The sequence below is a fragment of the Centropristis striata genome, chromosome 2 (assembly GCF_030273125.1).
Source record: "Centropristis striata isolate RG_2023a ecotype Rhode Island chromosome 2, C.striata_1.0, whole genome shotgun sequence".
NCBI lineage: Eukaryota > Metazoa > Chordata > Actinopteri > Perciformes > Serranidae > Centropristis > Centropristis striata.
Window position 1 is genome coordinate 23,408,398 of NC_081518.1, and position 71,875 is coordinate 23,480,272.

Consider the following 71,875-nt stretch of genomic DNA (forward strand, 5'->3'; position numbering starts at 1 on the left):
CACCAGTGTGAGTGTGTGTGAATGAGCGTAGTGTGTAGTGTAAAGCACTTTGAGTGGTCGCAAAGCATCTAGAAAATCTGCTATATAAGTGCAGGTCCATTTACCGTTTTAAAAAAACTAATCCACATGCAGCCAGATAAAACATTTTACGACACAATGTGTTGGTGCTCATGGAAACACTCCCACTTTTGTCCATAGGGGGCGCCAAAATCGCCACAAAATGAAAGTACCTTATAGTTGCTTTAAGTTAGGATATCATCCTGCATTTTTCTTTTCTATATATGATTATGTTACCCTCCGTATACAGTATATGCTGGTATTCATTCTATTTACATGTAGCCTGGATCCTCTATTGAAGCTCCCTGACCCTGATATTCTGTTGTAGCCTTCATATAATAGCTGCTTGACTGCGTCCCTGAACATGGAGAGCAAAACAGCGAAGCAGAGCTCGAGTCTACCCTGAACTCTGACCGGCTCCCTGAATGTCTTTCACCCAGTGTCACCCTTAAGTGTCTTGATTTTCTGGCTTCATTTATCGGCTGCAGGCTTGTAACAGTTCCTCTCCACGCACACATAACTGCCCGTGTTCTCCCTGATTTACTCCTGCACGTGTCTCTAACTGTCTTTTAAAACAGACTCATCTCAAACACTCCCACCAGCCCGCCGCCAGTATTACCATGCAGGGTGCTAAAGAGGTCAAGCAGGGTTTAGTTTGTGACCCTCACTCTTATAGTCGGCAGTGTTCGGGGGCCGACTTCTGACCTCGAATACCACTGGTCCTCTCGGGTTCAAATGCAGACCGTGACCCAGCCGTTGAACTCCCAGAGGGGGGAGGAGAGGGGGAGACTACAGTACCTACTGCTTCTCCTGAGGCACTTTTATTACTCTGATTATCTGGGGAGTGAACAATAAAGGATGTAAGGCTTGTAATTGTGTCCTAATTCTGTGTTAAATATTAAGCGTGTGTCTGTCACTGATTTTCAGCATTTGAGTGTGAGAAAGGTATGAAGATTTGTTGCAGAGAAAGCGTGATCTGTGTTCAGTCTTAATGCACAAATTTCAATTTGCTAAATAATCTGTGTAAGCGTTTTTCTAGTTGACTTTATTACAATAAAGCAGTCTGTAGAACATGTAAACAATAAGAAAAGCCTGTCTACCATACATAATTATAACTAATTATTCAGTGATCTGTCGAGCATTTAATGTTAATTTGCTGCACCCTTTTTTTCCTTTTCTCTCTCTCTCTCTGTTTCACATTTTTGTTTAGTTGTCTGATTGTATATAATTTGAACCTTTTAATAAAGTTACAATTAAGGGAATTTTGCCCCTTAAAATGCTCAGACAGTAATCACCTGTCTGTTCTGCTTTTTCTCAGGAGTTAATCAGTCACGAAATTATATAATTTGTTTTCTCTGCCTTCCTCTATTTCTCGTCTTTTAGAAACAAAAGATGTTTTAGCACCTATTGTCAAGTGGATTTTCCCGATAAGATAACATAGGAATAAACTTTGGCTCATCTCAAGAGAATTAGACCCTTGGCAATTTATCGATCGCCAATCTTATTTGCTAATATTGGCCTATCACAGACATATTGGTATTTGTCAGTAATATAAAAGTATATTCATCAATAATAAATATGTTTTCCAATATGCAATATTCTACGGAACATATAATGAAGCAAACAATGTTTGATGTGATTTAGAAACTGAGTCATATAGACTAGGCATTTATTGTATTTTCATTTATTCTTTATTTAAACAACAGCAAGTGATGGCTACTGAATATATAAGTTTATTTAGCTCTTTTTTTATTTGAAATAGTCTTTACTCATAATTGTCAGAAGTTGACTGATACTGAATTTACTGTAAGATAAGAAATACTTTGTTGTCCAGCAGTGTAATTTGTCTTCACACAGCATACACACACAACACACACTTGCTGACAATACACATACACAAATAAAAAAACATGAATCATACACACATGCATACGCTCTACATAAAAGTGATTAAATTCAGGTGTTCAGTGTGAGAAGATGGTTACAGTACTGATGTTTATTTGCTTTTTATCTATATTTATTCTCTTATTTTCTCACTTTTCATTTGTAGAATTGGTTGATAATATAATACACTGTGTGTACATAATGTTTATTATAATGTTAAATATTATTAAATAAAGTTGTGTTTGCTTGAGAAAGCAGACTTCTGGGTAGTTGTGCATAGTCATATTTATGCAAAATCAGTGCACAGTCCGCATAGAATGGCTCTATTTTCATCCCAGCACCAAAGTTCATTATATCAGCTGCCATATTGGTAAAAGCAATGAATTCCTCTCTAAAATCGGTATGTGTCCTATATCGGTCAAGCTCTTAAATAAAACTGAAATATATAGTTCTGGTTCAGTAAAGTTTGGCAGATTTTCTGACCGTCTTCAACCATCTCAAATTCTCAAACAACAAAACAACTGTCTCATATTAAAGCTTCTTCCTCCTTTCGTTTTATGAAGCAGCCAGCAGAGAGTCGAGCAGCCACAGCACACAGAGATGCAATGTTCAGTCCCACCGGCTGCCACACACTTTATTACTATAATTAACTTCCATCGGCTGGGGTCTTCTCACTTTCATATCTGCAAGTATCTCCGGAGAGTCTGGGCAAAGCTTGGTGTGAACGCAGCAGGTTGCTCAGCATATTAATACTTTATTTATTCTAATTACGATGAATCTGTTTGGTGTCATTTTCAGGATTTGATGTGCTCTCAAGTTAGCTGTGACGCTCTGTCTCGCAGGTCTCATCAGCCTCGCCGGACTGCTTGGTCAGGTGATGAGTTAGTAAACAGAAGAGAAATAAGATGAAAACACAAGTGTGACAAAGCTTGTAATCTAGACTCTTCAACAAGAAGCTTACTGGGTTTCAACATTAAATGCCGTCTTCACCTAATTAAAATCATGAATTTGACTCCTTTTCTTTAGCAACTTGTGTAACACTTTCTTAAACTACAATAACTGATGATGGTTATACATTCTCCATTGTGACGTACCACAGATACATCTGTTCGTTATGTATATTCAGTTTCAGTTGTTGAACTTTGAAGGCACACTTTCATATAACTGGAAGACAGATGCGTAGGAGGAAATGTCCATGGAGAAGAGAAGAAAAAAATTCCGAACACTGCCCTCAAAAAAAGTTGCAAGTAAAAGGACAAAGTTTCACCCTTATCAGGTGAAGGTTTTGATGTATCAGGGTGTTTTTTTGCCTGATGAAGGTCTAAAGACTTAAACTTTGCACTTCAAAATGGATTTTTTACAAGTAAAAGCTCAGTGTTTGGGAATAATTTCTATCAGTATCGGTTAGAAACAGTTAATTTAATAACTGTTTGCTTGTTTAATTTGTGTTTAGTTTTGTGAATGTATGTGTAGTTTTAATTTTGGTTGACAGGCATTTAAAGGGATAGATTGGGGTTTTTAACGTGTGGTTGAACGAGGTTCGTATCCACAGTCAGTGTATTACCTGCAGTAGATGGTGGTCGGCATGCAACCAGTTTACAGAAGCAGACAGCAGGAGTACTGATGAAAGCTTAGGAATGTACTGCTGCAGCTGAATGCATTTAAGTCACCTAAAACATCAATATCAGTTTAAGAAAAAATGCCATATTTGTGAACATTTTCACTGCTTTACCATGCTTTCAGACAGCCCTAAGACGGGGAACTGAAGTTGTTCTGTATGCTCTCTTTAGAGCCTCCAGCCTCCATTGACAAAACCAGTAGTTTTACCTTGTGGAGTTCCTTTTTTACAGCTGCCTTAGTTGTTCAGTTTGTGTTATTGTGTGACTTTGGTGATTAAGAACTAACCCTTTAAAACACCAAAGTCACACAATATCACAAACAATTTAGCCAGTCAAGGCAGTGGTAAACCAGCCACTCCTGTGTTCTGCAAGGTAAAATTACTGTTTTTGTCAATGGAGTCTGGTGGCTTTGAAAAGTGCATTAGATAATGGCTTCATTGCATCCTTAAACAGGGCTGTAGGGTATATTATATAATATTATATATAATGCAAACACTTAAACTACACTTAAAATGATAGTGATTTTTTTTTATATTGACAAAACACGTTTTGCTGCTGCCACTGTCCACAGCTGTACATTGCTTAATTTCACTGCTGTTACTTCTGCCTGCTTCTCCAAACTGGGGGCGTGCCGACCAGCATCTTCTGTATGTAACACATTTCTGACTATGGATAACTACTTCATATAACCACATTACATCCCAAAAACATGCATCTCTGAAACGTCAGCTGTTTATGAAAAGCTTTGTGAACAACTTAACAACAGATTTGTTCATTTCTGTCTTAAATAGCTTTAAAAGACCAACAATTTATTCACAGCTTGCCAAAATCAGTACAAACTCCCCAAATTGGAGTTATGATAGCATTACTAAATTCCACAAAGGCTTTAATGGGAGCAAAGTCCGCTCCTACAGCTCCCCTCTGTCAGCTGTGAAACACACATCCTCTACATGTTTTCATTGGACGGCCCCGCTTCCTTAATCGCTCTTATTTTAACGACCCCGGTGTTGGCTCCATGAAGAATACGGAGCCACACTGAACATGAAGGCCACGTATGAGCTGATGACAACATGCAATCCTCTTTTTCCTTTCATAAAAATCCTGGGATTCATTTTCATTTTGCTTTTACTCGCATGCAAAAGATGGTAATCTTGACCCTTAGTCCTCTTCACTGTTATGACTTCCTACTCACAGCTCAATTACTTCTGCTTGGCACATGCACTCAAGCTTGTCTCTAGTGTCTAAGCTGCAGCTATTCCATGAATTTTAGTTCAATTTACCTTAAAATACTCATATCTGCACCAACTTTGAATAATGAGAGTGGCACAGACCAACTGGAAAATGTTTTGTCAGTCTTAAATCCTGCTTTTATTCAATTAGAATTGAACAGAAAATCAATTAAATTACCACTTGGCAGAGGAACAATTTATTTTGGCATCAGTTTGTGCTGTAATTGAAAATTAAGTACATCTTTTATCAAGAGCAAGTCTCAGAAGACTTTATAAAGAGGAAAAAAAACTGCACGTGTTTGGTTATTGAACAGTCAGAAGGCAAACTGAAAATACCATGTTGTACAGACAAACAGCACTTTATAAAAAGCTGAATTTGAGGAAGGAAATGAAAACTCCCAAGACAATTTCAGCTTATGCACAATACATATACATGTTCATTTTTGTACAAGTGATTGGCATCAACAATGCAAACAAAATCTGCATCTCCATGCAACACTGACATCTTTAAAGGGCAATTTAGGCAGATTTGATTTTCACTGTGATGTATTATTGATCTCAGGCTAATCTGATCACCAACTAAGTTGTACATGATCACATCTGCATAGAGAATGTCCAAAAATAATCATGTGCATTTAAAACCCAAAACCTTCACTGTCTTGACAGAAGTCTTCTGATTGAGGATTGAACGATGGCGCCATCTTCTGTTTCTCACCTGGAAGTGCAAGACCTGATTAAGGTCTTCAATTTATTTCTGTTCCATTAGCTCAGTTATTAGGAAAGTTAATCTAATTCACTGTCTTATCTTTTTCTTCAGCTGGGGACTCCTTTAAGAGATTAAATATATCAGGGAATCCCTCGTGTATGTCCCTTTAAATAATTTGATATGATAATTTGATATTTTTATGTATTACTTTATTATTTGTATGTCCCTTGAAATAATTTGATACATACATACATATATATATATATATATATATATATATATATATATATATATATATATATATATATATATATATATATAAACTTCAATTTTAATTAACTAACTTTAATTAGGCCTATATGAGACAGACCAACACAGGATAAATGTATTAGAAATATATTAAACATATTTTATTATCACTAATAACTAAAATAACTGTGAAAATTAAATTTGCTTTATTGTAGCATGAAGAGGCAGATTTTGCTTGCACCATTAGCACACAGTTTTAAGTTAAGATCCCAAAGTTGACAAATATGCCTCCCATATCAGACTGAATTTTGGGAAAATGTCCATAAAATAACTATGAATATTTCCTTTTGATATATGGCGCATTCATAATAATAATACATTCATTTAAATGTAAAAACATCATGCACACAAATCATGTTGCATCACAGTAAGAGGGTTGGGGGTTTGAACCAGCTCAGGGGTCCTCTGTGCGGAGTCTGCATGTTGTGGGTTTCTCCGGCTTCCTCTCACAGACCAAACACATGCAGGGTAATTTGCTGTTGTAAAGATAACTCCAAATTGCCCTAAAGGTGTGAATGTGAGTGTGAGCGGTTGTCTGTCAGCTGAAACTGACTCTAGTTAGGATCAGTAGATACTGATAATGAATGAATGAATAAATGAAGTGGAGTCAGCAGAATTGAAGCAGTATTTTCCACTTTAAACTCCTTGAATTTCAGTTGGTTTGTTAGCTGACTGTTTAACTGTAAACCAATTAAATGGTATTATATTTAAAGTACAGTCAGTATTGGATTGCCTCTTAAGAATCCCTCGAGTCCAGGATGGATTTCAGATGCAGAAATTCACATCATTTTTGGGATCATTATAAGTTATAACTCTAATGTCTGAATTTCAAATTTAGCACTGAAAACTGAGCTGCCAGTTGTTGATCATAATATGAGATGACAGTTTTCTGCAAGCATGAAAACATTAGAAAGTTCTGACTGTTTAAACAGATGTCGCAATTGATTTTCACTTATGATTCCAAAGCATATTTTCCCAGAAGACATGTATTTTTGTTTTAAAAAATCATTTAAAGTCTGGTTTGTTTAAAATCAAACTTGTGTGTGATGAATTTATTATGACCATGATATGCCTCGTTTTCTTTAGTGAATATGCATGTTTTTTTTCTTCTAACCAAAGCAAACCTTGATATTTCTGTGCATTTCCACAGGGACACGAGCTTAATAAAATATTTTCACTGTTGAATAATGCAGGCAGCATCAGGAAACGCCTGTAGGCGTGAGTAAAACAACAGCCCAATGAAAATTACTTTTGCATTTCCAGGAAGGAGTGAAGAAAAAAATTATCAAAATGTTAAAAATGACCACGAATATTTCCTGTTTAATGCCTTGACCTTCAAAATAAAACAACTGGTTTAGTAATCAGAAGCCTAGATGCTATTAACGCCAACTGTGTAGCCTTAAGATGTGTCCTTCTTTGCTGCCTGACCTGGTTTCAGAACCTGTTATTTCAATTTTTGTGCTGACATGCTGCTTTCCTAAATTAATTTGTAAAATGACCACATAATAAACCAGAGGCAAGGCAGTGTGTACAGATAGAGCAAAACAAAAGGTTAAAGGGGTCCTACCACTTTATTTTTGCTCTGGGGCCACTGGAAGGTAAATCTGGCCATGAGATAATATAAGATAAGGTAAGCCTTTATTGATTCCCAGAGGGGGAATTTGGTTGTTGCAGCAGCACAAGGAGATAAATGAACACAGCAAAATGAAATAAGAAAAAAAATAAGAAAGGGGTATATGGTAAGAAATGGAAAAGATGGAAAATTAAACCTTGCCTATACAAGGCAAAGGTTTCTTTGCCTGTCTGTGTGATTGGTAGCATTATAGCATAATAATAGAGAAACATATGATTTTATATTCAGTGTATAATATGGAAATATAATAGAAATATAATAGTACACACACACACACACACATATATATATATAAAATATTAGATCACATATACTTATACCTGCACTGTAACTGTAACTGTAAAGTTGTTTTTATTGTATTTATTGTATGTTTTAAATGTGTGTACCTTGTAAAAAAAATACTAATACTATTAATAATAATGCATAACAAAAATATATAAAAATATTTAATAGATTTGGATGATGGTAGCTGTTAGTAATGCATATGTATATACAATGTTTATATTATTAATAATATTATTATATATATGTATTTATTCTGTCCCTTTCCAACAGCTATTATCCCAATCTATTATATATTGTAGTATATTTTATGTTACAAGTGGTATATTTTATGTTACTTTTAATATAAGTGTTCTGCTTTACTAAAGAAGCCCCAGTCTGACCTTTTGTTCAGAACAGAACTGTAACAAGTGGTTCAAACCAGAATAATAAACTGTAAAGATCTGGGATTTGTACAGTAGAAGCTTTGGAAACAAAAATATAAACAAGTATAGATTGAATCCTTTCAATTTCAAAAAGTAGACTTAGCAGCATGCTCGTTCCCTGGAAAACGTGCCCATGCGTTGGGTGTGTGTTTAAATATTCTTACACAGACAGAAAAGCCAGAGTGAATCCGGGCATCATTGGACTCGGGGCCACCTTTTTTTAGCAGCCTTGAAATTGACAAAGTTCTCCTCTGCTGTACCTAGGCAGTGTATTCTGATGTTTGATAATAAAGAAAACCAAAAGGAACTTCGAATTGAACTTTAATCCCTGTTTCTCACCCAGAGATGTAGTACATTTACACTACAATATTTTTTAATATATTTTGAGATGTAGCATGCCAACCCCAATGCATTATTTAATCACCCTTCTTAAGCTTCTAAATAATCTATGAATTTGCCTTCCTTGTGTTTCACCATCAGATGTTTTCTGTTCTCCTTCAACCGTGTCCTCGCGACTTTTACTTTGAAAAACACATGGCGGAAATTGTCCGTTGCTTCGGGTCCGTCCGCCGGCAGCAACTTTCTCTTCGCTGCTTCACAACAAGATGGACTGGAATGAGGACGATACTGTGAGTCGGTTTATGTGTCCATTAGCTGCTTATCTTACCAGTATTGTTACCTGTGTTTCACCTGGTAGACACCCGGCTGATATTAGTTTGACCTAATAAGATTAAATCCGCGGGTTGTTAGCATTCAGTAGCTAGCTCGCTCTTTATATTGTAGCTTGTCGGTAAGTTGCTGTGAGGCGGAATAACCTGTCAGTTAGTGGGTTAGCTCCAGTAGTTAGCCTGCTGCTAGTTACCTGACGTTAAACTGGAGCTAGCTAATCTCCTCAACCCCAACGCTCACATTTGGCTCATTTTCTCCGTGTAAAAGCATTGACGTCCACGTAGGAGAGTCTGTCTAGTGTGACATGGTGATGCGTTGACAGCCAACGTGTTTTTAACCGTTTCTTTGCGTTATTACCATTCCTTTCTTCAACTACTAAAACCAAACTAACCCTAACGTCCTAATCTCCCTCCATAGCTCAGTTCCGGGTTGTTTTCTGGTTGTCGTTCACTGCAAGGTGTTGGTCCAAATCCACATGTGTTTGTACTTCTTACAGCCAGACAGTGGTTAGCTGCTGCCATATGTTAAGTTAGCCATCTGTCTGGATCATGGCAGCAGACTGTCACAGTATAACCATCAGCATTCAGGATAGCATCCAGCAGATCCATCCCAGAGGAGCGAGAACTGCAGCCAGGTGCTGTTATGGTAAAGGAGTACTTTAAGCCACAATACAAAATAGACACATTAAATCACATCGATGGCATAAAAAGAATTCCATCAGAATTTATAGAGACACCTAACACAGTAATATGCCCATTGCAGTCCCATATAACCCTCCTAAGGTATTTGCATCTAAAAAAAACAGGATGTCACAGTCAATTAGTCAGTTTGTAAGAAGTTGTCCATCTGAGTATATTTAAATATGTTAGGACTGCAGCTAATGATTGTTTTCATTATTGATCAATCTGACTCCTTTTTCAAAAAAAATATTTGTTTAGTCTCTACAATGTAAAAGATATCCTTTACAATATCCTAGGTTCCATCACTATTCCATTGTTATCAAAGTAATGGTGATATACCACAGAAAATATGACATCTTTGCTTGACAATCCACTTAAATGTGTAATCAATAATCCTAGTATTTGCTGATTGGTTAGCTATTATTCTACTTATTATTTAAGCACTAATTTTGAGAATTTGTAGCACACCAAACAGCTATATGCCCATTATTCCCACATAAACCTCCTCCAACCTTCACATATTTGCACATGTGATGGTTTTGATTATTTGTTTAGTTTAGTCTCTAAAACTTCATAAAAAGTTAATCATATATATGCTGCACCCAGACGTAATAAAGTAATTATGACAGTTGACAAATTAATTGCCTCATACTATAGATCATTGTACTATTGCTGAACCCTACAGCTCGCACACTAACTTTTTTGTAGCTGTTTGCTGTAGTTCGAAATTTGCACTACTTATCTCATTATCACCTATTTTACACAGTGACACCTTGTAAATAGAAAATGCTCCTTAAAACCTGAGAGCAGTTGGGTGGCTGCAGTGAGTGGTAACACAGCTTTCATTCCTTCAAGGACCGGGGAGTCAGATTGTGTGACTGGTTTAAGTCAGTAAAGCTTTTGTTCTCTGCCAATTAAATGTTTCCACATGAACCACTTTGGACCAAAACTGTGTGTCTTCCTTGCGAATGTGTTGCAGGGTCACGGCCACATGCATGATGACTGTCACCACGGACATGCAGGTCATTCTCACAGTCACGGGCCGAGAGCGGCGCACCCCTTCATGACAGCTTTCCACGGACAGTTCGCCAAAAGCGCCGATCAGGCGATGGATATCAGTCAGCAGCCTAAGAGACGGTCGCACATGGATGACAGCGGCAGCTGGGACATCGTGAAGGCAACACAGTAAGTGGTTGAACTTTAGCTCTCTCTCTCTCTCTCTCAATTGCTGCACATGTGTAGTTTAATTTCATACAAATTCCACAATTGCCAAAGAAGGTAAATAAGCAGTACATTTTTGTTTGGCTATTGTTTATATCCAATCTGTCCTATTGTGACCCACCTGACTTCTTGTTAGAGAAGTCTCTGTGTTCCCAGATCTGTTACTGATGGAAATGATTACCTAAACCAAAAAAAAACAAAACTCAAGTTCTAATGAACTTCAAATATTCCTTTAATGTTTGACAGATTTAATATCAACAAAGAAGGGCCTTTTTCTAAGACACAATCGTATCATTATATATTGTGCAACCAGACTAAGTTGTGACATAAAACACACACTTCCTCTTTTTCTACAGTTGCAGATGCACTAGAGCAACATGCCAGATAATAGGTTGTGTCTGTAATCAGGATCATATAGCTTATTTAGTGTTAATAATATTGCCCTTAACTTAACAAGATATTTTAGATGTAGCATACTTAATCATTCACTTGAATGGTTTACTCTGACAACCACATAGGAAAATATCTCACTAACCTTAATTATTTGTGTTGGTGTTTTGTGATGCAGCTATTTAACTAATCAGATTTAAACCTCACTCCACATTTTCAAATTATACTTTCTGCTTAAATTGGTGTTTTCTCTGTTAATGTCCCGAAGAAATCCTCCTCTTCAATTTAGGCCTAGGTTTTGTACTTGTAAATAAAATAGAAAGTAGTAGTAAAACATGGGGATAAACCTGGGAAGTACTTGGCATATCTTACAAAAAAGAGAGCGGAGTCACAGACTGTTGCGGCCCTTTGTGACGCCCAAGGCAACCGTGTATACGATAACAAGCTTATTAATGACACATTTAAATCATTCTACCACAATCTGTATATTTCTGAACAGCCAAGGGATGTGTTTGTTTTAATGGATACATTTTTTGCCCAGCTCAGTTTGCCCACCATATCATCAGAATATAAACTCATTCTTAATTCCCCTATTTCGGGACAAGAGGTGGTTAATGCTATAAGAACTCTGCAGAATGGGAAAGCTCCTGGGCCTGATGGGTTCAGTTGTGAGTTTTACAAAGAATTCTCTGGACTATTAGTGGAACCTTTAGTTAATATGTTTAATAATGCATTCTCAAATAATGAGTTACCCCAAACTTTGAGAGAAGCAAATATATCACTCATTTTGAAAAAGGGGAAATGTCCAGAATCTTGTGCCTCTTATAGGCCCATATCCCTTCTTAATGTGGATCGGAAAATCTTGGCAAAAATCCTGGCCACACGCCTTGAAGGTCTTTTACCTAAAATTATAAAGGAGGACCAAACTGGTTTCATAAAGGGACGAAATTCAAGTAATAATGTTAGGCGGCTGCTCAATGTCCTTCAGGTTTTTCAACATCGGCAAATTGATGGTCTAGTGATCTCTTTGGATGCAGAGAAGGCCTTTGACCGAGTCGAATGGACATACTTATTTTATTGTTTAAATAAATTTGGTGTAGGGGATAATTTTATCAAGTGGGTCGAGGTCCTGTATAATAAACCTCAAGCAGCCATCCTAGCTAATGGGTTCAGATCAGACAATTTTCCTGTACATAGAGGAACCAGGCAGGGATGCCCTTTATCCCCTCTTTTATTTGCCATGGTTATTGAACCATTGGCAGAAGCCATTAGGAGAGCACCTACTATACAAGGCTTGCAGATAGACAGAGTCCACCATAAAATAAGTCTTTATGCGGATGATGTTTTAATTTTTGTTTCGGATCCAGAGACTTCAGTACCTGCGTTACTTAATGTTATTGACTTATTTAGCAAATTTTCTGGATACAAAATCAATTTGACAAAATCAGAGGCCATGCCGCTAGGGAGTCTAAATTCAATACCTAAAACATTGCCCTTCTTCCCCTTTAGGTGGTCTCCGACGGGCTTTATTTATTTAGGTGTACACATCACCTCTAAATTTAAGCAAATGTATAAGGTTAACTTTGTTCCCTTGTTTGAGAAAGTGAGGCAGGATTTAGAGCGTTGGAATTCTCTACCGATATCCTGGCTAGGACGTATAGCTTTGATTAAAATGAACATATTGCCTAGATTACTTTACCCTGTTCAAATGATTCCGATACTATTTTCAAATAAGGTTGTGAAAAAACTAAATGGTTGGCTCAGCTCTTTTATATGGAGCAAACGCAAACCAAAGCTAAAAATGGCTACTCTGCAGTTACCAAGCTCTGAGGGAGGGTTAGATTTGCCTGATTTTAGAAGGTACCAGTTGTGTGCTCATTTACGATGCATTTATGATTGGATCTTAAATAAGACGACCTCTGTCTGGCTAGATATTGAATCCTCCCTTTCAAAATTTCCATTAAGAGACATGCTGTTTATTAAGAATTTTAAAACTATAAAACTGTGCTGTGATAATCCTGTCACACTCAACACAATTAAGGCATGGCGATTATTGCGTAGACTTGAGGGGAGGTCAAAACTGACGTCAGCTTTTACTCCTATTCGGAATAATCCTGATTTCCAGCCAGGACTATTTGATGCTGGCTTTAGACACTGGGGTAATTGTGGTATTATAATGTTAAAAGATTTATTTACTGATAATACATTAATGTCATTTGAACAGATCATTGAGAAATACAAAATCCCCAGGCGTGACTTTTTTCGATATTTACAGATAAGACATTATATAGTACACAGCACAACCTTAATTGATAACCCTGGCATATCTCCACTTGAGAAGGTGTTGTTTGGAACAGTTAATAAGATGTCTATTAGTCTACTTTATGGAGCTATGTGTGCTGTTCCATCCAGGGCTTTACAAGAGCTTAGAGAAAAGTGGGAAAAAGAACTATCTGTCACAATCAATGCTGTTGAGTGGGAAAATATATGGACCCATGCTAAATCAATCTCAGTTTGTAATCGTGCTAAATCAATACAGGTTAAGATTTTGCATAGAATGCATATATCCCCTAATCGCAGACATAAGTTCGACCATAGTTTGTCTCCAATGTGTCTTAAATGTAAAACTGAAATTGGCACTCTAACACATTGTCTTTGGTCATGCTGTAAGCTGCAGAAATACTGGTCTAATGTCTTAACAGAAATTGAAAATATACTGGGATTAAAGTTGGAGATGGACCCAGTGTCTCTTATATTAGGCTTACCTGCTAGAGGTGTAAGGTTAACAAATCCAAGACTGTTCTGTATTCTTACATTTGCAGCTAGAAAGAATATTTTGTTGCAGTGGATTAGTAATAAGGATCCAAATGTTAGGGGATGGCATAAAGTGCTGTTTGATTTAGTGCCTTTGGAATACTTGACTTGTGCATTACATTCAAACTCAAACCAATTTTATAAAGTTTGGGAACCTTATTTGAATTATTTGGAATACGATGTATCTTCCATTTTGTTACAGGGATTCCCTGGAAGGTCATAATAATGGGATTTCCTTTTATTTTCTTATTTATGTACTTTGTCAATATGAATACTGTTTGTGTGTAACTGAGTCACTGTTTGTTGCTTAAGCGTTGTTGTGTTGAAGTTTTGTGTTTGCTTGTCTGTGTTGAAAAGGAAAAATGAATAAACACATTTAAAAAAAAAAAAAAAAAAGAAAGTAGTAGTAAGATTCAAATTTATTAAAATGATGGGGTGCAGCTACTACACACCTTGTTCTGCCACTGACTGACTGGCAGCATTTCTTCAGTGTATTTGCACAGGAGTTGCACAACATAACTCAAAAGAATCCACAGTGGCTTTCAGATCTTTGTGTTTGATTAGGAATCAAAGGGTGATGATTCATTTTGGTTGGGCCAGTTTTAAAGCAAGAAAATAGTTCAAGTAAAGGCTGGACAAACCTGTCAGTGTGATGTGGGTGAGATTAGCACACAGCAGCAATCTGAAGCTGTGTCTGCTGACTGATCAGTATGTTGAGGTGCAGCAGAACGAAGGTCACTCTTCTTGTGAGACAGGAGAATAAAAGAAAAGAATCTGCAGAGCTGTGTCTGTGTATTCATGTCACATGTACATGTACTACAGATTTCTTTCACACAGTCGGAAGCTATGATTAAATAAACGTACATTCTTCTTTAACTCACAGTTGACAGTTTACTTTATATAATATGGCCTTTAGTTGAAAATGTGCTTTACTTCCATGCTTTAGCAGTAGTTTAGTTCATTTTAGTCAGGGTTCTGTATTTTAGTTCTTTGCTGTTTTGGTAACTGTGCAGCACTGTTCAACTGAAAGCATTGGTCTGGTAGTCATTGTGATAATTTAGTGTCCTTCTCCGTGTGATCCTCTCAGGTTCGGTATCCTCGAGCGCTGTAAGGAGCTGGTGGAGGCCGGATACGATGTCAGGCAGCCGGACAAAGAGAACGTCACTCTGCTGCACTGGGCAGCCATCAACAACCGCTCAGAGCTGGTCAAGTAAGACCTGCAGATATTCTGTCTGACTCACCACAGAGACATGATGACTTTGTTAATGTAAACCTATAAAAATTCCACTGAGGGTGAGTCATCATGTTTCTCCAAACACAGAGGCTGTCTGATCCGAGGAGTAGTCCTGTTCCACTTGTTTAGTGTGATTGCATTTAGGGAAAACATTGTACTGTCTACTGTATACTTAAGATAATGAGATGCCATTTATTTAGACATACAGGTATTTAAATGTATTAAATTAATTATTTAGTATCATCAGCTGTTTGAAAGTCAAAACGACTAAAAACTGAAACTGTAAGTAAACACAAACAACATACATTAACATTAGAATTAGTTCTGTCACAAAGAACTGTAAAGCTGGCTTCAGTTATATTAAAAACAAACAGAATCAGTGCAGTCAGTCCTTCCTCAGGGACTCCATGTGTTTTATTTTTCATTGTCAGAAGCGTCTGACATGAAGCACAGTGCTTTGAGCAACAGTAAATAGCTTCACAAAAACAGACGCAGAAGAAATGGAGACAACTGAACTGAAACAAAAACAAGCTGCAACACAAAATGTTCTGAACTGTTGACATAGATTTTAGTTTCACGCTGATTTGCTCTTTCTATCCTCCCTCTCTGTCTCTGTATGGCAGGTATTATATTTCCAAAGGGTCGATAGTGGACCAGCTTGGAGGTGACCTGAACTCTACTCCTCTGCACTGGGCCATAAGGTGACTGAAAGGCATTAACTGCTCGGTTCGGTTTTTCTATCTCAGACTTTCTCAATTCTGGTTTAACAGTTTACATATATGTGAAAAAAGATTGTTTAAAATAAAAAGTCTTTATTTTTACCATTTAAAACGTTTGTCCTGGACTAGTAGGTATTTTGTCACTATAGATAGTTAAAATGTAAATTAAAGATGAATATCAGATACTATAATATTCATTTTATTGTTAACACTACTTATGTACATTGGCCCATGAGTGACCTGTGATGTAGAAGAAACACAGATTCTTACTTTGCTTTAATTGAAAAAGCTCTAATGGATTCCCAGTTCTCATGAATTTTAATTAGGTTTTAATTCAGAACTGGCTCTGATACCAGAACCTATTGATTGCCTCTGTAGGTTTCGTGCAGTGCTCGGCTTTTTGCCAAAGGTCAAATTTTGACAGAACTGGTGGAGATTATGTTCTTCTGTTGTGTGTAGATAAAAGGAACAAATAGCTGCATCACAGCAGCACCAGTTTTAACGAGACACAAGATGAATGATGCATTTTGTTTCTGGCTGAAATGCTTTCTGCAGGCTGATGTGTTGACTTGTTGTTAAACTTAGTTAGTTCAGTGCTTCTTCCCTAAAGCTATCAGTGTGTTTTGTCCATGATGAGGCAGGGCCACCTCCCTATGGTGATCCAGCTGATGAGATACGGAGCAGATCCCGCCGTCGCAGATGGAGAAGGTTACCGCGCTCTCCACCTCGCCATCCTCTTCCAGCACATGGCCGTAGCAGCTTATCTTATGGCTAAAGGACAGGTCAGACCCCACACACACTCTGTAACACCTTTTTTTGTTTTCACAGTCTTTGTAGAAGTCCTTTTCACTTGTTGCAAGTTTATTTTTATTTTATTTTTATTTTTCTGTTTGGTAATCCTCCCGTTTGCCTCCAGGAGGTCGATGGGCCTGACTGCAACGGACAGACACCACTGATGTTAGCAGCCCAGAAGATTATTGGGTAAGTGTGCTTATACTTTCTAGATTTACTTTGAACGCTGGTTTCAAGTACATACTTGTGATTCTTTTAAATTTAGGAAAAAGTAAGATGTGCATCATTTGTGAAAAAGCTGATAATATCACAGCTTTCTTTTAAATGTTTTTTTGGAGCAAAAATATCAGAAATAGTACTTTAGATGTAAAAACACAACTTTGTAGATTCAGTTAGGGCTGTAGTACAAACTTTACTCGTTCATTCATGACTTATTGACACTAGTAACTATCTAGGTTGTTAAAATAAACTGCAGATTGTTGTTGTTCTTCTGTCCTAGGCCTGAACCCACAAATTTCCTAATCAAAAATAACGCTTCTGTGAGTGCTGTGGACAAAGTGAACAGGAACACTCCGCTGCACTGCGCCGTGCTGGCAGGAAACGTAGACGCAGCCCACATCCTGCTGGAGGCTGGGGCCAGCGTGGACGCAGAAAACATCAACGTAAGTGTTAAAGATTAGGTTTCAGTCTGCTGTAACACATGGCACTACTCAGAAACGTATTTCTCTCGGCACTAAGTGACCAAAGAAAATCTGGACCTTAAGCAAACTGAGAAAAAGTGGAAGTCACTGAACTCATCTGACCATCTGGTTACAACAGTGAATCAGTTTGGCACTTTGTTGTGAGTGCGAAATTTTTAGGACATAAAAGGATTTTTACTTTTACTTTTATTTGAAAAAGTATAAGAAGAAGAAGAAGAAGAAGAAAATAATCCAATTATCCTATTTCCATTTATGTATTTTATATGTACTCTGTGTTCACACTTTAATTTGAAAAGCAGATATAGTCCCATGTATCCTTGGCAAGAAAAACTCAACTAAAACTATGAAAGATAAACAACTTAATACAATATTAAAACCACAATTCACCAATTCAAAACACAATATCTGAACTACAAATGATTAAATAACATCCAGTCAGGAATACTCTCGTCATAGATTTTAACCATTTATTGCAAGATGCTTTGTACAGTTGTATTTGGCGGTGTGGGTTCTGCTCTAGAGAGTTCAGCAGTATCTGTGCAGCATGTCACAGTTCCTGACTGAGAGCGCAACATTATTCAGTCCCCCTGGGACATGCAGAGCAGAACCGGTTATGCTGTTAGCAATGGTACTGACACTTGCAAACATCACAAACATTGCAAACAATTCATCCTAGAAAATACTGTTGCGCTGACTTGTGCAGGTGGTGCTTGGGGTGGTGGAGGGAAATTTAACTCAGCAGTTTGTGCAGCAGAGTGATGCGATGCAGGAGGAATGAGAGGCAGAACAGTTTAAATGGACCGCCTTGTGTGTGTGTGTGTGTGTGTGTGTGTGTGTGTGTGTGTGTGTGTGTGTGTGTGTGTGTGTGTGTGTGTGTGTGTGTGTGTGTGTGTGTGTGTGTGTGTGTGTGTGTGTGTGTGTGTGTGTGTGTGTGTGTGTGTGTGTAAATGATTGGTTGGGCTTGGCGTGGTTCTCAGGCCAGCTGACAGCCTAGCGAGTGTGACTGCCTGTATTCTGCCTGAACTAATGCAGAGCTCCATTTATTTCAACCTTAGATGGCAAGTTTATTTCTTTATTTCATATTTTTTTATTATAAGAAAACAAAATACGTTTTTGAAGCCTGAAGTTTGGCTCAAGGAAGATGTTTACTGAGGTAATATATAGATCTAGTGAGACATAGGGTCACTTTCTCATAGACTTCTATACAATCAGGATATTTTTTGCAACCAGTGGAGCTGCCCCCCGCTGGCCATTAGAAAGAATGTAGGTGAAAGGCATTTCTGCATTGGCTTCACTTTTCAGATCCGCAAGTTGTAGCCTGGTTTTTTGATTTTGGGACTGAATCAAAAACAATGCATGTCTTTATGGTGTTTCTGATGCTTCTCCTTCAGGGTCACACGCCCCTCGACTTGGCCCACCAGGTACACAGCCCGCTGCTCATCCACATGCTGAACCACGTCAAACAGGAGAGGATTCGCTCCAACTCGCGCTGCCTGCGGCTCGTCAACAGATACAGGGTATACACATAATAAAGACCACACACGACCTCTCAAATTGAACACATTAATCAAAAAAGACGCCTGTAACACTTTCCTGTTTGTGTTTTTCAGGTCTTTCTGCAGTTTTTGCTCTGCACTGCCATGTTTGGAAGTGTGGGTGCCATCGTTGATATGAACTCGGAATCGTGGCTGCTCAAAGGGATCCTGCTGGCCTGTGTGATAGGTGTTATCAATCTGGCCTCAAGGTGAGGGCACATTAGTGCTCACATACTCCAACTGCATTCTGCACAAAACTGGTTGTCATTCAATAAGAAATATTTGTGTCTAAACAGGAACTTCCCAAGTCCAGCCTTTCAGACTCTCCTACCAGCTACAGCTCTCATGGCTTCAGTGTTCTGGATGCTCGTCACCTGGTGCCTCTGGTTCCTGCCAGATATCCTTTCTGTGAAGAAAACAACAAACCTAACAATGTTACAAGTCAGCTATTTGATATGTTTCCTGCAAATCAGGGTTTGTTTTGATGTAGGGTGTTTCTCTTATCTGGAGAGAGCAGGTCAGACAGACGTGTGCCGGAACCACAGTCAGTTTTATTAACAAAGGATCAGTGATCCTTCACCAGGGCAGAGAACTTGTATCTTGAGCTTTCTGCTATTAGGGAAGAGGCTCAGAGAACAATTTGACACAGGAGGAGAAAATAGACCAGAATGTAATGTATCTTAACAACATGTTGCCATGTTCAGGAACTGACCTTTGGACAGGCTTGCTATAAATTAACATACTCAATTTGAATGAAAAAAAAAAGTTTATGTCTCATCATTGGGATTGGTTGTAGAAGTATTCTGGGAAATCTAGGACCTCTCTTTTGGATGAAAGAATATACAGACAATACATTTACATGACACTTAAAAAACAAATTATTGCCTTAATCTGACTATAACTTGACAACTGAAGTGCATGTAAACGTGTCAGTGAGTTCTCCAGCTCCGATTGGGACACCCAGATAATGCGATTGGAATAGGATTTTCGCCGGCATGTATGACAAGACAAGGCATGTGTGCATGCTCCACCCCTGGCTAATAAGCTGATTTTCTTTCAGTTTAATGTTATTTTTGATATTTTATACTTTTGATCATGCTCATGAATTAAGTCTTTCTTAACCTTTGACCCCCACATGGGCCCAGCGCCACAGCTCAAGTCCTGTTCACTCTGAATGCCACCGCTCTGCTCTACTACTACCTCCGCACCTGCAGGACCGACCCCGGCTTCGTCAAGGCAACCGAAGAAGAGAAGAAAATGGTGAGAGGGCCAAAAACAAAATTAAACACTGATTTTATCCTACATGCAGATATTTTGTGCACACATGAGCAGAGATTTGTTTTGTCTGTGTTGTCAGAATGTGTTGGTGTTGGCTGAAGCCGGCTGTCTGGACCCCAGAATATTCTGCACGTCTTGCATGGTAAGAATGAGGTTCTGATCACTGTTTCATTAACACAAACGATGCCTACACATTCTGTTTGACATTGTTTTGTTCACAGACAAAGAAACCAATGAGAACAAACCACTGCTTCAACTGTGACGCCTGTGTGGCAAAGCAGGACCACCACTCTGTCTGGACCAACGGCTGCATCGGTACAACTGACTGTCTCAAAATATAATCATGTCAAAACTTCTGTCTAGTTTGACAGCACATGTTTCCTCCAAAGATAAATAACCCTCAAAATGTGTTGTTTTAGTAACAAAGGGTTTCATTTGCATCAGAATACACATAGACATAGTTAGACTCTGATAGGGACATGTAGAGTATGTGTTAGATTATTTTATTTTAAGTTAAGTAGTTTGTGAGAAATATGTTCAAAATTTCCCTGTTTCGCAATTTAAAAACATCTTAATAAAAATAATTTATTTCTTATCCGATACTAGATTTAATCAAAATCTGTACACAGGTAATTCATGTGTTTTGATTTAAATTGACACAAAAACAAGATTATAGACTCCTCAAGGGATGTGACCAGAATTTCTTTTTTATATATTCTTTTGACGGAAGTACTTTATTTTACGATAGATATTTGTTAAGACTGAGATAACTGAGTAACTGACATTATTAGTAAGTATGAGTTGAAAATGATAACAAATTGATGCTATTAAAAGCTGGAAAATGTGTTAATTGTTTCTTTCTTGCTTAAAGAGTATAAAAAGTCAGTAACACCATCAGTTACTGCCATTATAACAGTGTTTAACTTAATTTCATTATCCATTGAAGGAAGGTTTATGTGCTTTTTTGCCTTAAAAGGACTTGACTAGATATTAAAGTCACAGTATCAGTTCCCTTTCCAAGTGCAGACATTTTTCTTGAGGATGAGCTGTCGTCTAACACATTTGTTGTGTTCTAGGTGCGAGAAACCATCACTACTTCGTCCTCTTCCTGCTCTCCCTCCTGTTGATGGGAGCCTGGATGTTCTACGGCTGCCTCACATGTGAGTAACTTTATATTCAGTGTAATAACAGACACAGTTTTACATTCACACTGGGTACTCATGTCTGTGCTGCGTGTATGTCTTTTCTCCCAGACTGGTCGACTCACTGCGTGCTGCATTATGAGGAGCAGGGCCTGTGGGGCGTGGTCTCTGCCCTGGTCGGCTGCTCCCCCTGGCTGCTCAGCGTCTTTCTGCTGGCTTTCTATCACACCTGCTGGTCCGGCGCACTCCTGCTGATGCAGCTCTACCAGGTGACTGAATGACTTTCTACAGCTCTAAGAGCCTGTGAACTAGGGATCTAAATCATGTTTCCTCACAATACAATATTATATCAACTCATTGGACAACTGTGTGATATTTGCTGATATCACAAAGTCTGCCACGATATGATTTCAATTAGATTAAATTATGGGGCATCTCTATGAGATGATATGACGTGCTCATTTAACACAATCAGTTACATTTATTTCACCTCACAAAACAACTAACAACAATTCAAATAAATGAAGATCTACATATTTTTTCTAATGATTAGAATATATAGGTGAATTTCAAAACAAGGGAATATCTTAAAGATGCCGATATTTTGACTTTGACTTTTAATAGATGTCTTTATATTGTAATTGCAGAGAACTATGAAACATACATAATTATTATAGATAATTATATATTATAATTTTATATCAATCTTGTATATTTTTAATTATTATAAATAACAAGATTTACGATGTGTCAAATGCACATGAAACTGCTTTAAGCTGTTATTTTTCCAAGCTCCATCTAGCTACTGAACTCTAATGCTAAATAATCAATACACAAGGACTTTACCACAGTACTTTTGCACTTTAATCCTTAAAGGTTCCTTTTTTGAAGCTACAGCATTGTCAAAGTTTTTTTTCTTATGTTTTATCCCCTGGATGACACAAACATTGACTTTATTCTACTCTGATAATAATAAATATCAAGTAATGTTCCAGATGGTTCTTAAAAACAACAGTAAGCATTAGACACAGTTTATTATTTCTGTAATGACATTGAGTAGTCAAATCATGGACTTGTGGCTGGAGAGGCCAAACCTGTTGAGCTGGTGCATCAACCCTCATTCTGATACAGTCCACTGATCTGCTGGTTATTCACACAATGAGTGTCTTCTGCGTGTGTTTGCTAATTGATGTTTGTCCTGTGTGTTGGAGCAGATTGCCTTCCTGGGACTGACCACGGCAGAGCGGACCAACCTGACGTTCCACCAGAGAAAACTCAGACAATCCGGCTCCCTCAGACAGAATCCTTACAAGTGAGTAGCACCACTTTTAAATGTTTCAAAATGAGTTTCTATTTTTATAGCTTGGCATCTTGTCTGCACATCACAATCTGAAACTTTTACACATTTCAGTGCAGCTCTCTGATGCCATGTGCTTTATTTCAGTTGATAAACGTTTTGAAATGATTATTTAATGTCAGAGGATTAATGTCTTTAGTTAATGGCTGTGTTGTAATTATGATGCAGAGGCAGCTTGATGTTTTTCATTCCAGATCTTGTGCAGTAATGAACATCGTCTTGTACATTAGCTCTGATTTACTATTGATACCACAGTGCCAAATGTGATATTTAGTCTCTATGGAAATACAACTAGGACTTAAATCATGTTAAACTAAAAATGTGTGGGCTGATGTTTGCAAATGTTTACTTAATGTTTGTGAGAAAATAAACTCCCCTGCAAGAAAAAGCCTGACAACAACAACAACAAAACATCACCTACCAAAACCTTTTCCACAGATCAAAAAAAAAGATCTTTTCTTTAGTCATAAAGACAGGAGAGAAAAACTACTTAGATCAGACTTAGAAAATGGACTTTTCAGATTTTTTTTCTCACTTGCCTCTCAGGGTTTTTGTAACAATCAGTTCTGTCCGCGTTGATTTATTTGTTGTTAAAAAATGGCCCTGTAAAAGTGTGACTTAACAGAAAATTACAATGAATCAAATGAGTTGTTTGAGACGACCTATTAGAGAAGGAAATAGTTTGCTAGGATTTGAACTGACAGGAAAAAAGATTTAAGCTCTTGCAAACAAACCTGATTGCTTTAGCAAATTCCTGAGAAGAGGAAATTAACACATTTCAAATTTCAGGTATTACATAATTATTTGTGAAATACCGATTTTATTACCATTAATACGTCTCTTAATCCTTTTTTAAGTCAGTTAAATTCAAAATACTTTGTAAATCAAGGGGCAGTTTGAGGTGAGCAAACATAAAATCACAAGCAATTAATTCACAAAAATGAAAAATACAAAACATAGATATGATAGAAGAACAACACAAAGGCTTATCATGTCAAAATAAAAGCACATTTATCGTTGGACTCTAACTGATTGGTCTCTCTGCAGTTTGGGCGTGCTGCGGAACCTCGTGTCCTTTTTCCAGCTACGTTGCTGCGGCCTCTTCAAACCGGCCATCATCGACTGGACGCAGCAGTTTCCACCCGGCCGCGACCAGCACGTGTTCGGACACACCGACATGGTCTGACCTCCCTCGCCACCCCTCACTCAGGGTCAAGGGTCAGACTTTTCACAGTGGTTCTGGACCAAAAGCACAAAGTGTATTTATTTATTTTTTTTAGCAGGATGGCTCCTTGTGAAGAGAAACCGCGACACCAGAAGTTGGAGAAACACAAAGTATTGTGTAGATATCGTTTGACTCAGTTGCTCTTTGTACAGACTGCTGCTGCCTTATACTTGACCAATGTAAAGTGAAAGGAAATTCACAAATGTGTTAATTTGGGTTAAAACCTTTAAAGGCCTAAATTGTAATTGAAGTTTTAAGATGTTTTTTATGAACACATCAAGCCTATTTTTTATTATCTGTTCGGGGGGAAAAAAGGATGTTTGTACATGTAGACGGTTGATTTTATGACTTTTGTAAGAGTTGCATGTGTTTAATAATGAATGACCACTATAGTACTTCAATAAAGCAATGTTGTGCCTGTCTTTTTAACTGGCTGTGTGGACTCAGGGCCTCCACATGTTGGGGGTGGACAGTAAAACTGCTCAGTATTTAGTCTCGTTACTAGGCAGGATTCTCCTAAAAAAAAAAAAAAGTATTGGGAATTTGTTATAATATAAAGAGCTTTGAGCTTGACTTTTCCTTTAAATAAAAAAAACAACTTACAGTAATATGGTAGTAGTATGGTCTGGGTTGTCATGAACAGGACTCTATTGGAAATTTCAGCTAACCTGAAGGAAAGGTTTTATCATGGGTCAAGCATTATTATTTGAGCATATTTTAACTCGTATTTCCCTTTTTTAATACAAAAAAAACCTACTGGAGAATAACTTGTAGTTCTTGTGTGCACATTTTTACAATTACAGTTTATTGCTGAAATATGGTTTGTTCTTTAAAAAACCCTTTACCGTAATGGCACAAATAGTCAAGCAATAATAAACATCATTTTAAGAATAAACAAAGCTGCATAAAGGTACTTTGGTAAGAAGATGGCAGTGTAATGTATTGCTGTAGGATAATCCGTTAGTAAACAGTAGACGTAGAGAGAAACGACAAAAAATAGGTTTTTAATTAATTAGACAGTCTTCAGGAATTGCATTCACTTAGGCAAATTATGATTGTTCTTTCATGTCAGAGGAAACAGCTGATTTGTCATGATCGATACATCAGAACTACATCCCGTTTAGTGCATTAACTATTTTTTCAAAAAAAGACTAAAACCACCTTCAGTGAGCGAAAAAAAGAAAGAAAAAAATGTGCATTTTATAGAATTCGGGTGTTTCCATCAAGCTTTTCTCATGCAAATCTTCAAAATTTACACAGAAATGTATATAACCTAATAGTGCAAGAAGCAACTCGCTTTTATAAACAAAAAATCATTGATGGAAACATCTTACTGTCCTATAAATACTGACATTTTGGGTCCTTGTCCCAGTCTGGATATCAAACTTAGAGAGTCAGTATTTGACGACCTGGGAATGAGAAATATTACTTATTGCACCTTAAAGCAAATGTCATTTTTGACTCCTACACTACATTGAAATATAATATGTACGTGTGTTTGCAGCACTTGCCACTTTGCACCTCCTTGTCTGAAAGAACCTTTAATAAATACAAAGAGGAGATAAAGAAGCTGCAGGATTTACTGGTGCTTCAGCCTCAAACACTGCAGTTACATGACGAATTGTGTGAACAGAGTGACTGCTTCTACTCTGTGAATATTCTCCTTTGTGTTCTCATCTTTTCTAATTTAAATGTGTGAGATAACAGCTCTAATTTTAGTTTGACAATATCATCTAATCCCGTCCCGCTCTGCACGGCTGCTCACACATAATTGTTTGGAGAAAAAAGACTGAACAAATTCCATTTGTTCATCACTTGTTGCCTTGATTGTTGTAATTAATTATTGCACAGAATTATTTATGAATGCAAATAAGGTTCTATTAATAATTAACTTTAACAAGAGGAGGCACTGCTAATTGTCTTTTTCACAGCAGGAGGTTTCAAATACATCCAGAGACTTATGAGAGGGGCTGGGCAGGTGATTTAACAGTCGTTATCATCAAAACTATAATTAGTAATACAAACAAAAGCATTATCTGAAATCAGTGATTTATTCTTCAGTAATAACGAAGAGTTCTGCTCTTTTCTGCATATGACTAAAAGCTCTGTTATTCCTCTTTTATTTAGAAAAATGTCATTTTTCATAAACAAACTTCATTCAGGAAACATTTTAAGGTAACAAAACGGTTTTATTTTGCACTCACAATGAACTATTTTAAGTATCATGCAACATATTGCCGAATTTTTAAGATAAAAATGTAAAATATTGCATGACTGCCGTTTTTTGGCTTCCGTCATGTTTTACAAACATCATCCAGTGTAAAAGCTGAGTCTCCTCTGAAACAGCTGAAGTTTAAAACTGTCGTTAGTCCAACATGGCTTCGTTGCCCAGTCCAAACCCCTTCGGGCCAAAGTTTTTGGCGTAGCAAACTGAAGAGAAAATTAAAACAAAGCTGAGTTAATGATGAACAACATTTCCTGTGTGTGTGTGTGTGGTCTATACTGTGTGCTGTCTTGCTGTATGTTCATATTTATGACCAGAAATTGTTTTCCAAGTTCCTTCAGTGACAGAATGATCATGACAAGGACTTGTGAATGTACACAGTGGTATACCTTTACAGTAGAGCTCTCCATCCTTGTCTGTCACGTTGGTCGACTCAAGACTTTTACCACACAGGACGCAGCGGAAACAGGTTTTATGCCAGGGCTACACACACACAGAGAGAGAGAGAGAGAGAGAGAGAGAGAGAGAGTTGTTGATAATAATAATAATAATACAGAAAAATAAAGCTTTTAAACAGAACAGTCTAAAGCTTAAATTTCGACCCCCTAGGGATCCAGAAAGAACACATGAGCAATCACAATCTATAAACGGTTATGGGTGCAGCACGGAAAGACCTTTTCAGATCCTTTACTTAAGTAAAAGTACAAATACTGAATACTGAAAATACTCCACTACAAGTAGAAGTCCTGCATTCAAAGACTAAGCACAAACCAGGTATTAAAACAGCCCTGTTTTCAGCTTTGTAATGATGCATTTTCCAGCTGATTCAAGAGTGTATTTAGTAACAAGTAGGAGAATTTAGCAAAAAAAGAAATGGGGAAAACCGTCTTACTTCAGTTCATCACAAACATTCAAAATCATCTGCAGATACATGATTTTTACTGGACTGGAAGGGGAGGAAAAGCTGTCATCTGACCAGTAACAAAATCAGTCAGATAAAGTTAGTTAAGTATAATATTCACCTCTGACATGTAGTGGAGTAGAAGTATAAAGTTGTATAAAATTGAAAGACTCAATCACTGTTACCTTGAATTTGCACTTTAATTACAATACTTGAGTAAATGTATTTAGTTACACTGTGGGAGTGACACAGTTTATGGTCTAATGGTGAGATTATGTAGAAAGATGCTAGAATAATAACTTTTTTGCAACATTTCCAAACACACGTGCAGCAGTGTTGAACTATTAGCACATTAAAGTCACCCACTCGATAAACTGCAACCTGCAAATCTGCCAGAACTGGTTGGAGATAATAGCAAAACAGGAAATGCATGAAAAGATTTTTAGTTTGGGCTCCAAGTGAAAAGAATGGGAGACAGAGTGAATATTAACATGCTAACCACATTTTTTAAAGGTCACAGAGTCATTCGACCTAAATTCTAGAAATATTTTTGCTCTGCTTTACAGTTTTAAACAGTCAGGCAGGTTGATTGCTGCTTAGGTTTTATTGTTTGTCTGTTTGCAGTTTTTCGGTCAGATTTTCTCTGTTTATTTATGTATGAATACAGTTTATTAGATTGCACACAGCCTCTTGTCACATTGGTAGATATTCTTTTCATGCTGGCTGTTTTGTTATTATCCACCAGAACTCCCCACCTGCCTGCCTGACACACCTGGTTCAGAGCAACATGGTCTCACAGAAATCCGTGAAATAGCCACGGATTTCGCTTAAGTCAAAATCCGTGGAATAGCCACGGAATCGCTCAAATTTCCGTGAAACTGACATGGATTTCGCTACAATGCAAGTTAATGACAGTCATATTTTTCTGGCGAGATCTTCACCACAAAGTGATTATGTACATTCAACTAGTGAAGATTTAGAAAATAAAACATATATTTCTCGCTAGAAATGTGATCAAAATCCATTTTTATGCAGAAACTAAGTCAAAATATTGATTTTTCACTAAAAATGAGAGAACTGTCCGCCATGTTTTTTGTTCTGACTGCTGGGACCTTGACAGTCACGTGACTTGGAACAAACCAATAGCCACAGGATATGATTGTCATTAACTTGCATTGTAGCGAAATCCGTGTCAGTTTCACGGAAATTTGAGCGATTCCGTGGCTATTCCACGGATTTTGAGTTCACGGATTTCTGTGAGACCAGGTTGTTCAGAGTCTATGCAGCTGCCTGCAATCAGCTCGTCAAGCCTGTGGGAGTTTATCAGAGCTTCGTCTCATTCAGGCCCCGTTCACACGAGGACGGTGTCAACAGAAGACGCAAAAGTGGCGTCGCGTCTTCACTTTTTATTCCTCGTTTAGATGAGCATTTTCGGGAGGAAATCTGCGTGCATACGGTGACGCAAAAGTGTGTGAAATTCGATTGTATGCAGCCAGGCGGCATCACTTAAAGCCATAAGAGCATCTTTGGGCATGCAGAAGTTTTCACGTCACACATTTTCATCAGCTTCTCCTTCCACAAAGTTCTCCACCATCACTAGATCTCCCAGGTCTCGTTCACAGCCGTCTGGCTCGCCTCCGACAAATTGCTGCATCCAAAATGTGATAGAGGTTTTTACAGATCCTTCTCTGTTCACTAATACTATCTGTACAGATCCTGTACATTTGGTGGAAAGACTGCTGTAAGGACGCATGGAAATAATCCCACGTTTGTTTATTTTCCTTTACTGGAGCATGTATGTGACGTAAACACATATGTGACGTGAGCAGATCTGAGCAGAGTTTTGCGTCTTGGCAGTGTAGACGGACACGCTACGGCGGAGCGTATTTATCTTTTCCACTTTGGAAGGTGGTTTCAGATTTTTGCGTCTTTAAGCCCCCAAAACGTCTAAACGAAAGGCACTTCCGATAAAATATTTTGTCGTTTTTACCTGCGAGCGTCCTCGTGCGAACGGGGCCTCAGTCTCTGTTTGACTGTCATGACTTTGCCACAGAGTTGCTGCCAGAGTTTAACGTTTTGCAGGAATTTTGCTGCACTTTGGTCCTGATTCTCTGCCTCTGTTACTCCACCTGATCGGGCTCTAAGTAAGTAAGTACAAGACTAAAAACACAAAAGCAGCCTGTTTGACAAGATTATTTGGAGCAAAGAGTTCTGAATTCAGACTGCTTTGATCCTGCAACAGGACAGCAATGACTTCAGATTAAAGAATGATGCATGGAAATAAAAGCCAGACTGAAAACAACCACAGGGTTCCTTACCTTTCCTGCACTCATCACCTTCTCTGCTGCGTAGACTGCTTTGGAGCAGCGAGGGCAGCGGTCTGAACAGCCAAACTTTGGGGAAGATTTATGCTCACTGGAGGCTTTAGGAGCAGGAGAAGCAGGTCGTGGTTTAGAGCTAGAAAAAAGGGAATGAAAAGACATTTTGTGAGGACTTCTCTTGTTACTGGTGTTTGGCTTTCTTACCTGTAAGACAGACATATGTCTTTAATCACAGCCTACAAGCTTTGTTGTATTAACCATCTTTCAAAAAAAACTTCTGTGAGTCCCTAAAACTAAAAAGTAGGTGCATATCATGCAACACTAAACCAACTGTATATTTACACTTCAATGTGTCTTATTTTCTACCTGCAACCCCTTAGTAATCTGCCCCCCTTTATAGATAATTGGATGTTGTGGGCAGTTGATTTTCAGAGTGAGACAGCAGTAGATGCCACATAGAAGTGGTGTACTGTACGATATCTGGTTTTTGCCTTAAACTGCATGTTATCATCATATAGTAGGCATATATGTAAACAGGAGACTTATGGCTACCCAAAGAACAATTAAAAACGCCATGTCCTCGCAAAAATTGCCTAACTTGCACATTACTTCACCCCTTTCTGGCAAGATATCATGACATGGTTGCTATCAATGGATTCTTCTAGTTTCATATGAAATAAAATTGAGCCTGCTGAGCCTGTAAAAGGGACAAAACCCCACCAAAAAAATCCAACAGCGTGCAGATTGTAAAGGGGTTAAATGTAGAAGAAGGTAAACGTTTTCAAGCTTCAGATTTGTTTCTGCAGCTGTGATAAAATTGAATAGTTCGGTGTCCAATAATTAAAGGTTCAATTAATCAAAAACACCAGAAAATAAAGAGGTGTAATGAAAGGTTGCAAGCAGAAATTTAAAAAGGTAGATTTATTAAGGATCTCCACACCTAAAACTATCAATACGGCTCAATGTCACTATTGAGTAAGTAAGCAGATGACACATGTGATTCGGGTGGAATTACCCTTTAACCCTCATATTTAGTTCATTTATCAGTAACAGCAATAATGTTCATGGTTTGATTTGACTCGGGGCATGTTTAATTATCCAAAAATGTCAGAACCTAAAAAATCCTACTAAACATTGTTTATATTTAATTAATAACTCTATTACTAACCATGTCAATCAGTATTTAGTGCAATGGTGTTCTTAACCTCTCACAGATCATGACGTTGATTTAAAAAAAAAAAATATTTTTCTGAAAAAAATACTTTTAACTATTTTTCTTAGATTTTTAAACTTTGTAATGGGTCAATTTGACTCAAAACATAACAGGAGGGTTAAGAAAGGTGTGAACACATACTCATGGGGCAGAATGCCAAAACGAGGAGGGTCTGAGCTCAGAGCTCCAGCTCCTTGCCCATATCCGTAGCCTTTTGGCCCGTATTTCTTGCCATAACATGACTTGCAGTAAATCTCCGACTCATGCGCTGCAACTGTAGTGCTGTCCAGCCCTTTCCTGCAGGTCACTGTGTGGAAGAAACATGAAATATTTTACACATTTCAGCCAGTTGTTGAGGCTGCATGTAATGGATTTAGTTTATTCAGACTGGGGAGTGTCATGGTGGAGTAATGGAGGTTAAATAAAGCTCCCACCTAGCCGGTTTTATCAGTCAACAGTGGCATTTACACACAGTCCGGTGTCTTATGTTTCTATTTGTAGGACGAGAGGAGAGCGTGAGGTTAATGTTCGAAAGGAGATGAACACTTAGCAGATGGTTGAGCTCATCACAGAGGCCTTTCACAGCTCCCACTGGAACAATCGAGCAGTCACACAGCCTCCGTCCAGCCAGCTGGAGAGTGTTTGTGTTTGTGCAGAGAGCAGTAAACCTATATGAGGTGTCCCTGGATTAGAACTTTGGCTTTATCACAAGAGGACAAACTCAGGTCAGGACAGACAGACAGACAGAAGGAGAGGAGGGGAAACTCAAAGCCAGAGAGCTGCCATTTAACTACCAGGACATGTTACAAGATGAGTTTTTTATATAGAAAATGTGTGAGATGACCGAGAGGAGGAAATCAGTGCTGGCTGGACTTTAAACAGTAAAAAGAGTCAGAATGATGATTAAGTGAAGGAAGAGTAGAATAAGTGATAAACATATAAAGATGGAGAGGGAATAAGGAAACGAGACAGAAAGGGGGAAATAAGAAAAAGGGAACAGAAGTAAAAAAAGAGGTGAAGAGTGAACGAAGAAGGCAAGAAAGAGAAGGGGAAAATAAGGAAGAAAGGGGGGAAGTTAGAAAAACAGATGAGAAAGGAAGCAAGCAAAAAGTAAAGAATTAAATGGGTCAAGAATGAAAAAACACAAAGATCAAGTAATAGGAATAGGCCTAGTAAATGGAGAGATAGTAGGGAATGGAAAAAATGGACAAAAAGACAGAAATGAGATGGGAAAGAAATAATAATGAAAATGGGAACAAATCAAATAAAACCACAGAAGATGAGAGGAGTTGAAATGGTCCTGTCAGTTTGGATCATCACCCAGAGGAGTCAACAAGACCGCTGATCAGAGTAAAAGAGACGCACAAAAACATGGAGAGACAATGTTAAACAGCTCTATATATTGTGCTGATCCACCATGACACTCTGTCTGCTGGACCACAGAAGAGAGGAAAGAACCAGAGAAGAAAGAAGAAGAGAAAGAACAGAAAGAGAAAGAGAATAGAAAAAGAAAGCCGGCTGCTCACTGCAGATGAAGCAGGGCTTGTGGAAGCTCCTCCCGTTACACTGGATCTCCTCTGCGTGATACACCGTCTTCACACAGGCTGCACACTTCACTCCTCCTCCAAAGTTTGGCATCTTCCAGAAACAAAACAAACCAATTTAAGATCTGCAACTAATTATGTTGTTTACTGACTTAAATTACACCCATAAAACTAACCCTAACCTTAATGTAGCACCTCAACTAAATAACCATTAATCCACAGATTGTTACTTAATCATTTGATATCATGAAATATGCCATAATGCTAAGACATAGCATTATGGCATATTTCATGATATCAAATGATTAAGTTCCCCAGAATGCAATATAATGACTCAAACATATACAGTTTACAGTGATATAAAACAAAGAAAAACATATTTTCAAATTCCAGGAGCTTTAAAATACAAAAAGACATTGAAGTCTCACTTTTTTACAATATGGGATTTTTAATTTATTATCAAAATGAATCGTCTTTGGTTCGACTACTAAACATATGATATGAAATCCAAATTATCCAAAGTGCTTTACACTACAGACGGTGCTCATTCACCCGTTCTCACACACACACACACACACACACACACACACACACACACACACACACAGATGAGCTTGAGCTTAACTTCAGATCCCTCTGGCAGCTTCTTTTTTCATTTGACAAATGCTCATGGCTCATAAATGCTTCTTTAGGTTACACAGAAGTAGGTAACACAGCAAACTTAAGTAAAAGTACAAAAGTATCCGCATCAAAATATACTTTTATAAGTTTAAAAAAATACTTGTGTATATATATCTTCCAAAATTAATATTGAATATTATTATTGATGCATTAATGTAAGCAGCTTTTTAATGTTGTCAAGGTAGGGCTCATTTCTAACTACTTTATACAATGTTATGAGGTTTTTTTTTTTTTTTTAAAAGGCAGATCTTTCTGACCTGAAAAGTAACTAGAGCTGTCAGCTAAATGTAGTGGAGTAATAAGTACAATATTTGCCTCAAAGTGAATGAAAATACTCAAGTAGCCTACAAGTAGCTCAAAATTGTACTAGAGTACAGTACTTGAGTGAATGTACTTTCCACCACTACACAGAAGTAAGAGTTAACTTGAATCAGTATTTGAGAGGACCTACTTTACTTCAATTTGGTCAATAAATAAACCCCCAAAACCTGACTCTGTGATGTCTTGACCTGCTGTATGTTTGTATTTTTAACGTGCAGTCTGGTGGTTAAAATCCTGTTTCCTCAAACCTCTATACTCTCACACATTGTTCCTCGTATTCAGCGTATGATGGTTTTTGTCTCATTTCTCCTCATCAGATTTGACCCTAACATCAGCCTGGAGATGTGACAGCGATGCCCTGCCCGGCCTTCTGTCTGACATTCCAGCTCCTGCTCCTATCAGAGGCTGCCCATCACCTCACAGGACTGGTATGTGATATTCTAGGAACGGAGGCTTTACTGAGGACAGACAAAAGCTGCCTCTCCATCAAACAGGACTGGAAACTTCTGTTTTTCTTGAGAAAAATGTAGAAATCTGACATAGAACTGACTCCTCGTGTTTAGATTCATGTCAAAAAGAAAGATTCTGATAAAATAAATGTAATTACAGCTATAAAAATTAGACTTAGTCATCATAAATAAACTACCTGACCTCTGTATTCTAATAACCAGTTTACTTCAGACAGAAATGAGCTCTTACCTTGAATACAGGCTTGTGTTGCTTCTAACGAGGCAGTGAACGCTCCACAGGCAGCTTAAATACCGTCCATCTCGCCATCACCACAGTCCACCAGTGACGCCTCAGTGAATCTAACCTCCTAAAATAACTTGTGACAGAGCAGAGCCCTCTGACCCTTCGTCCCCCAACTGAAAGAGGCTTGAGCATCAGCCAGTCAAACATTTGTTCTGGACTCACAGGCAGACACCGGAAACTCTAAACAAAACTCTGACAGACAGCTGCAATCAGCCAGCAAACGACATGGTATCTTATAGGATTATGGACATAAATGATAGGAACTTAAAGTATGTAATAGGGACTCATTTGTGAGCTACACAGTTGACACTGTGATGCTTGTTACTCACCAGAAAACAAAAGGTGGTTGGATGAAAAATGTAGAGAAAACAGCTTTCTTTAGTTCCAAATGTGTGGCAAAGTTTCAGAGAAGAGGCTGTATTGCTACTTAATGTTTTACTTTATATATATATATCTATATATATATATATATATATGGTGGCCATTTTTAAGAACTGTCAAGCAACATTTAAATCATTATTCAGGAGTTAAATTTGAACAGCGAAGAGGACAAAACATCCTGGTAGCAGACGTCTGAATCATCACTCACATCTCCGATTTGTTCAGTGATTCAAAGGCAACGAATGAAGTGGGCTGCCATTGTCTCCAATCAGCTGCTGAGTCATCAACAGATAATAAAAGATATCTAATATAACATGACCTGAATGTGGCATCAGTCAGCTTGTCAGACTTTAAAACCTTAAGGAACAACATTAACGAATCCATGCTGTGATTTGGTTTCAAAAACTCTTGACATTTTGGAGATTCCTGTATTTTCTGTGATTGGATTACAAGCACTTATGTTCTCTAAACTGCTGAGAATCCCATTTAGAGTCAATATACGTAGAAATGCTGCACATCCTCTGAGTGCTCTAGGCCTCTTGTTTGTGGTTCTAAAGTTTCATGAGGCTGTGATTATCCTAGAGGTCACAGCAGCTCATTTTATACAGGGAGGTCAAGTTAAAAAAAAAAAATTCTCTCACTGCAATGAAATGCTACTTTGGGGACAAATATTATCACACATGAATAACACTGGGCTCATTGAATCCACAAGAGTCTTAGCTTTCCAGTGATATCCAATTTATGCAACTAACAGACTGTTTAGGGCCCCCAGTATGCAGAAATGTTCAAATACAATAGGGGAAAATAACACAATTTGGACTTAAACTGCATGGTATGTATATAAAGTAGGTACGTATGTAAAGAGAGTTGTGGGTGCTCACTCATAAATTATTCAAACGACTTGATTCAGTGATTCAAAAAACTTTTCAGCCTTGCAAAAGAATAGACTAACTTCAAAGTGTTATTGGTAGTGATATGGAACAGGTCTTGTGCATACAGGTGACTTGATACACGTCCCTGCCATTAGTTACACATTATTCCACTGATTAATTTGGAATCTTATTGAGGAGTGAGACGTAAGCAGCGCATATACATTCTGTAATGCATCCACACTGACACGGTTGCATTAAGTGAATTGTAATCTGCGTAGATTTGATAGTGGAGATATTCAGAGTGAAGGGGGGAGACAGAGGGGAAGAAATGCGGGAGAGGGCTCCGAGACGGATTCGAACCCGGGCCGCCCGCTTGTGAGGACTGAGCTGCTATGGCAGCGATGGGCAACTTAAATGCTGGTGGGGGCCACAATTTTTGATCGACACTACCACAGGGCCACATATAGGACCGTGCACTTAAGCAGATATGATGAAACTGCAATTTTAAATATGTTTACTGTGCAGGAACTTAACATATTTCATGCTAAAATGCATGTATAACAGTATACATAGGAATACAAAAGGTTTGAAGCAAATAAAAAATAACCACTTACTGTGATTTCTTTTTTTTCAGTGCAAGAACAGCAGACCAACATTAATTGCAAGAAGTAATTTTGTGCATTTTTACACTACACTTTTAAGATTTCATGCTCAAATGCATGTAGTTGTATGAGGGCCACTTCAAGTGAGGGTGCCCATCCCTGCTCTATGGTATGCGCTCCACCAGGTGTGCCACCGGGGACGCCCTCCTGTTTTTTAAATTTTTAACTGCATGTGCATGATATGCAGCAGTGCACCATGAAGCCAGTAAACACCAATGTTAACATGCAGGAATTAAAAAAAAAAGTTTTATGAGGAAGAAAAAGCCCTGAACACATTTGTTGTAGGTCAAGTATTGCACAAGAAATCTGCAATACGTTTCAGTGAGTAACCCTTAACACAAACTTGTTTCTTTGTAATAAAACTCCTCAGGGCGCCTTTAGTCTGTGATACGTACACAAATGTAATATTAGTCAATATTTGCCATTTACCTCTATATTGAGATCAAAGGGGTGCAAATATTCAAGCAAATTGCATCTTTGCATCACATGGAATTCTGTAAATTGAGTATCTTTGGGGTTTGGACTGTTGATTTAATGTATTCAATTTATATAGGGCTTTTTAAAGACCCTCAGGCGCTTTAGATTTGTCAAAAGTAATTTGAAGACTTGATACTCACTTTTCTTACTTTAAAGACTAAACAATTGATAGTAAAAGTAATTACAATTACTTACAAAAAAGCAAATTAATCTCAAAGTATTTGATGGTAGCAGCCCCATATGAGTTATTTTAATCATTCCATGTTGTGAAGAGAAACAGACAAACAGACATGATGTTCATAGAAAAATGTATTTAAATTCAATAGCACTTTACATTTAATATGAAATCAAAAACAAAAGGTCATTTCCTTATAAATTAAACTTGTCTGATTAGTCTTAGTCACAAATATTCACATTTTCTTAACACCTTTTTGAAACAGGGTAACATTTTACATGTACATATGTGCAAAAGTCAGACAAAATGATCAATCAGCAACAATTCCAATCAAACTCTTCTTTCAGTCAAAAATACCTGACCGTTCCCTCTTTATACCACTGATTCTTTTTACTACTCTTGGTAATTTAAAGAAACAAAAAAAATCAACGAAAAAATTAAATCTCTATTAAATTATGCCAATTTAGACCTGGTTCCTACCATTATGATAACGAGTATTAAAATAGTGTTCATGAGTTTCTGCTGTGAGAATGAAGACAATGAGTGGCTGTGAAATGTTCTGAGGGGATGAACTGAATACTGTAAGATGCTAACCAGACAGAAAATAAAAAGTCACCCACCCATGACACAAACACCCAAACACACACATTATGTACACAGTCATCAGGGGGTTTCCCTTTAGGGGGTTCAGGACTCGTCTGTAACCACGTCCAGCTTCCTCTGAGGGATGTAAACAGTTTTGGTGGTCAGGTGTCCACCGGTGGTAACCATGGCAGCCAGAGGGGAGACGGGGACCGGGGTGTGGAAGAAGCTGTGCTGAGGGAGCGCCGTCCCTTTAGGGGTCGTCATCAGAGGCTGCAGGACAAACATTACATGTTTAATGTCTCTGATAAATTATTTCTAAAAAATTGGAATGACATGGAATTTAATTATACAACACTTCTCCAAGTGCCCACAAGTGTCATGAATATTGGAAAACAATTGATCTCCTTATTACATATTACATATTGAACTATTTGCATGTTTCCAGTCTCTACTGTCCTCTCTTCTCAGCTCTGTGTAATTTTAAGCTTAATTTTTGTTACTTTTTCTAACCAAAACTTTCGTAACCTATCATCCGTTCAAGGACTGTAGGAAAGTTCAAATTCCTACAAAAAGGCCAGTTATATAGATAAAAAAAAATTCAGAAAGAAAACATACTTTTCAGAGGGTTAATCTTAAATGACAAATTCAACCAAATCAGCTGCACCTCGTCTTGTCCCTGCTACTTCATTTAAACTACTTTCTCCTAAAAAAAAAAAGCCCACGTTAAAACAGCTGACGGCAACATTGGAAGTCTCTTGATACAACTCAAAGAAATCAGAAACAGAATCTTTATGGCTTGTGAACTAGCCCTTTAAAAATACAAGGACAAAGCTGTTTTGGTTCACAGGCTAAACAAGAAAAATGCCAACATTATGGATGTCTTAAAGTATGTAAATAAATCGGATTTAGGCTACCTATAGGGTCACAAAATATATTGTGCTAATGGTAATACAACACAAACATCCCTATAAATGTTTGCAGCTGAGTGCAATGTGCACTTATTTTTGCATTTGATAGCAATTATCCATGTGGAAAAGTATAAATGTTGCATTTGTCTTTGTGTAGCCTCCTGTCTTCTCAGTGCAGAGAGAAAATATATCATTTTTAGCCTGTGAGCTACAGGTTCTGGCCGACAACATGCAGAAGCATTCCTCAAAACTTCAGACAAGGAATTCAAATGTAACAGAGAAATTTTTGGGGGGGGATTTAATATCGGAGTCTGTCAGAGCTGATGTTTTAAACTGGACACCTTGAGACTGTGAATGAGGATGACATGATTTGAAGTAAACTACACCCTTCATAAATGTGCTACTGTTTTTACAATGAGGCTCATTTGCATAGTAAAGGTGGCAATTCACACCAAAACGTACGCATATCACCACATTTAAATACGTGCAATTACCACAGGAGCACAGGGAACTTTGCAGGTGCTTTGAGAATCAGTTTCTTTTGTCTCATTTGTGCAGGTTTAGTTTGTGCATTAAAATCCTTTTATGAATTCACCCATCAGTCTGATTTGTGGTGTGAAATTTCAAGGCTCTCTCCCTCAAGAGTTTTAATCAAGTAATTATTAAGTTCATGTTTAATGCAATAGAATACTCCTGGATATTAGTTATGCACTCTCATAAAGTTGGGGCACTTGGGAGAGCGATTTCTTTGAAAAAGGCTGATTTTAGTCTCGTAGTATTACTCAGTGAGTAAATGGAGCCAAGAAGACATTATATAACTATTCCCACATGTTAAGGAGCAGAGGAGTTACTGTCTAATCATGTTTTTTACCTGTTGTACACTGAACAGGGCCATTGGCTGCCCTGCCAAAGACTGTTGGACGGGCACCGGGGACACAGGTTTGATGAAGACCATCCCTCTCTGCTGCAGAGCCAGCGGGCTGGGCAGGGTGTTGGCCCCATCGGGAGTCTGCGGGGAGGCGAAGGCGTTCCCTGGGCCGGAGCCTGAGATGAGACCCAGGTTCTGCAGGGTGAAGTTGAGGATGGCCGGACTCGGGCTGTGGAGGCGGTGGGCCTGATCGGCGGCGGTGTGAGGTGAGGAGGCGGCGGCAGGTCTGTGAAGACGAAGGCTGGTGGGTGTAATCTCCTGGGCGAGGGCAGGTCTGGAGCCTGGTGGAGGACACAATGAGACAGGTAAGAGATGCCTGCAAACCATAAATATAACTATTTTGAGTTTAAAAACCCCTCAAAATATCTTGTGAACCACCTCATTTACATATGGTGTGCCAAAATATTAGAAACACAATAATTTACAATAATGTGCAATCCAATACAACGTAAACACTAAATACAGCTTCAAAAATCCCCAAATATTATAACCATTATAAAGTTTATTTAGAGTTTTAAAAAGTTTATAGAAGAATTAACAGAAAGAAAGAACAGCAGACCAACATTAATTGCAAGAAGTAATTTTGTGCATTTTTACACTACACTTTTAAGATTTCATGCTCAAATGCATGTAGTTGTATGAGGGCCACTTCAAGTGAGGGTGCCCATCCCTGCTCTATGGTGTGCGCTCCACCAGGTGTGCCACCGGGGACGCCCTGTTTTTTTAATTTTTAACTGCATGTGCATGATATGCAGCAGTGCACCATGAAGCCAGTAAACACCAATGTTAACATGCAGGAATTAAAAAAAATGTTTTATGAGGAATTTTATTAATGCTTCTTTCTATTTTTGCTGCTGTGACACTGAAAATTTCCCCACTGGGGCTAAAAAATAAATATCTTCTTATATCTTAATTTTCTAAAGAAAGTAAAAGAACAACAATTTCAAATCATTTGTCAATTACCAAGAAAACAAAAAAAACAATCTGTTTCCAGGTAATCAAATGTGACTTTCTGCTAGTTTTCTATTTTTCGTGTCATTGTAAATTGAATATCTTCTGATTGTTGGTCGGACAAGTTGATTGATCGACCAAAAAGGCAATCAAGAAGGAAAATAATTAATTCACTGCTAATCTGACAATAAAGTAAAGTTTTCCACTGTGGTTTGAAGAAATTAGGTGCACCCTGAGACTTCACATCCACATTTTGTGCGTTTTTACCTGCAGTTGGCGTCTGGTAGATGTAAGTGGGAGTTGAGGCTTTGTTGTTTTCTCTCCCTGAACCTTGACTCTCCTTGTCACTGACGAGGGCCTGCTGGGAGATCGGGATCAGGTATCCTGCTGGTACTAAAGTCTGAACAGGCAGAAAAATAAAAGGTCACACATACTGCTGTTAAATCAACAAACACAACAAAGATATCAAGTCATTTCAGAAGCCACTCTCACCTCGCCGTGGAGCTGTCCCGGCGTGAGCGGTACGACTCTGACTGGCGTTAATCCCGCCTCGCTGTCTGAGTTCGCCATCTTGTCCTCTTTGTCCAGGAAGGTCTCCAAGCTCTGTTCCAGTGTCTGACTTGCCGCAGCACCGCCAGGGGTGTTGACGAACTCCGGGTCCAGGTGGAGGGCGCGAGGTGAGGGCCGGCTTGAGAGCTGATTGCCGCGACGGGCTTTCAGACGGGCCTGCAGGATCTCACACAGCTTTGGAGAGGCGTCCTATGGGAGACGAGGTAGACAGAGAGGGTGGGGAGGGAATATTTAATGTTAGAAATAAATAACAGCATAACAAACAAGTGATTTTGTCTTTTAAAAAGCAGTTGTATTGATTAAAAAACACATCTTTTGATGGCTTTATTGCGTAGGAATTTGCAGGTGACTTGCAGACGTTTTAAATGCTCAAAAAGTAAATGTATTTTTTACCTTAATGTTTTCGGCCCTCTTGGCTTTGGAGGGGCTGCTCTCTAAGGTTGAGTCTGACCGCAGCCGTTTGAGCGTCAGCGGGCTGATGTCTGCCGCCCTGAACGTCGGGAGGCCCGTGGCTGCGTATTGGCCCGTCGGGCTTTGCCCCGTCTTCTCCTCAAAGGTCATAGAGCGCACAGCGAGGCTGGTGGGCTGCGGCCTGACCAGAGGGTTGGGCCTTGGGCAGGACGAGGGTTGCAGGTACACGGCGTAAGACCCGCCGCCCCGCTGCTGAGGCAACAGGACGGGGATGAGGGGCGAACATTGAGCGGGGATGTAGGCAATGGAGCTGGCGGGCAGGGCTGCTAGGGGCGTGTGCGGGGTGAGGTGGACAGTAGTGTTGACTCTGCTCTCCTGGGTTGGAGTGAGCAGCGACTCCATCGACACAGAGGAGGTCGGCTCGAGCCTCACAGCAGCAGCAGGCTTTGGATTCTCAGCTCCGGACCTGGAACAGAAACAAGACTCTTGTTTAACCAAGGAACCAATACAGTTATCGTCATAGATTCCTTTAAATTAACACTATAGATCTGCAATAGGGTTATGAAACTGTAGGCTGAACCTGTTGTATGGTTCTTATTAAATAATAATATCATAATATCACTGCCTCATTACAAAGACTCTGGAGTTGTAAAAGTGAAGTCACAGGCTGACTGCTCATTATTTTCGTCATTGTGGTTAGTAATGATGCATTCTGAGCATTGCATAAGAAAAATTGACCCAAATGAAGCTTAAAATTGTTAAATTTCTTCAGAAACCGCTTTGTTCTACATGTTTCATTTAAAACATGTCCAAAAATAGTTTGTAATAACTAGATCCTGTAAAAAACATTAAATTCTGCTCCTCAATGACACTGCGAAGCCACGAGTGATTCTGCTGATTCACTGAAAATCTGTTTACACAGGACAGGCTGGAAGTAGACTCACCCATACATTAATCTTTATAATATATTAATATAATATATTAATCCTTGCAGTTACTACTATAGATCTGCAATAGCCTTATTATGAAACTGGGAGCTGAACTGTTCAGTTTGTTAAATGTTAAATGATCAGTTTGTTAGTTTTTGTCCCTTTTAGAGACGTCCTGTAGTATGGTTCTTTTTAATGTATATGCTTCTCACTGCCTTATTACAAAGACTCAGAAGTTATATAGGTTTTTATATAGATATTTAGAAGTCACAGACTGACTGCTCGTTATTTGGATCATTTTGGTGACGGGTAATCATGCATTCTGAGTACTGCATGAGAAAAAAATTACACAAATGAAGCTTAAAATTGTGATATTTCTTCAGAAATCGCATTATACTACATGTCTCATTTAAAACATGTCAAAAAAATAAAGCGTTTGTAGTCACTAGATCCTGTAAAAAACATTAAATTCTGCTCTTCGGCGACACTGTGAAGCCATGATTATTCACTGAAAATCTGTTTACACAGAGCTGAGGGGAGAGGACAGGAGAGGCTGGAAGTAGACTCACCCCGACTCCTGGTCGAGCTCGATCTTACAAATAGCAGCGAGTTGGGCCATTTTGTTCGGGATGTCAATGTTTGATGAATCGCCTGAAGACAAAACAGTAAAAGATTGCGTCATTTCACCATTCATAATAATGCACCACAGCAGTATGTTTGTCTAAAGAAGCATTTCTATACTCACTGAGGACGCTCTTCACCGGGCTGCTGGGGGCGGAGTTGATCTTGCGGCGGTCGTCCTGAATGCTCTTTGCGAGCTTTATGAGGGAGGGGTGCCGGGTGAAGCCGCGTTTCCTCCCGGGGGATGAAAAAAGGTTTTTGGCACAGTTGTCTACAGTCGGACGAGACTCCAGGACACTTTTCTTCTTCTTGGACGAGCTTTCAGATGTGGCGTTCTCCAAGTCTGAAACAAGAGTTTAGTCTGTGAAACTAGGAGATACTAATTTAACATAGTATGTATTTTACATACATTTTAGGAAATCTTTAACTGGTTTTATGTCCATTCTTGTCCATTTATGGCATGTAAGTTCCTTTTCTTAAAGCACTTTGTTGTACTATACAAATTAAGTTTAGTATGATTATTGTTAGTTGCCAATCATTGCTCAAAATAAACTGAAATATATGTCTACTTGTACAGTAGTTTTCACATAAGACAGCGAGATAGGTGTAATGTCATACGCCAAATTCTAATTCTGGACCAAAATGTAAACAATACGGAAATGAAAGAAAGGCGGTCTGCTGATACCTTTGACTTGTGGGAATTCTTCCGGGCCGACCCATTCAAAAGCTGGTTTCTTCCCTCTCTCTTCTGTCACATGGACTTTCTCGATGAGCTTCAGGCTACGCAGCACGTTGGCTATATCGTACAGCCGGCGCACTTTGGCTGGAAACACAAAAAACACAAATGATCTACTGCCAATATAGACACAGAACAGAGTCTGACAACATCTCACACACGACATAGCATCTGCATCCAAAATAAAAATAAATCAACTTTCAACACCTTGTACAAACCAAATATGTGAGAAATAAACAGTTAATGACACCAGACAGACAGTTCAACTGTTTCTATTCACAGAACCAGTCCAGTTTTTTTTCAAATTGCACGATAATGGTTTATTAATATTATATGGGTATGGGAAACATTTGAGTGCAGTAATTGTGCATGTAATGTTATAGAGACTTTAATCATGTTATATTGGTAATAAATGCATTTTGTATAGTAGTAGTAAAAGACTGTATTAACAAATATATTGAGGTGTAAAAATATAAATTCTAACACATTTTATAACATCTGCAATAATACGCTGTATTGTATTGAACAGACTGTTCTCCAAAATGAGATCTAAAATCATCCACCAGCATCATTCTACTTTGACCCTGCACAATACTGGTAAACACTCTGTATCTGGCGGTCTCTGAACTCACTCTTGAACTTGTTCTTGTCCTGATCGGCGCCCTGGTCCTCTCCGATCAGGATCTTGGCAGCCACGTCCAGACTCACCACACGAGGGTTAGACACCAGGAAGAGCATGACGAACTTCTGGCTCATTACACGCAGAGATTTGTCCTTCCGGCTGTTAACAGAAGCTGGAGAGGACAAACAGAAAGGGAAATATCAGATTACTGCGCCACCAAACTAAGAAATTAATCAATTTCCGGCACATTTATTTACATTTTCCCTATTGAATAGGTTTTGCAAGTTAATTTTCAAGGATGGAGATTGTCTGTGGAACAAACAAGATTGAATAGATCTGATCTCCACTTCTCTCACCTGCTTTGAACTCTACTCCTGGGAGCTCCACGAAGAAGAGCTCCTTCTGCCCCTGCTCCCCGCTCTCCAGCTCCACCACCTCCTCGTTCTCCTTCTCCTCGCCGTCGAAGTCGAACTCCTTGTCCAGCAGGCGCTGCCGGATGTGCAGCATCTGCTGGCCGTACTTGTGCTCCTCGCCCACCTGCTTCAGGATGGCCAGAGTCTGAGCCAGCTTGGTCCGGCCGTGCCACGTGTAGCGGTTCTTGGCGGAGCGGCTCACCATGTGCAGACTCTCCAGCACGTTCATGATGTCGTAGATGCGCCGGCGCTCTACGTCTGTGGAGGCAGAAGGAGAAAACACAAAGCAAAACTCAAGTTAACAACTGAGCTGGTGCCTCAAATAGAAAAATAAACTTATCACAGTAGAAAATGGAAACAATTGAAAGGAAAAATGTGAATTTGCCACAAAAATATAATTACATATGAGAATAAACCAGATTTCAAATGTGGAATAACTTTAAAAGCTTTCTTCCAAAATGAAAATTACTGACAAATTCAAATATGGTATAATGTAACAAATTAAGATGACAATCATTATTTGTAATATAATTACTGCAGTTATTATGGAATCATTATGATGTTCATCATTAAATAGAAAGTACATTTAAACCTTTATTACTGATTTGACATCTATTACTACATAATTATTTCTAAATGCTTGGTCCCAGTAACTTCTAATGTACAATGTATTAACTCAAAACAATTTACTGACTTATAGAAATGAAAGCAACTATTAACTGTTGTCATAAGGTCTTACATCGACTGTGATCTTAATACAGGGTTCATGAAGCTTTTTAAGACTTCTCTGACTCTGAATCTGTGCAAAAATCATATTAATTTGCTTAGCTTTCAGGATTTGGGTGGGAAAGCATTAAAAGTAAATTAGTTTTCCCAGATTAAATGTTTGGAGTTGATCCCCAGTGGACTTATTCAGCAAGTGATGCCTTTAAGCTTCTGGGTCTGGTTTACTATCTGCTCTAGGTTTTAATAAATTCTTCTACACAGATATGGTATTCATTTCGGTCCAAAATGATGCGAAACTGCATAATTGTTATCTTAAAAACATCAAATATATGGGTGCATCTGAGTCTACCACACAATTAGGAAGAATACTGTTAAGATGGTAAGAGAGAATGTGAAAAATATTTTATGCAACCTAAATTATGCTCAAGCTTTTCCAAATTCTTATTGACAGATATGGTCATAATACTGGTGTAAAATTACACATTTTTAAAAACGAGTCTACCACAAATGTAGGAAAAATTTTGTTGCGGATGGTATGAAATAGTGTTGAAAATCTTTTTAAAAACCTATATTGAGCACTGTGAAGGTACGCAAACCAAAATGTCCCAGTCTCATCACATCCAAACAGTTACTACAAATGCAAATATGAAAATACAGTTGACAAAATTAATTTACAGATATCATAGACATCAATAGTTGATGGAAAAACGTACTGAGCTCTGTGGCCACATCGTCCAGGCAGATGTCGTTGTTGAGGGCAGGGTTCGGGTAATCTGGGTAGCGGGCGAGGAACTTATGACAGAGCAAACCCAGACTTTTATCTTTCCTGCTGATCATTTTCTCTGACTCTTCTCCATTTTCTGTGTCCTGCACAAAGACAACAGATAAGAAATGTAAACCTCTGAACACCTTGACTCATCAGAAAGTGTCCATCATGTGTTGTGTAATGCTTTTCTTTTTTTCTGTACCTGTGAAGGGTCGAGACCGTCCCGCCCATCGTTGTCCATGCACAGCTCCTTCTCTCGGTTCCTGATGTCAGGACTAGCAGCACTGATGAGCATTTTGAGGTTTGAAGTTGGCGTCCAGGGGTCGACAGAGCCGACCTCCCTTCCCTTTGTGGGTGTCGTGAGGGGACCCATGGTCGGCTGGTTCTCCACTGACGCTGCACACTGACCTGATAACTTCTTTGGAGTATTTACAGGAAGCTGGGGTGCTACGAAGCCATCATCCTGGTCAGCAGAAAGGAGAAAAATATACATAAGATAAGTGTATTTATTCCTACTCAGGTGTATTATAATATAATAAAAACGATGAACAATATACGTCTGAGAGGCATTTGAGTTCCTTTGTGCTTACTGACCTGTGAATGAGAGTTTTCAGTCAGGTTTTGAGATTCGAGCGCTGACATTTTCCACCCTAGCATAAGAATTTAATAATGATTATATTAGCTAAAGTTAGGTAAGCATTAATATAGTAATACATTCAGCTTAAGCAGAGTTTCCTGACCATTATGAAGCTCAGATGCAGCACTCAAGCCAAATCAATGTAAAACCTGTGAGGAAAGCATCAAAACTAAATTTGTTTTGACAGATTTAATGTTTATAGTGTTTATATATCATCTGCACTAATTCTTGTACACCAATATTGTAACGATATCAGGCCAAAATTATGTAAAATTGCATATGAAATATGTGGGTCCACCCAAGTCTTCAACAAATTTAGGAAAAATGCTGTTAATGATAGTATAGACAACTCTTACTTAAAAAAAATGTTTTTTTGCTCTAGCGTTTCCACATTTTTGTACACATATAAAAAAATGCACCAAAATGATGTAAAACTAACTTTGAAAACTATTTTATTGTAGCTTCTTTTAAAATCTTGTACAGAGAAACTGGTTCAAAATTAAGTGAAATTGTAACTTGGGGAAAATGGTAAGAAACAATGTTGAAAACATTAATTAATAAAAAACAACCCTATATTATGCTCTTATCAGTATGGCTAACATACTTATATTTGTACTATTTAGTACAAATGCAGTTCATCAGACATATTAATCAGCATCTATTTATTTTATGGGTTTTAGCTAACATACATTTAGTTTAGCAGTACTGCTATTTAAGTTATTACATAATTTCCTTACCGTTATTTCAGTGGAGCATACTTGTCGGATAAAACAGCGTGACAGCAATTACCTCAACTTTGTTCAGATGATTGAATTACGTTTGATTAATGAAGCCTTTCCTGGTGATGTTGATCACAAAAATCAGTTTAAATCTAATCAAAACACCAGACTGATATTGGCGGTAACTGACGTGTGTTCCATCGAATCGCCGGACCCAACGGACGCGGCAGTCCCGCCCTTTTCGATCGGAATCAGCCAATGGGTGCCCCGGACGAAGCGGCGGAGCGGAAGTGGAAAGCCCGTCCCGCGCAGGTAAACTGTATTTGAAATCCTTGGCGCGGAACGTCTTGTCTGCAAACAGCGGCGGCTCGCTTTAAAGTTTGATACGTTTGTGGCAAAATATGAATCATTACTGTAAGATAAAGGTTATATTTGTAAGGTGACGTGTCTAAAAAGCGTTACAATACCCCCTGAAAGTCAATGTTTATGTCCGAGTGCCCGCCGGCTGATAAATCTTAGCAACGAAACCGGATTATCCAGATAATTTACACATAATTTGCTTTGTTTTAAAAGAAACAACATCGACGTTTATTAACGTTAACATGGCTTGCAAGTCAATCTTTTCTAAAGAGGAGGCGGTAACCTAGCGACACCGAAACCAGAGCTTTACTTAAACACAACATGTTGATAATTTTAAGATAAAACGTCCACACTTTAAGTAGATAAAACACACAACAACTTACCGAAATCAGCCGAACAAGCCTTGCTTAGAGTAAACTCCCCATCTTGAGGATCCAAGCTTCCCAAAAGATAAATCCGAGCCTTAAAATGTGGATTTTAACAGTCGAGTCCACACGTTTCCACGCAGAATAACCATTAAAGTTGAAAAGCAGAAGAAAATGTGCGCGGCTCTAGCTTTTTCCCCCCCTCTTGCTGAGTAAGGAGTGGCCTCTTGGTCAACTTTACTACAGATGTGAAAAGTTTGCCCAATTGTGTGTGTGACCACCAGCAGCAGCAGCATTATTAGGCCCGCCCAGTGCGAGCATGCGCGCTCCCGACAGGCCCTGCAGAAAGAGGCGGGTACAGATCAAATCAGATACTGTATAATGTTATGCAGCCCTGCAGCATATAAGGGTAAATTGCCATTGTGATGCATTTTTTTTTAACGTGAAACGATAATCATGCAAATATATGTATACAAATGTGCTGTACAGGGTGCTGATTGGTGTGTTTTAATGTAATCTCTCATGATTTTCCTGCAGGGAGCCTGGCTGGATTAACCTTCTAGGACCTCAGCAGAGCAAATATTTGCATTTGGGGCCCCCATTGACCAACCCCAAGTCCCCATTGGGTTTTTTTTAAAACCTTATCAGCAACTCTCTGCAGCCAGTAAACAACACATGTGTACCAACATCATTGTAAACAACGCAGCTAATAAACTCATATTTTCCATGGATTATAATGGCTGAATTCAAATGGAAAAGACTCTTTACTCTTTCCACCAAGTTGTGAAAGACTAAGTTTACCGCAGCACCTCCACTACCTGCAGCTACATTTTTTTGAGATCATGAGATGTATTGTTCAGTCCCTAAATGCACCCACACAGTCATATACAGAAGAGCCAACAGACTAACTGAATTTCCCCTCTGGGATAAATAAAGTAATTTTGATTTTGATTTGATTTGATATAAGTGGAGTTTCTATTTAGCTACAAATGGCAGCTACATTAAAACATATACACTAAATAGTACTTACTGTATATCTGGCTTCATTTTTCTGTCTAGTTTATAGTAGGCTAATTTAAACCACTTTATTTTGGATAAAATAAATAATTTAGGATTGAATAAGCTACTAAAATAATAAAGGTCCTTAACTAGATTTAATCCAGGGACCCTCAACAAGATAAGATAAAAGTGCAGTTATTATTCTAAAATTTAAATAAATAAAATATTTTATTAATTTAAAATAATGAAACTATAAGTTGGGAAGGAGATACATTTGCTGTGGTATAATATGTTTTTTGTCACAATATATATTTTTTGCATCTTTGTTTTCTTGTATTTATTTTACACAGATTTTGTTCTTACTTTTGTTCTGCTTTTTCTTTACTTTAATCAAAGCACTTTATAAATGCTGTTTTTAAAGGTGCTCTATAAATAAAATTATATTTTTATTTGGCTCTATTAATCATTTTTGCTTGCAGGCAGGTGTGTTGACATATATCACTTTATTTATTCACTGCAGATGCAAGCTATAACTAGATTATAAAGCAAATAACTAGGCTAAATGAATATTATTGTTTCATGCATTTCAAAGCATGCATGCGGTAAAGTCAGGTTTTCATGATTTCAGTATTGGGTCATTTCTGTGAGGATGATTAACTGCAAACAGGAAACATTTCAGTCACAGCACAAAATGAAAGATCAACTGCCTTAGAACCTCAACTTCCCCAAATGTCCTATAGGTTAACTGCAAGTTTGTGGGTTTAAGTTATTTTATAAACAGCAATATTGAATGGAAATTTTCAACATCGTATAGTGAGTAATTCAATTCAAGTAATTCAGTTGTGCAAAATCTTTGAGGCTTCGACCAGATTATAGAGCAGTTTGGTTTCAGGGTCTCTTGACAAATAATGAAGCTGCCACAAATCTTCTGTTTGCTTTGAACTCAATGAAACATGGAGGTGGCAGTATACAGTAAAGTCCCAACAGCAAATATATGCTCTGCTAATCTTCTCACTATTTCCTCAATGTATCCAAGATTGTGCTATTCAAAGGTCTTCTGTTATCTGGCCAACAGTCCAAAACTCAAATATATTTAGTTTATTATAGGCCTATATAGGAAAAAGAAGACATTCCTCATACTGGGGAGGCATGAACCAGCCCATGTCTGGTATATTTGCTTGAAAAATGACAGAAATAGACTATTTAATTGATAAAAAACTCTCATCAGCCTATTATTTTCTGTCGATAAACACATTTTCTCAAGTTGAATATAAGCCCTTCTTTATTTGCATATTTTTGCAGAGATGCCATGCTTTTACACACATGCATCCCTAGACTTTGGCTATAGTGACCGTGTCTGTGTTTCGTCACTAGGCGGCGGTAGAGCCCTCCGTACCGGGAGTCGCCATGGAAACCGACGGGCGCCTTCAAGGATGTTGGAGAGGAGCGGAGCTGAAGCACCCAGTGACGTAATGTTACGGCGTGAGAGAGAGAGCGAGTGGGACCCTGATGCTGCCTTCAGGTGCTGATCGTAAATTAGACCATCCACTTTAACCCATTGAAGCCTGGAAAACGGATACGTCGTTTTGTAGTATTTGTATAAGCTCTCAAATACTTTTTGAATTTAATTTCTATCTGCTACAGAGGCTGAAAAATATTTTGTTTAGTAGAAGCGTTGACACTTCTGTTGAATTTCCAGAAAAACTTCAGGTTTTAGGGGCTTATTTTAAAATCGCCAAGAGGTTTTACAGGAAGTTTTAGGCGTCAATGGGTTAATGGGTAGGTGAATTGAATCATATAGCTCTGATTGGAAAAAAAATGGACAATGTGTCTGCACAATGTCACAAAAACCCCAGCGAGTAGGTAAACAACATCTATTGGGCTAACTTACTTGTGTGTTGGTTTATAAAATGTTTTATTTTGCATAAGGGGGTAAGAATGTAAAAGTGTCTAAAGCTAGAACATTAGGATTTGTTTTATTCCCACATGCTTTGTAGCTCTGCTGGAGAAATAACAGATCCAGTGTGTATATCGAAAAGTGAAAAATAGACATTTTCCTTCTCACCTGAAATAAAAATAACAAAAAATACAAAGCACTTAATAAGCTTCATTAATAGAGAATAAACTCTTAAACTATAAGTGAAAACAATTCAAGTTAGTTAAAAGCACAATTATTTTAAAAAATGTGCGTTTTAAAGGAGATCATAGGTGGATATTTATAACCTCAAGAGCAATGAGAAATAATGGGCACCTATGAACGGTTGATGCAGGGAGTACCGTGTCATTATCTCCATAAATGGGTGCAGAAAAAGGACAAATTTGTGCAGAAATATCCCTAAAGTGCAGGAAATGAAGTGCTTAACGTTCAAAATGTGTTGGAGGAGGACGTCCAGACCCTATCCTTAATGTGTCTTCCAAATGTTGCAAAATACAAACAAGCAACTCTCCTGAATGAGATTTACAATGAGAAAACAGTTTGCTGCAACGAGCGTGAAGCGACAACTCGATATTTCCGACAGCGCCTGAACGCATCAGCTGGCTGCTCCGCTCGCAGCCAGAGGAACGGACAGCGCAGTGCACGAGGCAGGGACCATCTCCACCGGGAAGGTAAGAAACGGAGAAGTGTCGGTGAGCATCATCTCTGACCTCAGATCCTGCTCCCTAACGCCTCTTTCTGCTCCTACTTTATTTATTCTTCTTTAATTGAAGCAGAACAGTTTGCAGAGAGCTCAGAGCAGCAGCAGCAGCCAGTCTGTCAGCCAGCCTCGCAGATCCTCCTGTAGGGATGCTGCAGTAGCTCAAACCCTCGGCAAGCAATTTGTTCCAGCTTGTAACTCTTGAGTGAATGTTTGCTTGTCGTGTAGTATAGGCTGAGGAGGTTGTTTACTGCAACTTGCATGAACTGAGTAGCAAGATTGCAAGTTTTTATCCAACAAAAAGTTCGCTGGTTGTGTTTTTTTTAAATACAGCGATTGAGGAAGAGCTCACACCTGCAGCAATTCGCAGGCTGCTTATTAAGACATGGTTTGTTTTCACTGCATTTATTTGCACTAAAACTAGTTTCTTAGATGCAACTGACATAAATGGTACATTTAAAACATTTCAAATCAAAATTAACTTTGAAATAATCAAAATATGTCGCATCAGATGCAGTTTTTTTGTAAAGGTTAGGATATCTGTTGGATACTTAATGTGTATTTTTGACATCATAGTCTGTGCCTCTTCTTTTCACAAGCTTTTAGCTGGATTTGAAGTGTAGTTCAGTCTTTATAACTTTTATTTTTCAACTTTTATCTTTATCTCTAATTTATTATTACTGCTGTTTAAAAAATGATGATGCTAATAACAATACCACAATTTTTCTTTCTTATATTTTTTTATAAACACAATGCTATTTTTTTCTCTTGTGTTCTTATTTCATATATATCATCAAGTTTTATCTTAGCTTTGTTTTTATGTTTTAAGGACATTGAGTTTGTGACTGTTGTATAAAATGTGCTATATGAATAAACTTGACCTTTTTTTGTAATTTAACTCTGTTTTCTTTCTCAACACAAGCACCTGTTCCCTGTCAGGATACCAGCCGTGACCTTTGTGCTGTGAGGGACACCAGCAGACATTTTTTTTGCTTCTCTTTTTTTTTTATATTACTGGATGCTCCTGCTGGAGCTAATTTTGCTGCATTGACACCAAAACCTGCCCACATCACAGATTGAATCTCGGGGCAGTGGGGAGGATCACTATGATCGCATCCTCCTTTAAGATCAGATCTCCATGGCTGCGGTGAGGATTTTGGGAGAGAGGACCACCCTGGTTATCTCAGGTTCCTGTTCTCTTCCCTGATGCTCGCTCCGGGCCGCCTCCTCGGGACCAAGACAGAGAAACCATCAAGGAGCGATATGACTGAGACGAGACGTGCGCCCGTGGTTGCATCCTCCCAGAGATTGGGTGTCATCTTTTTCATGAAGCAAAGTTGATAGACAGTTTTATATCTTTATCTTTTTGGATTGACATTCATGCACCACAACTGGGAACCAAGTGGGAAGGGGACTTAAATACTTTGAGGAGGTATTTCCCTTATTGCCCCCAAAAGAGGCCTGTTGTAGAGGCTGGATATTTGACTGTGGGGAGAGCAGGAGTACTCACTCACTTATGGGAAGATGGAGGCAGGAGCAGAGGCGAGTCCACAACAGCACCCGAGGAGGAAACCTGTGCTGCACGGCCTGGAGGACCAAAAAAGGGTGAGTTAGTCACTTTACCTACCAGATCTACCTGTCTGCTCTGTGTTGCATGAGAGCCGAAGAGCACAAGAGGCTGAGTGAGTGGATGAGCAATGTTTGAATGGTGACAGTTGAGTGCATTGGAGGTCAACAAGCAAAACAAAACTGCTGCTTTTTAACTTGATATAAAATACACGTTAATTTTTCTGCTTCAGTGGTTGTTCTGGTGCATATAAACCAGTTTTAAGGTGTTTCTCTGACCTCTAAAAGTATTTGAAACTGTTAATTTACAACATTTCATCATTCATTTTTGCCGCACTGCTAAAACGAAAATGCCTTTACCTTGTCTCGGAGGAGATTTAAATACTTGCATGAGTCTGTGGTACTATTGCATCGTGACCTAGTCTGACCTTCATCAGTAAAAGCAGCTCAGGTGTCAAAGGATGTATAACTGGATTGATTCAAAGCCAAGGAGTCAGTGGAAGCACCGAGGCGTCTATGAAGTCTTCTTTGATGCTTTGCGGTTGTGTAGAATTACTTCAGCGGTCCACGTGAAGATTGATGGGGCACTTGATGCCGTGACTCATTTTCCCTGTTTCAGCTTCGCTCTGCATTTTTCCACATGATGTTGATGTAGTGCTTCTGTTGTATGCAAACCTCATGGCTCTAGTTTCCCTCTAGATTATTTTTCTTGGTTTGACTGCAGATGAAGGATTAGTTATTGGAAAAAAACAACACGACAGCTCCTTGGGTGCATGAGCCCTCTTAACTATTGTATCAGAAACCTGGCTTCTCTTCTTACAGTAGCTCTAAATGTGCTGACGTTCTTGGAGATACAAGGTTTTCACTTCGCTCTGATGTTGTGCAGTTGTGATCGACTGGGACGGAGGCACCAGGCGACAGCCATGTACAGGCTAAATAAATGTCTGTGCTGATTCAGAGCACATTAGTCTTCATTTTCTTGTGGAGGCGGAATGAATTTCTTCAGCTCGCTTGCAGGGAATGCTGATTCAACTGACTTATAGCTTCCATGCTGCATTAAATGCTCTGTTTACAGTGTGTTTAAAGGCAAAGCGGATTCCAACATCCTACTGGTGGGTGACCTCACCTGAGTACATTGGGTCAAGGGTGGAGGGCAGTTGTAGATTGGACAGCTGTTGAGACTTACAAGGTCATGACATGCATGTTGGAGTATGGTCACTACTAAATCTGATTCTGTTCCAAAAGCTGTGGATATTTTGTTGAACATTGCTCCCTCCGCTCTACTGTAGGTGTGCCAGGGATCAGATTTAGGTTTATTCCTCTTTCTGGTTGCTTTCCTGTCCTCCCCCCCTGTAAATTATTGATTTGGTCAGGTGTGTTAAATTAGCCACTTGGGAATATGTAGAACATGAATATTAATTGATGTGACCAAAGTCCCAGCTGCTGTTTTCCAAATTTCCAGACTGCAGAATCTCTTGAAGTGACACACTGAACAGCATTTCTGCTTTCTAGTATTTGGATTCATCATGAAGCTCAATATTTATGAAACCCCTCACAATGGTAACCAACCCTGATGCCATTCATAAAGTGAGTTGTTGCCCTTTGCATGCACAATGAACGTGCAGCAGCGACACGTCTAGATTTCATTAGAAGCCGGCTGCAGCTGCAAAGGTGGTGGCATCATCAGTTGGAGAGCAGACGAGGCCAGACGATCTCTCCAGGGAAGAGACAGAGGTTGTGCCAGACTGAGCCAATACTCACCTTCCCTCTTAATGGACATCAGCCGACTTAAATAAATTGAAAGCACTGAGGTAGTAACGTGGACACACGGGCCCCCATTGTTGGAGAATTACTTCAGGCATTCATGCATCAAGGTTCAGTGTCCCCCGACAGTTACCTAGGCTGCACAAGTTCAAGATCCTATATGTGATAGTCGCCGCAGTCGGAGGTAATTGGATTTTCTTCCCTTTGTAGATTTACTCTCTCACATGTCCCCAGCTCTATATATTAATGCTCATTGAGGAGCAATCATGGACTGACGTGGGAAAGCAGAGAGCGTCAGAGGAGAATCAGGGATGTATTGTATTGCGGTGAATGCCGGCTCAGTGTCTGATGGAGCAGAACTGCAGACTTTGCTGTGATCAGAAGGCTGCCCATTTGTAATCATTTGGTATTCATTGAACTACGATTCCATGAGATTGGATCCTTTAGTGTTATGAATTGTCCAGCTGGAGACGAGAAAGCTTTGGGGATGTACAGTATGTTTCTCTTTCTTTTAGCTCAAATTGGAGGATGAGAATCACATGGGACTTGACCTTTTCAGACCCTGTTAGAAACCTACAGAAACACTGAGAAAAAATATTAAAGAAGGAGTGGGGGTACTGCTATGTATATGCTACAGTGCGTCTTAGAAGTTGTTTGGTTTGAACAAAAGTTATTCAGTTCCTGAACAAGTTATACTGACTGGAGACTCCTTTTTCTTCTTGTAACATTTACAAAGGAACAGTTTATAATGGGTAGTTCAAATAATAATTTCACTATGTCAAACAAGGCAATTTTAGAATATCCTATCTTTGAAATCTTAGTTTTGTCTTCCATGTTTGATTTTCCAAGAAAAAACAGGAGATTGCAGTACTTTGTTGCGACACAGATGTAGGGTTGCAAAGGGACGGAAAATTTCCGGTAAATTTCCAGAAACTTTCCATGGAAACTTAAGCTTGGGAATTTTGGAAGTATGCCAAATCAGAAACCTTCCTTGGGAATCATAGAAATTTCTGAGAATTAATGGGAATGTACGGGAATTAACTCCAAATCGGGGGTAATTTAAACAAACTGTATGATATCCAAACATAAAGATAAACATTGTCTTTTGTCCCATTCAGAATGTTAAATGAGAGTTTCCAACTTTGAAAATTCCCGGAATTTTGCAACCCTACTCGGATGAACTTTCCTATCAGGACAAGCATTGGGGCAGTGTAAAAGTTGTTGGGAATTCAGTCACATTAGAACCAAAATCCTATGCACACAGTGACCTGTCCAACAGGTCTCAGCCAAATTTGTAACAGTTTAAAAACATCTCTGTCCTGCATCTTGGAAGTAAAAAGATGCAGGACTCAAAACCAAAACTCTTTCTAGCGTAGTCCTGTTATAGGATGACTTCAGGAATTGAATGTCATAAATCTGAAAAAAAGAACCTTTTGCCTTTCTCAATAGCTAAAAAGTTGATTTTCCTCTGACAACAGCTCCATATATTCCATATTCATAATGCATTGCGTCTCCTCTGTATCACAGATTTTATGTGAGCCTGCATGAAATGATGTTGGAAAGATTTAAATGCCTGTGAACTCCAGGTCCAGACAGGCATGCTTAATTTATTGGAGCACAGTCAAAGACAAGGAGCTGCTGTGAGCTGATGTTTGATTAACTATGTCTGAACAGCATATTGGACAGTTGGCATATCCCTGCCTCCCATACAGCCTGGTTGTAGCGCTAATGAAACACTGAATTCTGTTTTATTGAACTGCTGTTTGATTTATATCCTCACCTCACTGAGTTGTAAGAAATATAGTACAGCTTTACAGCATTTATGTTGACAGAACCTGGTGTTTCTCTTAGTCTAGTCTTATAGCGAGATTTCAGTACAAACAAGTGCATTTACAGCTTTCTTTCACAATACACAGTGAGTTTGACAGCAGTTCTCAAGAGATGATGAAGGGCATTCACAAGGTGAAAAGAGCATCCTGTAATTGAATCCATTATTGATTCAGCCCATTGAGGATGAAAGGGATTTTGACACTAATTGCTCAATCAGAACCATTGGAAATTATGTATTTATTTTCTCTAGTCGTTTCTGACTGCTCATTAAGAGGTGTTCGATACGGTCGGGTGGGGTTCTGTAGCATAATGAGGTATTTACAGTGGATACGTGTGCTGCTGAATGCTCTGCTGCAGTCATTCTCTCACAGCCTCATAATTAGCTAAGAGACACAGATGAGTGGAAAATCCTACATGGCTTTGTTGGTTTTCCTTTCGCAAGATGGACTTAATCCTGAACCCCAGAATTCGGTTCATCCTCAGTGGGAGAGGCCTAGTTAGTGAGCTTTGGAGTTTCTTCACATGGCTGCCAGGCTCGAGTGACTTCCAGCTTTGGAACGGTCCAGTGAGACTCTGGCTTGTCAATACTTACACCGACAAAGAGTTATGTTTGTTTTGTACTAATTGTTTATTGAAGCAGTAGACTCCATGCATTGTACAAACAAAAAGAGAGACAAAAGTAGAAAATTATTTTTTTTGCAACCAAAGTCAGCCACATTGTGATTATAAAATCAGATTTTTAAAATGATCTGCGGCAAGCTACTAAAATTAACTTAATAACAGTCTTGAGATCCATCTATCCATCAATCCTGCAAATGTTTGATTTCCCTGGATTTAGGTTAAATTATGGGTACTGTGTTATACAGTCATGGAAAAGATTATTAGACCACCCTTCTTCAATTTCTTGTTCATTTTAATGCCTGGTACAACTAAAGGTTCATTTGTTTGGACAAATGGAATGATAACAACAAAAAATAGTTCATAAGAGTTTAATTTAAGAGCCGATATCTAGACATGTTCCATGGTTTTATTGATAATGATTTTGTCCAAACAAATGTACCATTAGTTGTAATGTAACATGTAATGTATGTTTGCATGCTGCTACTGGATGCTTGAATTTCCCTCGGGATAAATAAAGTGTCCGTCCGTCCGTCCGTCCGTCCATCCATCCATCCACCAGCTTGGTAGCCCAGTCAGCCTCTTCCCTTGCTTCTTCCTGTAGCTTTTCCTGGGCGTACCATTGGCAGATTGGATATGTAATCCCTCCGACAGATTCTCTGTCTGCCCTGTGGTGTCCCCTCTGTAGGATGAGCCTGGAGTACCCCAACAGGGAGGTGTCAAGGAGGCTTCCTGATAAGATGCTAAACCACCTTCCACACTGGCTTCTTCCACAGTGAAGTCGCAGCTTCTCTACTTTTATCTCCGTCTGGTTGTCTGAGCTCTTCACCATGTGTCTGAGACTGAGCCCAGACAACCTGCAAATGTAGCTTATTTCAGCTGCTTGTATCCACAATTTTTGACTTGTGGAACATGGAAACCACTCCAACGCTGGAAGTATGAAATTTCTATACGTCTTAGTAATGCAGTTGCTTTAATTAGCAGCTTTGTATGGATTTTTTTTACATAACCTGCATGATGTTTGACATGCTACTGCACTGAAGCATTTTGTTATCTTTACCACCTCCAGGTTAGTGCATCTACTGACTTTTGTGAGGCATTCTTCGAACTAAACAAATCCAAAGAAATGGAAAGATTTAGCAGAAATATTCTACTTCTTTTGCAGTTCATCTCTTTCTGCTGAAACAGTTTTTATGTGTTGCTTTCAGCTGTATCAAATTTCAAGGCAACAGGAAAATAACTTGCATTTGCTGCTTTCTCTACAGTCTTTTCTGCAATAGTGGACATTTAGCCAGACATATGGGCAAGGTCAGTGTGTCCATACCCTCCCTGAGCTGCCATCCTGTTCATTAGGACTCCAACATCTGTGCTAACCAGCACTCAGATCGCTGCAGCCAGTGCCCTCTTACATTATTCTCTTTAAACAAGCTACAGTGCATCATATCTCTGACTGTAGCACCTTTTCAGCCAGTTGTGTTGGTCATTTGATGCTAAACAGATGTGAATAATGGCACATTTCTTTGCTCTCTGCTGGATACCGAACGCCGAGTTGAGACGAGCTTTAAATCTGGTGATCGCTGCATCAAATCATCTCTCCACTGCTACATTGGCTTGTTGCCGAGATAAGAAGAGTGACTAGAGGGGTGACAATTTGTCATTGACAGAGTTTGATTGATTGCGCGTGCCAGCCGCCCTGCACTGCCGGTTTCTGAAACTAATTGGATGTAATATCAGAGAGATAGGATAGCGTGATGACAAATGAGCAGCCGTGTGAGATTATTTAGAACCTATTGTAGACATTATCCCTCTTTAACAGTTGCTATTTTCCCTCAGATAAGTGATTACCATCTTTAGTGATCACAGTGGCTCGCTCTGCTGATCTGATTTAGCTCAGGTACTCGAAGATTTCCAGTTAACCAATCAATAATCAGCATGAGGAGCAGGTTCTGGCACCTTGTGATAGTGAGATTCTGAGATGAGGACTCTTTTTAGGCCGAGCTTTTCTTGCAAACCAGGCAGCTGCAGAGGAGAGACGAGGGATTTATTTTGGTGAAGGACTGTGTTTGCCCAGTCATGCAGCACTGACGAGCGCTGGGGCTCAGGGGTTTGGATTGGGTGAGGGGAGGGGGGGTCAGAGGGTGGAGGTGGGACCAGGCATGTAGCTGAGGTTGGGGGTTGGGGAGGATGCTGCACTCAGGATGCTGCTTGGCCCTCAAGAGCCATCTGGCCCGTCACCCGCGCCCTGAGGGAGGGTGAAGGACAGGTGGCAGAGGCTGGTGGGATGGCCTGGACTTTGGGTATGGAGTCACACGATTGGCTAGCTGGGCCCCTCAAACACGGAGCCCTCACATACCAAACGCCAGCTCAGCTTCATACAAGGAGGGACATTCTTCATGACCCTGGAAAGAAATTGTATGCTTTCAATCTCTATTTTAGACCATTTTCTGGTCTTGTACAGGATAATTTTAATTTGATAGTAAATTCACACTGCAAAGATGCTTCATTTCAAATATGTATATTTTGCTTCTGTTTTTGCTGCTGTGACAAGTGAATTTCCCCGTTGTGGGACCAATAAAGTATTATCTAATCTAGTCTAATATGAATATGCATTTTTATAGTTTGAGACATATTGTGCTACTTAAGACCCCAAACACGTTTTCCTTTCCTAATCTTCTCTAAGTGAGAACACACTTGAAACACAGCGGTTGAGCTAAGACATCAACTTAACAAAATAAAAGATGTGTTATCGCCTCATCTAATTTCATCTAACAAAATAAAAGATGAGATAACCAATTGAAATGCAAGTGTACACATTAAAGCTGCCTATTCTCCCTCATTTTAATTGCATGAACAGTTTTATTTTTTTGTTTAAGACAGCATTTTTTGCCTCAAGCCTCCATTAATTTTCTACCGCGCTGTCAAAGACTGGTGATAAACACGTGCTGTTTCAGGCAGCAGAACAACACACAGCTGAACCTGAACTGTACAAATCATCAATACAGCCACATTTTCAGTGACAGCTCGAGTCTATGTGGCTGGAGAAATGGCTTCTGTCAGTAAGGCACCCAGCAGGGTGTGCGATGGTCCGGCTGTCCTGACTCTCACATTGTAATCCCTGTCTGGGGGTCAGTGGGCAGGATCTGGTTCAGTCTGGTTCAGGGGAGGTGCTCGGCTGATGAACAGGTGCTTCAGCTGCTCCTATGGTGACGGGATTTCCTCTGTGCTGTGGATCCATGTTGAAGAGGCTAAAACTCCATCACTTGTAATATAAAATAGGGATGTCTCGATACAAGAGAAATGGTAGTTGATAGCAATACCAGTGACACATTTAATCTAATTTTCTGACCACTAGGGTCGATATAAAATACCTGGATGAAAATGAACTCTGGCGGTCAGACAGACTTGCATCCTTATCTCTTGTTCTGCTGTCAGATTCTCTCCTCTTCTTTGATTTCTGTGTGTCACAAGCAGGGCTTCATACGCACACATCCGGAAAGGAGAGAAAGGATAAGAGATGATTTGGCTGTCTGCTAAGTTCTCACTACCAATATTAACTAGCCTGGAAACCAGACACATCTGGCAAGCTCATGTATTTGCTCTGTCAGAGGTCATGAAACTCAGATCAAACTAGGCAGTACTGATTAGGGTTGAAAAGGGATGGAACATTTCTGGTAAATTTCCAGAAACTTTACATGGGAAGTTGAGCTGGGGAATTTTGGAAATATTGTAAAATGGGAATTACTGTAATTTAAACAAAATATCATATCCATATATATATATGCTTTGTCATAAGCAGACATCCATGCAAAAATAATACAATGACAATGATAATAAAACATGACATTTCAACAGATGTATTTGTAAGTAGAACTTTGTCAAGTTTTAATTATTTTATGAATCAATTCTTTCATTGAACAACCCTAAATATAAATGAAGATTCTAGGTCCTATGTTGCCTTTTCTCTTGCCTGAAATGTTTTCAGATATATATTTTTTTGACTGTTTATCTTGAGAAAATGTATGACCTGGCTGCTATTTTTGTCCTCCTTGAAAACCAACCAAGCACCGTCCCAACTGGCACTTCATCAGCACTTCATCAAAGTGTCGCTTCTTGTACATGACATCCCTAATATATAGAACACTTTTATTGTAAGACTGACGCTTTCCAGCTTGCGGCCTTCATCAGTGTCATGACGGCATCTGTCTCACATTAAAGTTGCTGAAAAGATTACAAGTGTTCTATATATTACAAGCACTGCTGGAGCTTTAACCTCTTCGCACTTCTTCCCCTTCTTCTTGCACCTTGGAAGTAGCTGAAGTTGTGCCAGAAGCCCCCACTCTGCTTCTATTGTGTCTAAAAGCACATGGAAAACAACACATTTCTAAAATCGTTAATCAATTCAGCAGGTGGCTGTGAATCGGGAGCAGTCTTTATAAATTAAGGACTCCTTTGTCTTTGGTGTAATTTCAGTGAATAATGATGTTATAATTAAAGCTGAGAGCCAACATTTGTCATATCTGGGGAAAGCTTATTTTAAAGCTGTCTACCCCCAATCAGACATAAATGCTGCTACCACTCTCACTGTTTAATTATTTTCCCTCTAAGAGCAGTTATTTTGATGGGTTCTTGCCAGTGGATATATTTCATATTATTAGATATGCCTTTTTTCACTTCAAGCTCATAAAAAATACAAAATCCATGCGCAGCACCTGTTGGCAAAGCCCTGGGCTCAGGTTGTATGTGACTGGAATAGATAGAAACAGGAAGGGAAGATTCTCGTCGTTCGTTACTGCGCATGCATCAACACTGCTCCAACAGATCAGCCTGTAAGGTGCTGGAACGTGTGTGTGTGTGTGTGTGTGTGTGTGTGAGAGAAAGGTATTGAGCAGTGTGTTCAAAACTGCTTGTCCCAGCTTCTCCACACAATGTTTTCCTCAATCCTTCATCCTGGGAAATACTGTTGGAATTCAATTTTACACCCCAGGAATTTTCCAAAAGATAAGGAGGGATGAGGGGTAAAAGAGGTGCCGTTTTTTTATTTGTAGCCCAGAGTGGAGGTGGAGGTTCTTCACGTTCCTCCAGCCAATCTCCCTCTGCTTACACACACACACACACACACACACACACACACACACACACACACACACACACACCACAGCCTCTTAACCTCGGCCCTGCCTCCATCACTGAGCCCGTAGTGTGAATCCGGCACATTTGAGGAAGAATTGTTGCAGGAGGCTGTGGACAAAAGGAAAGTGGAGGAAAGGAAAAGATGGACATACTTTCCTCTATATTAGCTTCCTTTTGTTACAGGAAATAGAGATTTCTGCTGTGTGTTGTTCAGTGAAATATTGCTGGACAGTGTTCGCCTGCAGGGCTTTGAGAAACACAATTGGAACTGTGATGAGGAACAATGGCACTATGGGAACACGGGGGGCCTGTTTCTCCAGAAGGAAAAATGTATTTTCTTCTAGTTGTTCAAATTTTTATTTCATCATTTAATTATTTATCATTTTTGTCCTGTTGCAGGAGCACGGCACCATCTGGGTTTATATCAGACCAAGACTAAAGCCAGGAACAGAAAGACTGATGTACCACAGGTACATGGATAACAAGATGTAGTTTTAAGTGTTAATTGAATCCGTCTTTATGAATTCCAAGCTCATACACTGTAATGTGTGTCTATATGCAGCTTTGAGATGATTTATGAGATAATTTATTTGCGATCCTATGTAGGGATTAGACCTCCATGGTTTTATCTTTTATCTATCTGAATAAGAATCCTCTTTTATTCATGGAACAGATTTTCCACCAGTGTCTCTCTCAGAGAGTAATCTGCAGAACATGAATCAGATGAATCAGACAATGATTTCCTGTCTCCAGCACCTTCCCCCAGCTTCCCTCCGCCTTCCCAGACGCCACTGTTGCTTTTCTCTGCATCTTAATGCACTCTCTAGTCAATACACTGCGAGGGAGTCAAAGTGTTGTTGAATCTTGAAGGATAAATAACTTATAAAGCATGCAGAAGGTGGGAAGCAGCTAATTATAACTGCTTGTTCTTGTGTTCGAGGAATGATGTTTGCTGCTTCGAGGTGTTTTTATTGATTGTGCAAGTTGGGAAACAAATGGCAAATGTGGGCCCCCAAGAATGTTCGGGCTGTCTTCCATTAAAGAAATTCTTAGATGACTAACAGACAATTTCTCCACAAAGACTCATTTAAAGCACCACATTGGATCTTCTTTTTACCGGAGATTTGCTCATAGAATTCTTGGAAGTCATTCAGCATAAAAAATTACTCATAAACCTCTTTTTGTAGGTAATTTTCATATGGGAACTCTTTTGTTTTCAGGCTGTTTTTCAGCACACTGACACATTAAAGTTATAAGTGTAATGGCTCATTAGTAGGGATACCACAGAGATATTTAATACCTGTATCACAGTGTGCCAGGATGTATGCAGGATGTGGAGTTTCTGCTCCCGGGAGACTGTGTGGGGTCCCCCCCTGACGGCTGCTGGATGCTGCCTCAGCATTTTATTTTGGAGGGGCAGTGCTGCAGACACGGAGCTGCTGTAATTGAGCCATTCAATCCCTGAGAGAGCACTAAGCTTGGCGTTGGAACAGATGTTTTTCATGTGACTCTGTCTATAGCAAAGACACAATCAATGTAAATAAAGGCAGGAATGACAGCAGGGTCAGGGTTGCTATTTCCAGAGGAGGAGGCTCAGCAGTAAACATGCCTATGGTGCAAGAAGAATAATTATGACCACTCTTAAAATTTTGAGTTGTTAACATGCATACCCTACCGCATGTTGTATCTGCACAATGTTCAGTTATTTACACGGAGCTTGAATATCAAATTAATTCATCAGACAACCCGAATAATCAAACAATTAAGTTTTAATGTCTTTTTTCTGTCATGTTCAATGGCTTGGATAACAACAATCTAATGATTTCATGCTTTATTGGAAATTATTGTCTGTACAACCTGCAGCAAAGAACTGGAGAATCAAGTCTGATCAGCATTTTTCAGCAGCAAACTACAGAAAGCGTCTCTAGCTGCAGTTTCACTCCACTCCACTGTACTGAACCAGCAGCCAACAGCAGTTTATTATTCCAGGTGGAAAGGATTTCATCAGGTTGCTTTCTTTCCTTTTTGGAGGTAGAATTGACTGAAGTGCAAATAGGTTTCAGGATCTTTGACATCAGTGGATTTCTTGTATTATTCACCACCAAAATGAAAATGGTTTCCCAGTTTGCAGCTTGTATTTGTAAAAATCCAACATTACAACAATGCAGAGTAAATGCAAATGAAAAGCTACAAAATTGCCCGACTGGGAAGGATTTCTCATGCAAGCTGGTTCTGATGTAGTGGTTTGACTTAATTTAGTCCAATACTGGCTGCAAAAGCAGGTGGATTTCAGGAAACGCTAAGAATACCTTTGATGATATTAATGTATAATGGAAAATTTAAAGTTATACACAGGTACAGATTTAGTAAAATAATCCTTTTTGGGACTATTCACAGATCATCCTGGCATCGATCAGCAGTTTTGACAGACGACACCGGGACACTTCTTCATTTAAGCTTTAAATCCGCAGCTCACAATCAATACAAACTCTTGGGACACAGACTACATAATCCAGGATGTCAAAACTGTGTGTAGCTTGTGTTTAAATTAGTCGGAGGTCTTGTTTGAGGTGAAGTGGGGCGAGTCTGTAGCAAAAGGTCAGACCAGGACACAAGGGGGACACATGGAAGTCTTGGAATTCAGGGGTCAACCTCTATTGAGTTATACAGACAAATGTGTGCATATATTTGAGATGTTCTGCCCTCTGTGACAGACCGGGGCATGTGAGAGAAGCTGAATATCAACATGCACCAACTCACTAGGGTCACCATGAGGCTATACTTCTGTTTCAGGCCACCAACCTCCCACCTCCCACCTCCCACCTCCTCCTCCTCCTCTTCCCAAACAACCCCCATTCCAGTATCACTTACACACATAATCAATACAAGCTCTCTGCTGTTATTGATCCAGGTACGGTGTATACACAGCTGCTGGGCCCAGACTGTGGCCTCCTGCCTGGAATCAAGGACCCAGAAAAGGACATTTGATCACCCGCACCTGGTTCTCCTCAGACATCTCCGAGATGTGTCGAGCACAGGGAGATCAGGAGAGATCACAGGACATCTAAAGGCTTCAAACAAAAACCATCAATATTCACAAAATCTATTTGTTGCCGGTCAATGACTCTCGTTAGTAATATAATGAAGTGTGCTCTTGAATTATAACTGCAAGGCTATGTAGAGTACTGGCCTTTGATTAGCTATTAAAACATTAACGATAGACTGAATCCCTGAGCCTTTCTCGCTCTCTGGTGGAACATAAAGAGAACGAGCAATGTCAACCAGTGAAAGCCTGAGTTTGGGTATTTATAATGCTGAAAGCTGTAGTGTTGTCGCAATATTGAAATTTATAACTTCAACACTATTCCTTTTAAAAATATAAATATTGAATCCCTACCAAACAGCATTGAGGGCATGAAATGTTGATTTTTAGTAAAAGATGAACATAACAAGATTATAACCTGACAGATGACTTCTTCAGGAGACAGTAGTAAACATTAACGATAATTAAAAAAAATGTACATCAAGGAATCTGCTGCAGGAAAGAGAAGGCATAAAGGAGAAACTGAAGATACACCATCTACATGTGAGAACAATCCACTTAAAATTGGGTGGTGCAAACACCCAATGCATTTTTATGTCTTCATACCAAGAAAACTGCTGTTTCCAGCTAATTACAAGACAAAGCAGTGATTAATGCGTATAAAGGAAAAGATTGACTTCCCATCCAAGTCTGAGTTTGTCCTTATTTCCAGTCTTATTCTTAATTTCTTCTTAACTGACATGACCACCAAAGAGGAAGTTAAAGTCCCATACTTCGCAGCATTTTCAGGGACTGGAATCATATTTCCTGCGACTTGCTGTAATATTTCTCTGCTGCCAGAATAACCAACCTGGCAGTACGACAGCAGCAGCAGCAGTCCGTCCAGTAAATTAGCTGCTGATCAGACCACTGGAGTTCTGTGCACGTGCCAAAGATATAAAATAATGCAGATGGATTATAAGTGCTGTACTTTCATGATGGACCACCTACTTAACTTTGAATGCATCATTACTTGATCTGACATTAGTGATGTTAGCCAGTTAGTCTGGTCAGGATCTCTCTTTGTTTTGTACATTGTGCATTGACATTGGCAGTGTCTTTGGTATATATACACTAAATGGACCATTAAGGTTCTACTTAAGAAAAAACATCTACTGTGCATGTTGGCCTCCTGTGTTTGACACCTCCTTTTCTGCAGGGAGCTACAAACCCTGATTTTGTATTTAGGGCAGTGTGTACACTTACAAAATGCAAAAATGCTGCAAAGTAAACTTTTCTAATGAGGTTTGGTGTAAAGAAATCAAACTGTAGACGTGATTGCTTCCCACCCAATGATTGATGGTTGCCTGAGGGCTCTTGTGTAGCTTGGTGGTAGCAGTGAATATTGCCTGGAGCATCTGAAGGCAGCATGGCCCATAATGACAGCAGACCGTAACTGCATCCTGAGAATTCAATTATCCTTAATTTTACCTTCCCCACTTGGACATATTACCCTCTGTCAGAGCCAATCAGTATAATCAAATGAGATCAAATATGATGTGTTTTCCTCAGATTGATTCGTTCATGGATCGGGCCGGCTGCCTCGGCGTGATTAAATTGTTGCAATAACCTGCAAGAACTGTAAGTTTGCACTATTTCAGATTTGATATTAACATTCATTTGTTTAGATGACCTGAGGTGACGTGGTTTCAACAGAGCCTCGTGCTTTTGACAGATCAGAAATGACACCATGATTAGAGATAATGATTCAGTCTTGTAGGGGTTTTGGTGGGGATTAATGTGGACTGGATTCATCTTGTAAAGATTGTGTTTGAGGTGTCACAGAGAAAAATACATGACCGACTCCCACCCAGCCCCAGAGACTGGAGTTCAATCCCTACATCAGCACTTCTTGCTTATCTGCCCCACCCCCCTTTCATCGCTCACTACTTAGGTTTCTTTCTGAAATGAATCATGAGGAGGAAATAAAATAAGCATGAGAGCAATTAATTGCCTTAGAATGAAGGTTATTATCATTGAAAGCAAACACACAAATTCAAGGATAAATGATAACACCAGTCAAATGAAGTGCAAAAGAGACGATACCTTCTTTTATGCCATTAGGTGAGATTATTAGTCCAGCTTGTCTAATGTCAATGGCTTCTTGGATCTGGATGCGTTTTCAGTGTTGATTTTCTTATCTTTTTCTGCCTTGTTTTTGGTAAAAACTCAATTTTTCATTGTAGCTGGTGGGGCATTTGGCTGCGTTTGTACCAACACTTGCACTGCATCTAAACATGCAGCCAACTCGTTTGTTTCAGGGGCCCTGATAGAAAAAAGGAGTTGTTTTGGATCTTGGCTCAACACACCATATTGGCTGATTAAATACCTGCAAGTGCACATTCCAATACTTTTTCTTTGTTGTTATTTTTCTTTTTACGTCTCATTTGGCCTCAGGACTTTTCTGTGATAACTTTCCAGAGTTGTAAAATCTTGTCTTTTAGGCACTAATGGACATAATGATTCATATCTCATCTTAACATTGGTATCTGAAGCAACCACATCAGCGCAGTATTGTGTAGGGGAGAGTGATAGAAGTTTATATCATGGTAACTGTTTTTTTCATGCTACAGTAATTGTTCTGTGAATTAAATTAAGAAATGGTTGAACATAACACATCAAACTTCATCACATTTGGTTTTGTATTTCAAGCTTTCAAACAAAAAAAAGCTACACACAAAAACGGCTACCTCATGAAACAATACTTTTAGTTTAAAACTACAGTAAAACTAAAATCCTTTCAAACTGGAAGTGTTAAGGTTCCCAAAAACAATAACTTGGCCGCTGGATTCACGCGAGATCACAAGAATCACGAGAGCTGCATGAGATTGCAAGAATCGGTTTCCAAAATTAAAAAACAATTTTGCCCAATCTCTTCCAGTGGACACATTTTTCCTGTTGCACGGTTTAAACCATCTTCTTGCCCAGCCCTAGTCCTGTGCCTTTTTTAACTCTGTCTAAATGGGACCTGATTCCCAGGAGTGTCCACTGTTTGCTGCCATTTCTGTCTTTAATTTGATTTTGACAGTTGTGTCAGGTCAGATCATGTGTTTCACCTCACAGTGTAACTATAGCGCTCTGATTGGATCAAACACCCATTCTTTTCCATTCTGAGCCACACATACACACACTCATCTGTGTTATGGTGGTGGTTCCCATTGCTTTCGAAGGCAGAGGTGCTGGTGTAAGCACTACAGCAGGGGTCACCCAACATGGGGCTCAAGGACGTCGCAATAATGTAATCTTAGCTGTTAATAGGACTCTGAGGGGGATTGTGATCGCCTGAGAGTGGGAAAGCACAGTAACCTGATGATGGCTACTTATATACGCCACAGAGCACACATACACACACACACACACACACACACACACACACACACACACACACACACACACACACACACACACACAGAAACGCATCTTTTCGTTTATCCCTGTTGTAAGTGCTCTACAGCGCCGTTCTTTGAACACCCTTACAGTCATCTCATTAGAAAACACTTCAGTCAAGGCAAATGCTTTAAGCTTTTAACCTTTTCTTTCAGATTTGACATTCAGAGGTTGCAGGAGTGTGTGTTTGTGTGCGTGTTCACCTAAACAGTGATCACAGTCAGTAGGGGTCGATAAAGAGCGGATAAGCGCTCTAATCAATACCCATCAGAGTTCCGCTGATCAAATATTTATCCAGGAAGAGAGAGGAGAATAGACTCCCTGTCTGTCCGCCCGTCGGTAGCTCTCTCTCCCCACTCTGTCTGCACACGTCTCCGTCTTGTGTCTGTCTCTGTAATAGGAGTCAACCTCGGGGCTCTGAGTGCCTGTTGACACAGAGATGCTTCACTCAGGAGAAAGGCTTTGGACTTGATCAAAGAGTCGAGCGGTGAGGTGGGGCAATGCTGAGACTTGGCTGTGTTTTAAAGTTGAAAGTAGTTAATCTTTTTTAGGAGATGAACCCTGGATTATCTGCCAAACCACAGCAGGCAACCAGTGAATGACAAGAGATGCTGGAAAAACAATCTGTTCTCCTGTCTTCTTTTTTAAATGTGGTCACTCACAACTGCCGTCTCTCTGTTTCCCGTCTTTCCCTTTTCAGTTCTGTCTGAATGGGGATGAGCTCAGAGCTTTGATGAGCCTGAAGGTGGTTTGGTTCTTTCAGAAGTTGAGATGTGAAGCTCTTTGAAGTTGATTTTTGGGGCTTTCCAAGACGGACAGCTGTCGGGAAGATAATAATAATAAATAATAATAATGATAATTATTGATTGGATTTATATAGTGCTTTTAAAAGGTACTCAAAGTCTTTACATAGAAAAATGAACAAACGCAGATACAAATTACAGAGAACAAAAATAAATAAATTAGAGTTTATGACAGTTCGGGTAAAACGAGAAAACATAAATATATATAACATAACATAAATAATCAAAAGCTTGTTTAAAAATGTTAGTTATCTAGCAACAAATTAACTGAATTTACCTTTTTATACCCAAATTTGAGCCAAAGTCAGAAATTAATCAAGCAGAACATTCAACCACTAAAGTAAATGACTATAATTTGATATCTTAATCAAGAACCATTAGAGAAACATAAGAAAATGATTTTAGTAATTACTAATGATGTTAATTTACGACAGCTGTGGCACAAACCGGTGTTAAGGACTGTACATACATACATAAGGCCAAAAATGTATTAATAAATAAATAATAACGTCAAACAACAGAATCAAGGGGGAAAAAAGCTTTAAAATGGTTAGATAGCCTATCATACCATCATCTACATCCTGTAAATTCAAATTATTTCTATAAAGCTCTTTTATCTGTATTTAAAGGTAAACTTTATGATGTTTGTCATCATTTCACTTGCATCGTGCATCTTCATATTCTTGTTCATCTGACTTTATTTCCTCTTTTTAATCCCTGTATGATGACCAGGTTCTGGCTCTGTGATGCTGTGAACAACACATTGTCACATATTGACCTCAGGATCATTATCTTCACCTTTTAGTCTAATGAATGTAATGACTTCCGTGTGAGAAGCTTTGCTGCTCTGTTGTGCAGACGTCTACAGCATTGCTTTGTGAGGCGGAGACGAACACATTAGCAGCTCCTCCTCAAACAAGATCAATCCAAAACACACACATGATAACAGCATGTAAAAACATGTTAATTTATTGGCTGTTGGGGGCCTTGTCTCCCTGCAGTATCTCTCTTGTCTGCGTCGCTTGGGGGGAACAGAGGATTACTCCAAAATGTGAGGAGGACAGGGTTGTTGGACGAGGTGATTACAGGGCTGTTGGTTATCCCGATTGCATTAATGGTGAATGTTTATCTGTGTTTCCCTGCACCACCTCCTGCAGGTTTAATGCTGTTTGAGTTGTCCGGTTCAGGGGGTTAATTCGCTGCCTGTGTTTTCTCTCCCATTGAGCTTCTCCTTCCAGCTGTTTCAGCTATTGGCAGGCAACTCTCGGCACTCTTACATCAGCCCTCTCCTGGCTCGATGAACTGTGGAGCTGGCAGAAGTGAGTGGCGAGGGGAGGAGGTGCTGCAGGAGAGCAGGAGGTGGTGCCAGTTGGCTGAAGCGGGGCGAGAAAGTGAGGGTTTTTTTCTGCTAAAGAGACCCCCCCTCCCAACCCCCCCTGTAGCTGCAGTGATAACAGAATGATAGTGTGTGTGACTCGGAGGCAGAGGAGCCGGTACCTTGATGCAGTGTCGAGCAGGAGATAAGACGAACACACTCTGACACATAAAAGCAGCATGTTTGGAGAAGTGTGTGTGTTTGGAGTGGCTGAGTCGTACGGCAGCAGCAGTGCGGAACATCCACACTTTGATTGTGTACAAACACGGCTGCTGATTTGTGTCTTTGTGTGTGTGTGTGTGTGTGTGTGTGTGTGTGTGTGTGTGTGTGCAAACCTCTGGCTCTGACAGCATTCCATTGAACAGAAAAAATCATGCAACAGCTTATTTAAATGACATTTTCTGCTTTTCCTTCACTGTGTTTTCTTTGTCAACCCTCCCACTCTCACTGGAAGAAAATTAATTTCCTCGATCTTAATGAACCAAATGTTAAAATAACATAAAAGCATAATTTTAAGAGCCCAGCTCTTAATTGCTGAGCTTTTATTATTAACGGATATTGGCTTGTTCCAAAGTAAATTGTCATCACTGTGTATGTTGGCAGATTTGGGAAACATTGCAACACATAATTGTTTTATAGTTGGTATATTTTATATATATTTGACTATAATTTCATGAAGTTAAAGTAAGGTTGTTATTCTTTGTGTTATATGGTTACGTATATGCAACTTAATGTGTTTATACATTTGTAGTAGAGCTTGGCTGACTATCACTCTGTATCAGTGTAGCTGTTGTTTGATATCTGCTAATATAAAAACCTTTTTTTACACAAGGCAATGCAAAAAAAGTGTCTTGGGTTATTTAAAAATAGTGGCACCACATAGTTTGTCCAGCAGAGCATGCTCTGACTTACAATCCAGTAGTTAGCAGCAGAGAACTTCTGCTCTTAGTGATGTAAGAACACTATAATACTATTTATAAGTAATTCTGTAGAGTAACTGAGCTCTGTGTAT

At 39.1% G+C, this 71,875-nt stretch overlaps 3 protein-coding genes across 11 annotated transcripts; 1 reads left to right on the top strand and 2 right to left on the bottom strand.

The window, feature by feature from the left end:
- The first annotated feature begins 8,676 nt into the window (after positions 1 to 8,676).
- On the top strand, positions 8,677 to 24,323 carry zdhhc13 (zinc finger DHHC-type palmitoyltransferase 13). 2 transcript variants are annotated; one of them, XM_059358480.1, is made up of 17 exons: positions 8,677 to 8,773; positions 10,473 to 10,678; positions 15,006 to 15,128; positions 15,776 to 15,853; positions 16,509 to 16,653; positions 16,788 to 16,852; positions 17,163 to 17,325; positions 18,756 to 18,881; positions 18,975 to 19,108; positions 19,196 to 19,296; positions 20,035 to 20,159; positions 20,257 to 20,319; positions 20,399 to 20,492; positions 21,254 to 21,337; positions 21,431 to 21,588; positions 22,534 to 22,631; positions 23,724 to 24,323. In XM_059358480.1, exons 1-17 carry the CDS (start codon positions 8,750 to 8,752, stop codon positions 23,860 to 23,862), a joined length of 1,926 nt encoding a protein of 641 aa, XP_059214463.1. In that variant the 5' UTR covers positions 8,677 to 8,749; the 3' UTR covers positions 23,863 to 24,323. The 2 variants fall into 2 exon arrangements, with proteins under 2 accessions (XP_059214463.1, XP_059214471.1); XM_059358488.1 differs by lacking the exon at positions 8,677 to 8,773 and adding an exon at positions 8,797 to 9,458.
- Positions 24,324 to 26,149: 1,826 nt separating this feature from the next.
- csrp3 (cysteine and glycine-rich protein 3 (cardiac LIM protein)) lies at positions 26,150 to 32,198 on the bottom strand. Of its 3 annotated transcripts, none has more exons than XM_059355639.1 (5): positions 32,087 to 32,198; positions 30,702 to 30,867; positions 29,345 to 29,483; positions 26,521 to 26,608; positions 26,150 to 26,331 (listed from the first exon to the last, which is right to left on the bottom strand). In XM_059355639.1, exons 1-5 carry the CDS (start codon positions 32,196 to 32,198, stop codon positions 26,267 to 26,269), a joined length of 570 nt encoding a protein of 189 aa, XP_059211622.1. In that variant the 3' UTR covers positions 26,150 to 26,266. The 3 variants fall into 3 exon arrangements, with proteins under 3 accessions (XP_059211622.1, XP_059211620.1, XP_059211621.1); XM_059355637.1 differs by having other exon boundaries at positions 26,515 to 26,608; XM_059355638.1 differs by having other exon boundaries at positions 26,515 to 26,608; positions 30,696 to 30,867.
- A 4,344-nt stretch (positions 32,199 to 36,542) lies between these two features.
- Positions 36,543 to 47,927, bottom strand: e2f8 (E2F transcription factor 8). 6 transcript variants are annotated; one of them, XM_059353519.1, is made up of 15 exons: positions 47,692 to 47,927; positions 46,333 to 46,378; positions 46,187 to 46,242; positions 45,795 to 46,055; positions 45,540 to 45,693; positions 44,044 to 44,358; positions 43,698 to 43,859; positions 43,015 to 43,152; positions 42,454 to 42,672; positions 42,278 to 42,359; positions 40,762 to 41,245; positions 40,291 to 40,557; positions 40,066 to 40,198; positions 38,791 to 39,128; positions 36,543 to 37,281 (listed from the first exon to the last, which is right to left on the bottom strand). In XM_059353519.1, the coding sequence occupies exons 3-15, from the start codon at positions 46,232 to 46,234 to the stop codon at positions 37,114 to 37,116; spliced, it is 2,769 nt and encodes a 922-aa protein (XP_059209502.1). In that variant the 5' UTR covers positions 46,235 to 46,242; positions 46,333 to 46,378; positions 47,692 to 47,927; the 3' UTR covers positions 36,543 to 37,113. The 6 variants fall into 6 exon arrangements, with proteins under 6 accessions (XP_059209502.1, XP_059209495.1, XP_059209483.1 ...); XM_059353512.1 differs by lacking the exon at positions 47,692 to 47,927 and adding an exon at positions 46,967 to 47,187; XM_059353500.1 differs by lacking the exon at positions 46,333 to 46,378.
- Between the last annotated feature and the right edge of the window lie 23,948 nt (positions 47,928 to 71,875).

Coding starts and splice junctions, on each gene's coding strand:
- zdhhc13 (XM_059358480.1), top strand. CDS start 8,750: ATGGACTGGAATGAGGACGATACT. Junction 17,326..18,755: donor TGGACGCAGAAAACATCAAC/GTAAGTGTTAAA, acceptor CTTCTCCTTCAG/GGTCACACGCCCCTCGACTT. Junction 19,109..19,195: donor GTTATCAATCTGGCCTCAAG/GTGAGGGCACAT, acceptor GTGTCTAAACAG/GAACTTCCCAAGTCCAGCCT.
- csrp3 (XM_059355638.1), bottom strand. CDS start 32,198: ATGCCAAACTTTGGAGGAGGAGTGAAGTGTGCAGCCTGTGTGAAGACG. Junction 29,484..30,695: donor ATTCTGCCCCATGAGTATGT/GTTCACACCTTT, acceptor CCTTTTTTCTAG/CTCTAAACCACGACCTGCTT. Junction 26,332..26,514: donor TGGAGAGCTCTACTGTAAAG/GTATACCACTGT, acceptor TTTTCTCTTCAG/TTTGCTACGCCAAAAACTTT.
- e2f8 (XM_059353499.1), bottom strand. CDS start 46,249: ATGCTAGGGTGGAAAATGTCAGCGCTCGAATCTCAAAACCTGACTGAA. Junction 45,694..45,794: donor ACGGTCTCGACCCTTCACAG/GTACAGAAAAAA, acceptor GTCTTTGTGCAG/GACACAGAAAATGGAGAAGA. Junction 41,246..42,277: donor GAGCTCGACCAGGAGTCGGG/GTGAGTCTACTT, acceptor TTTCTGTTCCAG/GTCCGGAGCTGAGAATCCAA.